This window comes from Setaria viridis, chromosome 8 (assembly GCF_005286985.2).
Source record: "Setaria viridis chromosome 8, Setaria_viridis_v4.0, whole genome shotgun sequence".
Lineage (NCBI taxonomy): Eukaryota > Viridiplantae > Streptophyta > Magnoliopsida > Poales > Poaceae > Setaria > Setaria viridis.
In genome coordinates this window covers 11,795,412-11,867,500 of record NC_048270.2, presented here as the reverse complement: position 1 = coordinate 11,867,500, position 72,089 = coordinate 11,795,412, and the positions used below count along the sequence as shown (strand labels likewise).

General features: G+C 46.7%; 3 protein-coding genes across 3 annotated transcripts; 1 reads left to right on the top strand and 2 right to left on the bottom strand.

Moving 5' to 3' along the window:
* Positions 1-3,192: 3,192 nt before the first annotated feature.
* On the bottom strand, positions 3,193-4,543 carry LOC117833695 (xylanase inhibitor protein 1). Its single transcript, XM_034713289.2, has one exon. The coding sequence runs from the start codon at positions 4,272-4,274 to the stop codon at positions 3,351-3,353; it is 924 nt and encodes a 307-aa protein (XP_034569180.1). The 5' UTR covers positions 4,275-4,543; the 3' UTR covers positions 3,193-3,350.
* Positions 4,544-16,947: 12,404 nt separating this feature from the next.
* On the top strand, positions 16,948-22,703 carry LOC117833416 (calmodulin-interacting protein 111). Its single transcript, XM_034712888.2, has 10 exons — positions 16,948-17,405; positions 17,783-17,944; positions 18,029-18,840; positions 18,926-19,115; positions 19,896-20,103; positions 20,526-20,998; positions 21,121-21,547; positions 21,930-22,004; positions 22,109-22,299; positions 22,400-22,703. Exons 1-10 carry the CDS (start codon positions 17,070-17,072, stop codon positions 22,520-22,522), a joined length of 2,997 nt encoding a protein of 998 aa, XP_034568779.1. The 5' UTR covers positions 16,948-17,069; the 3' UTR covers positions 22,523-22,703.
* Positions 22,704-29,781: 7,078 nt separating this feature from the next.
* Positions 29,782-31,880, bottom strand: LOC140220211 (uncharacterized). The gene is made up of 2 exons (XM_072290237.1): positions 31,518-31,880; positions 29,782-29,880 (listed from the first exon to the last, which is right to left on the bottom strand). Exons 1-2 carry the CDS (start codon positions 31,878-31,880, stop codon positions 29,782-29,784), a joined length of 462 nt encoding a protein of 153 aa, XP_072146338.1.
* Between the last annotated feature and the right edge of the window lie 40,209 nt (positions 31,881-72,089).

Below are 72,089 nucleotides of genomic sequence, written 5' to 3'. Positions count from 1 at the left end.
CTGGCCGCAGGTGGAGTTCTCTGGTGAGGAGGCGGGCGATGTCCCTGGCGCCAGCGTCCGGTGGCAAATGCAATGCCCACGGGACTAGTGCACAGGCTTCCCAGTCCCGCGCATCATGCTCGAGGTGGAAGGTAGTGGAGACGAACACCGTTTCAGCTTCTAGCCGCGTATTTGGGTCGCCTATGGCCATTGTAGTTGTGGTGGTTCTTGATTGAGGTGGATAGGACCCGGCTGTGTGGGGGTGGCGATGGGGGAAGTGGCGATGTGTCGAATGGCGGACGTTGTTGGGCGGCAGGCGGTGGGCAGGAGCAGCTTCGCGCAGCTGTGGAGGTGGCGGCGGTGTGCAAGGATGTGTAGGTGGCGTCGGCGGGCAAGGAGACTTGCGGGTGTCGGGCCTCTGATGAAGGTGTGGTCACGGCGCCCTGCACTCGCGCTCCCTATGCCCGAAGCGCCGGCACCGGAAGCAGCGGACGGGGTCGCGGCACGCCGAGGCAAGGTGATTGGGGGCGAGGCACCGGAAGTAGCGGCCCTCAGTCTCCCGTTTGAAGGCGAGCAGCGCCCTGTTTGGTGGCCTCCTTGAGTTGTCGCTGCGGCTCCGGTCGTGTCCGCCGTCGCGTCGCCGCTCCTCGAGCCGCGCTTGCCGCCGCGTCCGTCGGCTTCGCACTGGTTGCCAGTCATGGCTCGCCAGATTGTGCTGAGATATTCCCATTACTCCGCCGTACGGAGGTCCGGGGCGTGGCGCCGCTGACGTAGAGCCTTGAATGCGCCGCGTAGTCGTCTTGTCGTCGGAATTACTCCTTCCCCCATGGGTAGGAGCGCGGTCTTCGCCGTGGTGGTGCAGAGAGGCTCGGCCGGTTGGAGTATTGAAGCGTCTGGCGCTGACGACGTCCGCGTAAGACCGTGTCCCATCCTTCACCCCGGGAGCTGATTTGGTGCTGTCGGGTAGTAGATCTTGCAGAGGGAGCTCCGGATCCGGCGCGGTAGCCTGCAGATCCGGTGAGCCCGGCACCCAATCGGCCTCAAACGTCGACCGTCGGAGGAGCCTTGGGGTGGCGGTGGGGAGCTGTTGAAGAACTGCTCCCAGGCTCTCTTGGAGGCTGGGGATAAAGGGGATGGGGGCTGTAGGGACTGGGTGAGGTGCGGGTTCGCAGGGGCTTGGCGGCGGTGGGCGGCTGTCGCCGGCGGCGGTTGGCGGCGCAGCGGCGGGGGGAGGAGCGGGGCTGGTGGGGAGTGGGGCATGACGTTTTCCCCTCTGAATGTTTTGCTTTGTAGTGCATATTTTATTGGTAGTGGTTATGATCTGACTGACGAGATGAATATTAGACTATTAGGATATCTAAACAAAGATAGTGCTTTCATGTCCTATATATGTGGAGCCCTGCAGGTCTGATAAGATGTGAATCTTAATTAAGGACTTCCATTTACTTGAAGCCTAGCTAATCCCTCGGTTGTAATATAATACGTTCTGTTTTTGGCAAGACTTGTAGAAAAGATGCATATCATCTAATTGATCTTAGTCACGCCGATGAGGACTGATTCCGACAGGGGAATAATGAGATGAAGATTGAAGAGTGCATCTGGTGGTTAGATCTTCACTGTGGCAGAGTAGGTACTCTCTCCATTTTGAATATATGATGTCAACACAAGATAATTCGATCAAAAGGTCTGTATGCCCGTTTGCATGATTCAACTAACTTGATTTTTTTAAAAAGAAAAATGTGTCCAGCTAATTTTTTACATTATTCTCAACGCAAACAAATGCTGATAGGAAATAAAATAAAATCAGTACATAATCAAAACCATAGTCTATTATTACTTCTCCATCCATTTTTAACAAAGGCATATAAGGAAGACGGTCCTTATATTATCACGTTGCAACAGAGATCAAAATCACAGTTAACATGCTCCCTAAAAATGACGTGCATAAAAAAAAGAATCTTCTTTCCTCAAAATCAAATAGTTATGTTTACACCAAATAATCCACGTGAGAGCTTGAAGTCCAGAAAGATCAACTTTTTCCTTTCTTTTCTATGATCTATTGGTAGGTGGGGTTAACCGGGGGCTCCTATATAAAATTTGTGGAGGCTGGTTAACCAACATAATTTTAAAGCCCATTAGACCTATTTAAGTCAATATTCAAACAAACTAGGTTCTAGTTCAACATCCAGAAATATCATATTCAATATTTTCTTTTCTAAGAAAAATATTGCATTCAACATTTTCTATCGGCTAGTTCCAACATTTTGAAAAACTATATTCAACATTTCCTTAGACAAGAATCACCATTTCAATTTTTTTTTGCCATCTTCACCACGGCGATAGGCGGCGCGTGGGGAGCGCACGCGGCAGCAGTACCTAGCCAGTGAGCCTGCGGGAGGAGGTGTGGGGCTAGCTTGCGGGCCAGCATGCCCGCAGGCTATGCACGCAGCGAGTCAAGCGGCACCAAAGCCAGTCACAAGCGCGGCGCGCAGGTGCATGGGCGCAGGGCGTGGCGGTGAGGCCGACGGTGATGGCCAGCATCGCAAGAGCAGTGCACACGTTGAGGCGATGGTGTCGGCGGCCGGTGGGCAGGGAGCGGCGCTAGGGTTGGAGAAGGTCAGTGATGCATCCAACGTGAGAGATTGGTTGCACGAATCTCCAACAGTGGAAGCTGGTCAAAAGCCTTGCTGGTTTCGCGGGGTTAACCCAGTATCTATTGATCGCGTACTGGCCCAAGGCAAATTCAGCCCACCTCGGTCGTGAACTGTGCTTCAATCCCGCTGGCCCAATGCAAATTGAGCCCACCTACGTTGGGGTCCACTGGCGAACCCAAATTGTCACCTCCGTTCGTGGCGGCGGCGGTGGACGACAGCTGCCAGGTCGGCTGGCTACCGTGTGCGCGTGGCGGGCGACGTGCACAGGTGTTCGCTTGCGGGCCATCAGTTCCTTTTCTCCCCGACGCGTGCGCGCGGCTCACAGATTGTCGTTCTGTCCAAAATCAGGCCCACGTCGCCGCTTAAAATGTACTCAACGTGGCAGCACAAAAAATAATTAACATTGATATGCCATGATACTTTTGAGAATATAATAGCTTAATTAATGTTTGGTCAAAAACTCTGTTGTCTCAGCCCTATCCATGAAAAACATCTTCGAGCTTTTAGTCCCTAAGCCTGTTCAAGGACGACGGAACAAAAATTATTCGGGCAAAAGTCGTAGGAGAAGTGATCATATTCCTTATTTCATTGACTAGAACAACAAACAACTTCAGTTCGCATCCATATCATTATCATAGGGATGCCGTTTTATTCGTACACACGCATACACGGTAGTATATACTCCGATCCGTAGCTGTAGACCAGCGATATATACGATCAGGCCCATCCCTTGACGACGCCGCTCCAGCGTGTCTTCTTGTCGGCGAACCTGTCCCAGACCATGACCCCGCCATAGTTGTTCGCCTTCTGCACCTTGGGCAGCAGGTCGTAGTACAGGTACTTGAGGTAAACGGCGACGGTGCCCTGCGCCCCCTCCGGCACGCCGCTCTCCGCCGGCGCGAGGCCCAGGTACACCTGCGTCCTCGGAAACGCCGCCGTCCACTTCTCCCACTGCCCTACCACGCCGTACGTCCCGCCCTTCCCCAGCGAGCATGTGTCGTTGCCGTAGAACCTGACGTGGATGCGCTCGAACAGCCCCGTCCGGAGCGCCGCCCCCAGGCGGCGGTCGGGGAACCCGCACCGCGGCGTCGCCGTCAGGCGCACACCCTTCCGGCCGCGGTAGAACCGGTTGTACCCGTCAAGGCGCCTGGCCAGCTCGTCGTAGTGGTCGGGGGCGCCCTGGTCGATGTAGAAGTCGATGCCGTCGACGGCGGCGTCGCCGAACGGGCGATACACGCCGTTCCGGCGCCCGCCGAGGTGCGCGTTCCAGAGGTTGTCGGCGACGGCTGCGGCGGAGGCGGAGGACGGGAGGGAGTAGCCGTTCCCGGGCCCGCCGATGGAGAGGAGGACGAGGATGTTCCTGGACTGGCAGTGCTTGATGTCGGCACCGACGCCGGCGAGAGGGTGGCCGGAGAGGTCGCCCCAGTAGCGGCCGTGCCCGAAGACGCTGTAGAAGGAGATGACGACGGTGGAGTAGAGCCCCGTGTCGCAGGCCTCGCGCAGCGTGCCCTCGCCGGCGTTCTGGCCCCAGAACACGGTCAGCTGGCCCGTCTGCTTCGCCGTGGCGGCGCCGGCGAGACAGGAGACAAGCACGAAGGCGATCACGAGCGGGTGGAGAGCGAGGGGGCGTCGGAACGCCATGGCGGAGGTTTGCAGTGAGATGGTTCTGGATGTTGTATGATGGTGTTGGAACTTGAAGGCGTTGGGGAGGTCTATATATAGGGTTTGTTTTGGCACACGAGCTCACAGATAGATGCAGCTAAGGTAGGAGTAGGTGAAGTGTGTTTTCTTGTGCGCCGTGGAATGCATGGGAAAACAGGGAGATCGCGGCTTTTCAGGATGAAGAAACAGGGGAAGTGAACGTGCAGAGCGAATGCATGCATGCATGGGCATGACTGTCCAAGCTTATCGATCCAGAGCTCGTCGCCGACGTCATCCATGGATGGCTGTAGGTGTGTCCAAGGGGTGGCTTTATTGTTTGAAGGTGCAGTGCAAGACAGCTAGCTAAGTAGAAAATGTCACAGCGCGAGCTCCTTTGGTCATAAACCGGATGCAAGACTCGTACATGCATGAACATGTAGGCTATAGCCTCTGCTAAAAGGTGGAGCTAGCAAAACTTTCCGGTTAGTTAGCTACATAGATCCTGGTTGAAGGTGCTCTTGTATGCTGAGGTACGAGGCCAGTCAAAGATTGAAAGACACATCCTAATTAAAGCTAGATACAATGGATTTTTTTTCAAAAAAGCTAGATCAAAATTAGAATATGATGCGCCAAGGAACATTCCGGCAACGCATGCAGAACCGGGCTTCCTATTTTACCATTTCTTCCTCCAGCGACGCACGCAGGATAGAGTCGCTCCCTGAGCAACGTTATCGTATCGCGCTAGCCTCATATATTTCGGCACCACCGGCGACACGTGTCGTGCCCGTGACGGAGTCCTGTAGGATGGACGGCTGGATCGGACAAGTTACTTCTTCGTCAAATCGATCGATGACGCGTCCTTCGGAATCAGCAACGTTGCGTTAAAACATTTTTTTGACTCTGCAAGGGCACGGAAATGGTCAGACGTACGTAAGATCGATGGCTATCACTATGTTAGCAACCAGATCGAGATAGAAGGGAACGGGAAGATGAACTAGAGGAAGGACAAGCCACGATTAGCTGGGGAAATTGTTATGTTCGTACAAAAGTAAATACTTGTTCCTCACCGGCCTAAACTATATCTCCAACGCTCACACGCACAACTCACGCACGCAACCTTACATGAGCCTACTCCACTCTGAGCTCGAGATACGCATGCTGGGAACAATGGGCCGAGTGGAACGGCGATGCCTAGACTCCTTCTCTACTTCGTGAACCGAAGAAGTCGTTCTGACATTTTCCCCCTAATGAACCTGCTTGTCCCCAAGCAGGTGCCGGCGGGAAGCGTTGATGTAGAGCTTCCATATCTTCTCAAGTGGAGAGCGATCCAGGCCAGTCGGACCACTTAGAACTTGTTGCACCGATGTAGAGCCTTTGGATACAATCTTCTTCGCAAGGATCTGCTCAGGGAATTGTAAAGAGTCATCTAGGTTGGGAATGGAAGTTGATACCTAATGTGTTGGAGGTAGTGTCGCCACTATTGCATCCATTGACCTGATTACCCGAGCAATGCCGAAAACAAGTACACCAAAACACTTGCTCAGCTGGCGAAGCGCGCGTACGAGCAACTCGATCAACAAAGTCTAATACACTCGGTTTGACACACCTCATCCCAACATGGTAGTAGCCATAGGCGACCAAGTCGAAACGAAGGTGCCAGACCGAGTCGAATTGAGGGTGCCAGACCAAACCAAGCCAGAGCAGAGGGTAGTCGGGCGGAACCCTCAGGAGGCCATGACCACTGTAGGCCTCACCTAGAGCCTGAAACCTCAATACGTGATTTTTGTTAGAAGATTAACAACAACCACAATGCCCGGTGAAGGTTGATGTCGTACTGCTTCTCCTCCGGGGCTAGCGCGATGTGGCGGTGGAAGTTTCCAGCGCTGTCTGCGATGCAAGCCCAGGAGCTGAAGATGAATGTCGCGCCCGCTTCGAATACGACAGTGGGCTTGATGATGACCTGAGCCATCGAGTTCGCTAGTGGATTCTCAGCGAGAGCCCCTGCCTGGTGCACCAGCTGTCAGTGTTTAGACCCGGCAACCTATTGAGGGGGTGCCCAAGGTAGTATTTTATGCGTGTGGCTCGCCGAGATCAGTAACTTGAAGTTAAACTCGAACACACGATTTAGACAGGTTTGGGCCGTTTATGTCGCGTAATACCCTACGTCCTATGTGTTGGTTGTGTTGTATTGGATTGAACTTATTTGGAGGGCGTCCCTGTCTTGCCTTATATTGCCGGGGATATGGTTACAGGTCGGTTGTTTACAAGAATACTAGTCGGATTCGACCAGAGAGTCCTACTCTAATTGCTACGAGTAGTTTCCTAATCCTCGACTAGTTCTTGTCCTCCACGTAAACCACGCCGTCATGCATCGTAATCTCCATGTTTGACATGTCTCGGTGTATAGCCCCGTATCTAGGACTGTCCAAACCTTCTGGTGGGCCTATAGATGTATGGATGACACTACCCTTCTTCAAACTACTCAAGCGGCAAGACAAATTCCAGTGGACCAAGGAGGCAGAACAAGCCCTTCAACAATTAAAGGACTTCTTACCAAAGCCACCGGTCCTCACAACGCCAAATCCCAATGAAGACTTGCTGCTCTACATAGCCACGACTACTAATGTCGTCAGCACGGTGATCGTGGTTGAAAGACCAGAACTAGGCCATGTATACAAAGTACAGAGGCCCGTCTACTTCGTCAGTGAGGTGTTGTTTGATTCCAAAACCATGTATCTGCTAGTTCAAAATCTGCTATACACAATACTACTCACCTCATGAAAGCTATGACACTACTTCCAGGAACACACTATCTCCGTCATCACAGACTTCCCCTTGGGAGAAATCGTCCACAATCAGGATGCAACAGGAAGGATATCCAAGTGGGCGGTAGAACTCGGAGCATTGTCCTTTCAAGTCGAGGAGTGCCATCAAGTCCCAGGCACTAGTCGATTTCATGGTGGAATGGCGGGAAAATCAACTACCAACTCCAGCAGAGCGACCAGAGCATTGGGTTCTGTACTTAGATGGATCACTCAAACTCGAGGGCACCGGCGCAAGAGTACTCTTAATATCTCCCAAAGGCGAATGACTCAAAAAATTCTTGCAAATCTTCTGGGAGGTATCCAACAATGAAGCTGAATACGAGGCGCTTCTGCACGGGCTCCGCCTAGAAGTTTCGCTGGGAATCAAGCGATTGTTGATCTACGACGACTCACTGGTGGTAATCAATCAAGTCAATGATGAGTATGATCGCCACAAGGACAACATGGATGCATACTGCTTGGAAGTACGCAAGTTAGAGAACAAGTTCTCTAGTCTAGAGTTCCACCATGTAGCTCACGACAACAATGTCGCTGCAGATGTTCCGTCAAAGCTCGAATCTACTCGAGCTCAAGTTCCAGTAGGGGTCTTTGTCCATGAGCTACACAAGCCATCCATAACGGAGCCGTCGCCATCAAAAACCACCGATCGAGGTCACGACGCACCAGACCGAGAGGTTATGATGATCGATGTAGACTGGAGAACCCCCTTCATCGACTACATCAAAGAGCAAAAGTTACCTCCGGACAAAATAGAACCAGAACAAGTCTCACGATGTGGCAACAACTATGTTCTAATCAGAGACAAGCTCTATAGAAGAGGCACATCATCAGGAGTACTCATGAAGTGTGTCTCATGACAAGACAACAAGGACATACTCGAGGAAATTCACAAAGACATCTGCAGCAATCACACATCCTCACGAATAATCATGGGCAAAGCTTTCAGAGCAGGGTTCTATTGGCCTATAGCTCTCATTGACGCCGAGGAACTAGCCCACCGATTCCAAGGGTGTCAATTTTTTGCCAAGCAAACAGTAAACTTGACAGGCACCTCCTTGAGTATCTTTGACAGAGGGCGGGCCTCCACACCTTCGGTGGGGGGCTCCACCATGTCCGCAATGGGTTGAGCTACTTCAGTTAGCTCCTTTAGAGCAAGCTTTGTGGCCTCCAGCTCAGCCTCGCGCTCCTGGATGGTCTTCATGGCGTTTATCAAGTCGACCTCCCCGTCCACACGCATCTTTCTCTCCTTCTCCAGGCAATGCTCCAAGTTCTCGTACAGTACCAACAACTTGTCATGCTGGTTTGTCACCAGGTAGTAGGAGTTCTGCCAGTCAACAACTCGCCCTTGGAGATCTTCCTTTGTCTTCTCGAGCACTACACAAACAAAATGAAAGGGATTCAACATTACTAAGTGGAATTAGTACTCGAAGACCAACGGGAGAAGACCAATTACCTTTCAGTTGATGCTTCAAAGATTTGTTGTGCTTCCGGAGGCAATCTTTCTCCTTCTCGAACTGCTGGACCGTGTTGCGGTACTCGATGGCCTGCATGTCGTACTTCATCCACAGCCAGGAGGAGTATTCCCGCTTCTTGGCAAGTTCTTGGGCAAGTGCCTGACCTCACATTATTGTGTCTCCATAGCCCTGGATCATCTCAGACTTTCGACGGGAGTGCTTGATTATATCCTGCAAAACAGAGCAAGTACTCATGTCAAGATATGAGTACTAATTTCAAGTTGAGGACGAGGCAGGAGGAACCTTACCGCTGCATATTTGCTTACATGGTGGTACATCTCCATCATCGTGACCTCCCTCTCTATAGTGAGCAGCGGGTTAGTGATCAGTTGAATGTCTTCAAGGTTCACCCCTTCAGCTATCCATGGTTCCTTGTGCTCTTCAAAGTTCGTTGCACCAAGCGGAACCAGGGCTCAGCTGGTCGACGGCCTCGGAAGGCGGGATGGAGCCAACACTTTCAGCTTGGGCTCGGGCCTCCAAGCTCCACACTAGAGGATTTCCTACAATAGACAAACTGTCAGAAGACATACTACAAGTCAATACCAAGCTACAATCAATACTCGAATAAAGTTCCAGTACTTACTTTGAGGATCTCCTCATTTTCAGAGAGGGCTCCCTTGACAAGTGCATCGGCTTAATGGTCGGCGATGGCTTCTTTGGCGTGGCTTGTAGGGTCGCAGTGTGATCCTCGCTAGCTTTGGTTGCCGCCTCCATCTCTTGAGTAGTATGGGTGCTGGTAGGGTTCGCCCTGGCAATGGGAGGTTCTTCATCATCTTCTATCTCGATGACCTCCTCAATTGTTGGCAGCTGCTGCTGCACGACTTCGATAGTCGTCCTCTCTACCTTAGTCACCTCCCCAACTACCTGTAATCCACTAATGCCGTACTGAGTAGACTTGGTGGTAAGGGATTCACTTACAAGTACTCGATCCTCAGGATCTTATCCTTCTTCGAAGGTTATTATTGGTGGAGGCACATCCTCGGCTTCTTCACCACGCGCTTCACAGCGATGGTCCTCTTCTTCTTTAGCGGTGGTGACAGACCAGCGTCCAGATCATCTTCCGCCACATGCTTGGATGACCCGGGGGAAGACCCAGCCTTGTCTAACAGCTAGGACTTGAGCATAATTTCTTTTGTAGCTTCTGAGTCGAAGCTTCTGAAGGACTCAATTTCGTCTGACTTCTCCTCCTCGACTTCCGCCTGTACGCTCGCAGCTGTATGTACGAGCGGATCGGCTTCAGAGTTATCCGATCCGGGGGGAGGAGGCGCGGAGCAGTATAAGTGTACATCTTCCGACATAGGTAGACAAGTTAGTACATCAAAAATTACCAAAATTAGTACTCGGGGGCTGCGGCCACGGGTACTTACACTTGTTGATGGGTTGGTGGCGCAGAACTCCTGCACAATTACTGGGATCTCGCTTGCATTCTTAAACAAGCGCCTCAACCGTGCCATGACTTCATCAACATTGAGCTCCTCTGGTGACATCCTAGATGGATCATTGGGGCCCGAGTAGTCGTAGCCCCATATGCACCGAAGCTACAGGGTTGAATCCGTCTCTTCATGAAACTGAAGGCCACCCCAACTTCTGTTAGCCCTTATTGTTTGAGCTTGACGATTCTATCTAGGAGTCCGGGTAGCTGCAAGCAGTCCCTGTGTGAAGGCTCATCCAACTACTTGTTGTTCTAAGTCGAGCGGTGGCCTGTCAACTTTGGGAGCTTGGGCTCATGGTTGCCAATGTAGCACTACTTCTCCTTCCACCCAGAATGTGAGTCAATCAACTTGTAATCCAAGTATAAGCCCTTCACTTTCTCCCTCATTTGGATTCCAACTACTTTAGTATGCTCTCACTTGGGCTAGTGTTTGACTCAGAAAAACTTACGGAACAACTGGAGATGTGGCTGGATCCCCAGGAAGGCTTCGCACAAATAAACAAAGATTGCAGCGTGCAAGATGCTATTGGGGTTGAGGTGCACCAGCTCTATTTTGTAGTAGTCGAGGAGACCGCGGAAGAAATTGGAGGCAGGCAAAGCTAATCCACGCTCAATGAAGTGGGAGAAGATTACTGTCTCATCGGCATACATCTCTAGCGGCCATGGGTTGCTAAATGCACTCCTCCAGTTGATCAGATCTTTCTCCTGGAGGAGGTTGGCCGCTACCAATGCCTTGATGTCCTCCTCTTTCACCACGGACTTCTTCTAGGCACATGCAGGCAATGGCGGGGTAGTCTAGCCAGTCTTGCCATATTTGAGAGCCAGTAGTTGGATCTCCTTCTTCTTGTCTCTCTTCTTCTTCCCGCCTTCCACCACCTTGCTCAAAGTTGCCTTCTTCCCCATCCTTGTTGCTACAAGGGTCTTCTTTCGCATGCACTCAGGGGCTAAGTGGTGGGGGACGGTGGCGCTAGAGCTCAAAAATCGGGCAACGGCGGCACTAATGCTATAGTGCGGAAGTTGAAAGGGTAGATGGCACAGGTGAAACGGAAAGGATGTTTTCCTCTGTTATTTATAACTGCAGTGCAATAACAAGCAACAAGATTAACAGGAATATTTTGTTTTAATGGCTCGAATATTTCGCACCTGGTTGATAGTTTCCATTATTTTCGAAAGAGATAAAGTTACTGTTGGCGAACGGTCACATTGACTAGTGGTTGACCCTTATACCCACCAAACTAGTCGTGTAATGGCTTGGGATTGTGTGCCACGTGCCCCTTGGCTAAAAAGTTGTTTGATTGGGTTTTAAGGAAAAAGAGATGCAATTTATAGATTGACCCTCAGTCTGATTCTTTGATTCAACCTAAGGCTCGGGGGCTACTCCCACTACTAGATTTTTACCCTACTGCCACGGAAAACATTACAACAACACAAAATTGGTCGCAAGAGAGAGGTGTTATTGCCACCATTTATAAAAATGGTGGCAATATATCAATAATATTACCAGGAATATCTTACGTTGTGATAATCTTGAATTTTGTTGCAATAGGTAGCTATTATTGCCGCCATTTATAAAATGGTTGCGATTAGTTAATAATATTGCTACAAATTTTTTTGTGTTGTAATAATCTTGACTTTCATTGCAAAATGTTGGTCTAGATTTCAACGACAAACTAAATGGTTGCCATGAGTGAAGTACTATTGCAATATATGTACACTATTGCAACGTTTTCCATCTATTACCACATTTTTTGTGCATAAATATTGTTAACAGAGGGCATAAAACATAATTATTAGATAAATATACAAAAAAGTTGTTCTAGTGTAGTGGTAAATGGATGCGCAAGGTGTTCATGAGGTCTTGGGTTGAATTCCGTCACACAAGAATTTTTGCAGTTTTGATTCTTAATTTATTTTTGCCACAAAAATATATGATTGTGAAAACTATCTATTGCAACAGTTCATTACATGGCAATTACCACATAATTGCAACACAGCACAAAAAGCGGTGCTATGAACCTATTACCACAAAAGTAATTGCAACGGCTCGCAACCAAACCCCCGTTGTGGCAATTTGTACCTATTGCAACTCTATTAGCCCTATTGCCACATTTTTCAACCATTGCCATAGGACAAAAATCTAGTAGGGTTCATATGGAGTACGACTTTCATCGCACTTCCATATAAAAATTCAAAATTTAAGATTCAAGACCAGGTTAAATGAGGCTTGAGCACATTCTAGACGTATGGCAGTACTTAAGTACATTTGAAGACTCAACCCGATGGAGTACTCAGAGAGCACCAAAACTAGTCGGAGAAGACTACAAAAGTACTCGGAACTACTGCATTTGACTAAAAGTACTAAGGGGTTTGTCGTACATATATCTATGAGCCCACTAGAAGGTTTGGACAGTCCTAGATACAGGGTTGGATACCGAGACATGTCAGGCATGGAGACTACGGTGCACAATGGCGTGGTCTATATGGCAAGACAGGAACTAATCGAGCATTAGGAAACTACTCGTAGCAACTAGGGTAGGACTCTTCTAGTCGAATCCGACTAGTATTCTTGTAAAACAACCGACCTGTAACCTCACCCCCGGTAATATAAGGCGAGGCAGTGATCCCCTCCAAACAACTTCAATCAAGTGATCTCAGCGATCTAGCGGCCCAAACCTGTCTAAATCATGTGTTCGAGTTTACCTTCAAGTTCTTGATCTCGGCGAGCCCCACTCACTAAACGCTACCTCGGGTACCCCCTTGGTAGGTTGCCGGGTCCAAACACCGATAGGTAGAGCTTTCTTCAGCTGGGACATGTGAAAGACAGGATGAACAGAGGAGGAAGCAGGCAGCTCCAGCTTATATGCAGCGGGTCCAATCTTGTTTATAATTTTGTAAGGTCCAAAGAACCTGAAAGATAACTTCTGGATGGCTCTTGGTGCCAAGGAAGATTGGACATAAGGCTGCAGCTTGAGAAGTACTGAATCTTCTACTTGGAAAACCTTCTCCTATCTGTTCTTGTCAGATTGATGTTTCATCCTTTGTTGAGCTTGGTGTAGGTGTTATTGCAGCAAACTATTCATCAGTTCCTTATCTTGGATCCACACATTAAGATCAACAACTTGACCATTAGCTGATGGAGAGACACCTAGGCTCTTAGGGAGTGTAACCATATAAAGCTTCAAAGGGTGAACAACCAATGGAAGAATGAGCTGAAGTATTGTAGCAGTCCAAGAGGGTGCACAATCTGATATAGCCAACAGATGTGGAGAATCATGTGGTCTTCTTGACAAGGCATCTGCCACTTGTTGGAGGAACCCTATTTGTAAATGATCTTGTACTGTAGGCCTAATAATTTGGTGAAGACCTTTTGTTGCCAAGGTGTATTCAATCTTTGGTCAAAAAAGATGAAACATGCTCCTTTGATCTGTGTATATCAAGAATTCCCCATGTTGAAGATAGGTTCTCCATTGTTCGAGTGCCATCAATATAGGCAAGTATTCCTTTTCATAGGTAGATAGGCCAGTAGTTTTTGGTCCAAGCGGTTTGCTGATATAAGCAAGTGGATGGCCATTTTGCATCAGGACCGCTCCAATACCCTTAGCACATGCATCAGCTTCTATGAAGAAAGGCTTGGAAAAATTAGGTGCAGCAAGAACAGGTGCAGAGCTGAGAGCAGCTTGAGGGCATTAAAGGTAGGCTTGATGGTTAGATGTCCACACAAAGATTGTATGCTTCTTAAGCAAAGATGTCAGAGGCTTAGCAATAATAGGAAAATGTTTAACAAACTTCCTATAGTATCTAGCCAAACCCAAAAACTTCTCAATTCTTTAGCATTAACTGGGGGAGGCCAATTAGTGATGGATAAAATCTTACTGTTATCTGTTGAAATTCCTTCAGAGCTAACAATATGACCCAGGTAAGAAATTTAACTTTGAGTAAAAGAGCATTTTGAAAGTTTGACCTGCCATTTGTCAGCAGATAAGAGTTGAAGGATGGCTCTCAAGTGAACAATGTGCTCCTCAAAAGTTTTGCTATAGACCAGGATGTCATCGAAGAATACGAGGACACACTTTCTGAGTAAGGGCTTAAGAGTGGAGTTCATTGTGCCTTGAAAAGTTGCTGGAGCCCCACATGAGCCAAAGGACATCACCTTGAATTCAAAGTGCCCAAAGTGGGTTTGAAAAGTTGTCTTGAATTCTTCCCCAACCTTCATCCGGATTTGGTGAAACCCCGAATTGAGATCCAATGAAGAGAACCAAGTGGCACCAGCTAGCTAATCCAAATTCATCAAAGACCGGAATAGGGAAGTGGCCTTGGATGGTGAGGGCGTTGAGGTATCTGTAGTCAACACAAGGACGCCAAGACCCATCTTTCTTTTTAACCAATAGCATTGGAGAAGAGAAAGGGCTGCTACTAGGTTGAATAAGGCCTTTGTTGAGCATATCTTGGATTTGCTTCTGAATTTCATCCTTGAGAGATGGGGAACTAACTGATCAGACAGGGGAACCACTCCCTCTAATTGATCAGCGAGCCTTTTACTGATGAAGGTATGGGAACTTCTAGAATTTACCAGAATAGTCATCTGATAGTTTTGTATGGATCCCTGCAACCTAATAGTTCTTGGCCCTCAGTACCAGCCATAGCATCCTTGGACAAGGCCATGAAAAGTTGTTCTTGCGACTAAGGAGCAAGTTCAGTGCCACTCTGATCATCAGTGCTTGAAGTAGTCTCAACAGTGAATAACTCAACAAGCTCTTGGACGACATGAAGTTGGACAGTGGGGGAGCACTTGTGGCTATGATGCCATTTCTCAGCACATCTGTCACATAAACCATGAGCTCTTTTGTAGGCACGAAGAGAAGCGATTTTATCCACTGGAGACCTGTTTGTGTCTTACGGCAAAAGAGTATGCACGGACACAGAATGAGACACCACTGATTATCAATGCGTGGAGATGTAGGTAGTGGCAACGGTCCCCGAGGAGGAGGCTTCGGAGGATGACCCGCATCTGGCCGCCGAGAATCTCTGCGATGGAATGGATCGGCCACTTTTTCCTGCAACAACGCAAGAGATCAGGCAGTATCGAGGGTGGAAGAATGCTGTACCAGCACAATAGAACGAATATCATCACGCAAGCCATCCACAAAACACATTATGTAGTAGCGAGGATCAGTGGTATGGTCGCAATCAATTGATCAACCAATTTAGTAAACCTATCGACGTAATTGGACAATGACCTCGTCTGTCTGATATGGAACAGCTGACGGATCAGGAGGTCTTGCTGATCACGCCCAAAGCAATCTAAGAGCATCTTACTAAGTTCAGGCTAGAAAACCTATCTCTACTATTTATCAACTGATTGGGACCAACAAGCGGCTGCGCCACGGAAATTCATGACAGTGAATTTAACCCACATTGATGGATCGACTCCATACATCTCAAAATAATCAGCACATCTCGACAACCAGACTTTGGGATTGTCACAAAAAACTGCTGGAACTCTATTTTAGGGATCTTGCCAATAAGGGGGTTATCATAAAAACTACTTTGAGAACGATTATGGCGGAAATCACTCGGAGGTGAACTAGAGCGAGGGTGGCGAGGGGAAGGGGGAGTGGAATGAGTATACACACTCTTGACCAGGAGATGGGTTTGGATGAACACCAATCCAAATCCATCGTCCCGGTGGTGTCGATCAACGCAGTGCCCATCGGGGCTGTTGGCGCTGAGATCCGGAGCAGGTGGGCGCCCCGACGCCGACTTGGGGTTGGGAAGGATACCGGAGGTCCCCATGACAAACTCGTGCACCGACCGATCCCAATAGCGCGCCAGCTTGCCGACCTCAAGGCGGACGTCCTCGATTTGAGGCTACTAGTCGTCGAACGCCACGGTTGCCTTTTCCAAGCAATTGAAGCAGCCGCCCTGTTGCTTCTCGAAGTCCTCAAATCGCTGCTCCCACTTGAGGTCGGACTCCGTGAGATTGTCGAGGATGAGCTTGGTGTTGGGATCCATGGCACCGGCGCGATTTTGGAATCTGGTGAAGTGATGATGAGGTGGAGCGGAATCCAGGGTCGTGTCTGTGATACCACCAGGATGTTAGGAACCATATCGAAATAGAAGGGATCGAGAAGATGAACTAGAGGAAGGAAGGGAACCAGAGGAAGGACGAGGAAGATTAGCTGAGGAAATTTTTTTGTTCGTACAAAATGCTTGGCTTCTTTCCTCACCGGCCTAGACTATTTGACTTCTTTCCTCACCGGCCTAGACTATATCTCCAGCGCTCACACATACAACTCACACACGCAACCTTACATGGGCCTACTCCATTCTAAACCTGAGATTTGTATGCTGGGAACAATGGGCCGGGTGGAACGGCGAGGCCCAGACTCCTCCTCTGCTTCCTGAACTGAAGAAGTCGTGCTGACGCACTATTGGAGCTATCTATACATCGTTCAGTCTGACCCTTTACGCTGCATTTGTACGTGCTGCCCCACGTTGTACATTTCGAGCGTCGACGTGGCCTTGACTTTGGACAGGACGAAGGATCCATCGCCGAACAAGCCGAGCCACGTCAGCTGCATTGCTAGCACGCAAACAAATACTTGTACACGTAGGCAGGCCAGCTGTTGTCCACCACCACCGCTGCTAGCTCTCTCTATGTAGTCACCGGCCGGCCTCCTTTGGTGCCACAATTGGGTTTGCCGGTGGGCCCTAGCGTACGTGGGCTTCATTTGGCTTGGGCCAGATATAACCCCCCTCTCTCTCCCTCCCTCTCTCTGTCTGTGCAGGAAAGTTGGGCCGATCAGAGGTCATTCACAGGGGCGGTTCATTTGGGCCCAAGGGCCGAACCCGACGCGTCTTCCAGGATTTTAGGGGCTCGCCGCCGCGCCGCCTTCCTCCACCAGCGGCATTGCCGGCGTGCGCATCCTCTTTTTTTTCCCCAGCCAATATTAGCAAGCACAACGATCTCCAAATCTGCAAAATCGTCTTAAACCCTACCAAAGTCCATCCTCCCGCCGCCGCCATGCCTCCTTCCAAGGGCAAGAAGAGGCCGCAGCAGCAGCCGGCGGCGGCGTCGCCGCAGCCGTCCCCGCGCACCCCCTCCTCCCGCTCCTCCCGTGGCCCCGGCGTTCGCGATGGCAGCGGTGGCGGAGAGCGAAGCGTCGATCTCCCTTCCATCGCCGCGGCCGCCGCAGCGCGCTTCCCGGCGCTCGTGCCGCGCGGCGGCGAGGGTTGCTTCGCCGGCACCGTCTCTGAAGTGGCCCCCAGGGGCGGGAGCGGCGGCGCCGGCTTGGGGAGGCTCTGGCTCTCCGAGGCCGCTATGGTCGGCGCCGGGATGCGGCCCGGGTGCCTCGTCTCCGTAAGCTCCTGCCTGCTCCCCCTTTGTGCTTCCAGTCTTGTTCCTTTTGGTCTTTTTGTTTCCGCAAATTTTTTATCTGAACCACCTTAGACACAGTCACACAGCTAGAATCAGTTCAAGGAATTTAGAGCTTGTTGCTCAAATTTGTATTTATGTTATGACTGGGAGCTGTAATCTGATGGCAATTACCAATTGGTGGCAATTCCATATATTGTGAGCCTACTAATGTGTGTTTGTTAATGAGCCAAATTGAGACGCACACGCAATTGTGCTATACTGAACTTCAGAGTCTCTGCGAAGCACTAACATACTGGATACTTGTTTGTATTTCCTTCTCTTTCAATGATGACTAACCTTGTTTGTTTCCTTGCTCGCAGGTGTCACTAATATCTTCGAGAAGTGACCAATTAGATAGATTCCCACTAGACGATTTGTTTGAGGAGTGCAACAGATTCTTTGATCTTGCTGTTGACAATGATCTTCTCTATGGTGAAGCAGGGAGAAACTTTGTGGTTGCCACAGTTTTCCCATCGCGTGAGGTATGTCTATTCTAATTTGCTTCTCCTGTTGTCTAATTGCTGAGAGTAACGAACTTTTAATGTTTTGGTTGGGTGTCTTACTAGGTTCAAAAGAACGGCATCAAGCTCTCTTGGGATCTTGCTTGTGTTTTGGGATACCCTTCAGTAGGTCAATCGTTGTTTATTAGCCCCTTATGTACATCTCAGGACCCAAAGCATAGTGATGATGTAGATATTTTACGGGTAGTAAAATGTAAGAATCTTTATCTTGGCCTAGTTCCACCTGAGGTTGAATCTTCCAGTGGCATTCAGTCAGAATCTGACTACCGCCCTGAAAGAAATGAAATGCTTATGGAGACACCTAAGAAGATTCCTTTTACTCCATTGCATAGGAAGGAATCCCATGACTTTGCATCCAACATTGGCTCTTCAATGTGCTTGGATCCAACCACTGCAAGATCAGCATTAGCTGATGAGAAAGTTAATGCGTTGTTGCAGACTTCAGCTACACGGTGGCTTAATGGTAGACACTTACTAAAAGGGAACTTTATTCCTCTCTCAATGTGCGGAAAATTGTCCTTGTTTGTGGTGATGAGAGCAGAATTTGATAGCTCTGCTCGAGATGATTTTGGTGAGAAAAGGAATACACTGCCTAATGCAGAAGATTCATCTAACTTGGGGGGAACCCTAGTTTCAATCCTTGTGGATAGAACCACAAAAGTGCATCTTTGTGATTCAGTCTGCACGGAGAAGCCTGGCTTGGATAAGACAGATTTACCATCGGAAGTTTACGACTATTATAATAAAGGAAATGATGATTCCAATCATGCTCCAATGCTTGGTGGTTTATCTGAAGAGTCAAAAACCATAAAAGAAATAATTTCGTTTTCACTTTCTGATCAAATTGGTTTGCCAAGGTATTGCATTAACAGATATACACATCCCCCTATTTTCATCCATACAATCCATTCTTTCAATTTGTGATATGTGAATTGTTTTCAGATACAAAGGTATTCTTCTTTATGGTCCACCTGGAACAGGGAAAACTTCTCTTGTTTCTTCCTGTACGTATGATGCAGGATTCAACCTTTTCACAATCAATGGACCAGAGATCATCAGCCATTACTATGGAGAAAGTGAGCAATCTCTGTATGATGTTTTCAGTTCAGCTAAGAAAGCTGCACCTGCTGTGGTTAGATTTTCTTCAAATGCTCAGCTGCTTCTTACTGTCAAGCCAACTGTAAAAAATGAAAATCCAAATAGAGCTTCACAGATAGTACTGTAATTTATAACACTGAATCCCCTGATGCATTAGAAAAAGAACAATGTTTTTTTACTGACTTTTGTGACTGGTGTTTTTGAATGATACTAGCACCTTAATTTGTTTGGGAGTAGTATTGTTGAGTCCAAGCTGTTTTTGAATGATACTGGCAACTTATTTTTTTTGGGAGTAGTATTGTTGAGCCCAAGCTGTCATAGTATCTTGATGTGCTCTGCAACTCTGAAGTCTTAAAACTGCATCTTCTATTAAAATTCATGAAACTGAACTTGTAGCTATTTCCACTATTTTTATCACACCCAAGGTCGCAAATCACTATGCTCGGCTATATATATTCTTCTTAATGCAAAATGCACTCTGTTCATACAAGGAGGAGATTTGCTTGAAGCCTGTTTCTAGTGCCTCCTTTATCAATGCTTCAGTAATTTTACCAGAGCAGTTAGCTTCCCCATATTAAAATTGCACTGCTCATACTTGGGAACATCTCCTCTTTTTTGTCTTGTTCACTCATTGTTTTTCTTTGTGAAATTCGCATATTTGACTTATATTAAAATTATTATGCACTCATCATCCATGGTTTGAAGTATTAGTTAGCAAGGAGCAATGCTATGTATTTGAAGTATTGGTATTATCCCATCATGTTGCCATTCATAACAGTATCATATCTATCTCATGTATCTTTGCTGCTTTCAGATTTTTGTTGATGAATTGGATGCAATTGCTCCATCAAGGACGGAAGGGGGTGAGGAGTTATCTATTAGAATGGTGGCTACTCTGTTAAAACTGATGGATGAGATAGGACCTAATGATCGTGTTATCTTAATCGCTGCAACTAATCGGCCTGATAGTATTGATCCTGCACTGCGACGTTCTGGAAGATTGGATAAGGAAATTGAAATAGGTATAATGATGTTATCCATATATTTTTAAATAAAAGGCCGTGGCTGTAGTCTACTCCACGTTCAATTCTTGCTTCTAATGCTAAACTGCCTGCAACTAAAACATAGCTTATGCATGTGCAGAATGCATTAAGAATCCTGGGCTTTTGATTTTGTGGACTAGCATCATGCCTTTAGGATTGGCCCAAAATTTTTACTTACAGGAAATGGACTACCTTGTACTGTATGTTCTGTCATCCCTAGTGGGTGATTTTGTTACGTGTTTAATAGCAAGTTAGGGTTTTCTTTTTTTTTGAAACTAAGGTTGGCCTGCACTTAATGGCATCAAATTTAAATGTCCTAATGTTGAATTAGCATGGTTGTCTAATGATATAAGTCGAAAACCAAATTGACCATTATTTGTTGTCTTTTCACTGGGTTGCAGGAGTGCCATCTCCAGGACAGAGGATGGACATACTTCACCACCTTTTAATTGGAGTTCGCCACTCCCTCAACGATGACGAACTTAAGTCTATTGCTCTAGAGACCCATGGATTTGTAGGTGCTGATCTAGCTGCACTATGCAATGAGGCCGCAATGTGTGCTCTTCGCCGTTATATCAGCCTAAAAGAAAATTTGAGTGTACAACTTGGTCATCCTGACTCTAGTGTACATAAGTATATTCGGGGTACTGATGATCCTTCAGGCTATCAAGAAAGCTCATTACCGGCATCTTTCTCAGCCATGTCATTGGATGATGCTCCGTGCACAAATAGTAACACAAAAAGTAGTGAGTCTTATTATGTGAACACAAAATGTAGTGCGTCTTATGATGCGATAGATGAAAAAGCACTGTCAGTGAACACTGAGGACTTTAAGAAGGCTAAAACGAAAGTTCGACCAAGTGCAATGCGTGAGGTATCAATTCTATCCACCCAAGGCTGTAACTGATTGATTCTATCATGATAGTTCCTATATAGACAGTTATACATGTGACTTGCGGGAAAACAATGCCAATTGCTCAACCATATTCTGTGCAGGTGATGCTTGAGCTTCCAAAGGTGTGTTGGGAAGATGTTGGTGGTCAAGCCAATGTCAAGCAGCAGCTAATTGAAGCCATCCATTGGCCGCAGGAATGCCCAGAAGCATTTAAACGTATAGGGACCCAACCCCCCAAAGGATTGCTAATGATGGGACCACCAGGTTGCAGCAAGACCTTGATGGCTCGCGCTGCAGCTTCTGAAGCACAATTGAACTTTCTTGCAGTTAAGGGTCCTGAACTTTTCAGCAAATGGGTCGGTGACTCTGAAAAAGCAGTGAGATCGCTATTTGCAAAAGCAAGAGCTAATGCACCGGCGATAATATTTTTCGATGAGATAGATGGACTTGCAGTAACTCGTGGGCATGAAAATGATGGCACCTCTGTTGCTGATAGGGTCCTCACTCAGTTGCTTGTGGAAATGGATGGTGAGTTTTATCGCTTCATAAGCAAATTCCTTTTTTGATGCTTCATGTCTGTTCCTTTAAGTTTTCTTAGGGTATAGGGTATATTATTATCAGCTTATCAACTCACTAACACTAGCCACTAAGGTGTGTTAGGCTGTGATTAGAGGTTTGCCAAATAGCAGTACTGTATTTTGTTGACTGTACATAAACCAAGCATGAAACATCTGATTTTGATGTCTCCACTCTCCAGTCAATGATTAATTAACTGGAGCCTTAGCCATTTGCTTCTGCTCATCCACAGTTGGAATGTGTTGATGACCTGTTATCCAACTTATTTTGTGGTTTACAAGATCCTGTTGGTCTCTATATTTTGATGATACATAATATTATATTGTGGCAACAGGTTTGGACGGGAAAGTAATTGTTATTGCAGCTACAAATCGTCCTGACAAAATTGATCCTGCACTAACGAGGCCAGGTTGTTTACTGGGTCTATTTTTTTGTAAATGCATTGCTTGGTTTACGCATAGTGTGATTCCTTCGCTCATTTGGTCCAACGTTTTTGAATGATGTATACCCTAGGTCGTTTCGACAGGCTGCTCGATGTGCAACCGCCAAATGAAGCTGACCGTGCAGATATTTTCCGGATTCATACACGCAGCATACCATGTGGTCCTGACGTGAATTTAGAGGAACTTGCTAGACTCACAGAAGGCTACACAGGCGCGGACATAAAGCTGGTCTGCAGGGAAGCTGCTGTTGTGGCACTTGATGTATGCTACTCAATTCTTTCCCGCTCTGGTAACAAGCCTTTGTGCATCTTCACTACCGGTAGCAGAAGTTTGCTGATAAACTACTGTAATTTTTCAACAGGAGAACTTTGACATCAAAGAGGTAGCAATGAGGCACTTCCAGTTCGCAATCAGCAAAATAAAGCCATCTGATGTCAAGTTTTACAGAAAACTTGCAGAGGGTTACCGAAGATTCGTGGATTAACTCATCGTAGTAATGGACATATTAAACCTGCCCTTTTACTTTTTTTTTTCTTTTATTCTTTGGTATGCTAGAAGGTTCTTGCGTCTAAAAATGTAACCACAGAAATTTTGTTGTACCCTGAAAGTGATACCCTTATCTTCCACATCACCTCTGTTCTACATAATGTTGAGTCTTGCAGCAATGGTTGTGTTGATGGGATTGTACTACACAAACTACCTGGAGCATTGGAGCTATTTGGCGTGCTGGAATAATTTGGATTTACACGTCTTCGACAATATGAGAGAGCAGATGAGTCTTTTGTTGGTCCTCTGCGCTTCTTATCTCTCAATAAGAAAGCAAGCCAAATGCAAACGCCGTAGCTGAAAAATCCTCAATACCTGAAAAATCTTATCTGTCTCCCTGAAACATTGAAAAACCTGAACACCTATATAGTTCTACGCACCGTTCTCCCATCAACAGTGCATCGAGAGGGTGTTGTGTAGTCACCTATATAATGTGCAAAACAGTGTTTTGTTACCTAATGAACCTACAAAGGGATTGAAGCATTATGCCCTCCTGATCAAACATTTGCCTGTGGTATGCATCGTTTGTATAGAACCATTCAGTACTTTCATAGGCTCCATGTACATCAGGGGGATCTAGCTTTCTTTTGATGACATGCTACACAACGTTTCCTATTTCTCTCGTGTGTTGGTCCGACATTTGAGCATACCTACTATATCTCCCTCTCTGCCTCTTACGCTCTTTATTAGGATATAAAATTTGTGGCTGTCGACTTGATGTCATATGCCCATCCAGCATCCACATTGTTAATTTTGGCTGTAATATTGGTGTCAATGTTCATTAGCTAGTGTGTCGAGTCCTTTGATTGCTTAGTCAAGTTCAGTTAGTCAGTCACAGAGTCTCTGAGGTCGTGTCCTAGGAGATAGGAGTAGTGGAGTCATTTGCTCATGGCTAGATTCCAGGAGGCCATCACGGCCATTTCATCTCTGTATTCCTCTGTTTAAATAAGAGCAACATAAACAGAAAACACTGCTATCTTGAAGCACAAAAATTCCCTCCGTGTTCTTGAGTTTTCACATCCTGGTGAGTTGAGCGTACTTCCAATTGGTATTACAGCCGGTTGGGGTCTTGGATTGGAGTGCGCGTGCTGTAGCTCGCTCTATGCAAATGACGCGGTCACAGGCGGGATCGAAGTCACCTCGGTGAACTCCCTCGCAATCGCCTGTGAAGTCGAGGACGCCTGGAAGGAGAGGCCACAGTCCCCAGGGCACAAGGGTGCGTCTGACGCCAGTGAGAGCGGCGACGGCAGGGATGATGACATCGAAGTCGTCAAGTGCATCATCCAAATCAGAGGGCCGGTGAAAGTGGCCGCTCCTCACCAAGTCAAACTACACCGAGTGGTCCTTTGTCATGAAGATCAAGATGGAGGCAAGAAATCTGTGGGAAGCCATCGAGCATCCAGCCATTGCATGTTACCTTACAGGAAGATCGCCTCGTGCTGGATGCTATCACCAGCACCAAGCCGCTGGAGATGGTGGCGTCGCTAGCAGCCAAAGACACCACTGCTGTCGCCTGGGAGGCCGTCCAGTCGATGCCGATCGGCAGCGAGGCAGTGCGGAAGATGAAGGTGTAGCGACTGCGGCGGGAGTGATGGATACTATATGTCACATATGTGTGGATCCCGCTTATCAGCGTCACATCTTCCTCTTCCTCTATCTCCTCCCACCGCCGGTTCTCCTCTCCCTCCTTCCTCTCCCTTCACCGCCGCTGTGCGCTACCACTGGCTAGGGTTAGGAGCTTCCGGCTTTAGGATTTGGAGCTGTCGGGGAGGTCTCATGGCTGCCAGCCTCAGCCTTAGAAAAGGGGTGGTGCGGGGACCGCCCCTCGGGCGTCTACATTTAAGCAATACAGTACCATGCTTTATATCATTATCTGGCACCACGTTAATCGGAAAGATTATCAAAGTAAGAAGAAGAGAAAATAGAAAGGGTTATGGCGGTGTCATCTTCACCTCTAAGGAATAATCAAGCAGCGAACAGGATGTAGGGTAAACGGCAAAAGCTGGTTCCCTAGAAGACCTGGCAAAACAAGCAAGATTGAGTACTTTTGCCAGAAGTACTCAGCAAGTATCTTAACGTTGAAAAGTTAATGACATGTAAGGTAAATCAAGGAAAGATTAGGGTTTTTATGAGAAAGTTCTCTATATGCAAAGTGTAGCACCATCGGGGCTTTTAAAAAGAAAGTTGTTATAATAATAATGTTGTTTTGGCCCTGGAGGGGGAAATAAAGCCTCCCCTGCTAGTTCTCATATTTTAATGGCAGCGATAGTCAGGATCCTGCTTATTTAAGAAGCATGGGCATCCGCCCCTTATTTTCTACTTTTATTAAGAAAGGTGTGACTAATCAAACAGAGCTTTGACAATGTGAGTTCATGACCAAGAACCTCGTCTATTTGAATAGATTAATTAACTCTGCAAAGCCCGTAAACTTTAACCATACGATTGGGTAGCCCATACCAAGTCCTTTGGCGGTACTACCCTACAAGACCAACAACACTAGGGCCTAAGCAGGGGCCATTCAACGTCCAATCAGGGATAAACCCGGGAAAAGATGCATCATATCATGATATAAAAATAGGTCCTCTAGACCTCAACCAATGACCCATACCGGCCAGACTTGGGACTATGCGAAAGTCCTACTCCGGTTCATCTGTTACCCACCATGGCCCCTTGGGATGGTTTACTAGACTCTTTAGTGGGGTGTGAATCAAGTCTTTACATAAATAGGTATTCCCGAAGGCTATACCTTTTTGGCTCGTATGGTTGCACATATACACTGGAAAGACTTGCTCAATAAACTGGTTCTTATATGACCGAGATAACGTTGGATATGAGCTCCCTACGAGGTTACCCATCTTACCTCCCATTCCTCCTTAGCTTGTTGCTAATCAAGTTTTATATTGTTTCCTTTACCTAAACTCACACCATTTGTGTATCCTTGGAAGGATAAAGTTGGAAACAAAAAATGTGAAGTCTAATAAGCCTTGGTTACAAGGCTTTCCCTTAGGGTTTATGTTAGATTTAGTGATCGGTAGTCCACCAGGGGGTTACCCAAGTGGTAGATTTGTAGGCGGGGGAGATTGCAAGACCAAGAACTCAAATGGTAACACAGAGATGCAATGTTTAGACAGGTTCGGACCTCCGGAGAGTAATACCCTATGTCCTGTGTTCTGGTGGATTGCTGGTATGAGATGCGAAGAGTTGAGGTGCCCTCGGGGGGCACCCATGACCGCCTTATATAGGTCGACGACCTTGGGTTACAAGTCGGATAGGATCTAATCCTAATCGGTTGTTACAAGGAAATCAATCTGAGTTGAACTACAGCATGAATCCCATGATATCCGGGCGGAATCTGCTCGCCTAGCCTCCAAGCTAGTGCTCCACACGTCTTCATGCCTTGCCCCGCACACCATAGTCGGGTGGGGCCCACTTGTTAGGTTGGCCAGTATCCTGGTCGGTGGGGACCCGTCGGTACCCTTATCCCTCAAGCCCCCGAGCAATGTGGAGTCGAACAGAAGCCTGACAGATGCACAATGAAGCTTGTAATTTAATTGTCTGAAGTTGCGATTTCATCATAGGGATAGAGAGATTGCACGGTCCTCAAAAAAGAAAGAGAAATTGAAGCTTTCACAGGCGTATGACCAAATGTGCATGTGTATGCGACTGCCGAGCTCCGGGATGTCTGGCCATCCTGTAGATCGAAGGGAAGCACATGGAGGGCATTGCAAGACGCACTCCATATGGAGTAGCCCCCAAGCATTGAAGAGATTAAAGTAATCGGTCCAATGGTCAAGAATTCATGTAGTATTTGTATTGTTAGGTTTTAGAAATAGCGCCCAGCCCCCGAACGCGAGGACTAGTGGAGCCACAGAGGCACGCCGACCTGAAACAAGTGCCCAACCCCTGAGCGCGAGGACTGGCTGAGCCAAGGAGGCACATCGACCTAAAATAGGCGCCAGCCCCCGAGCGCAAGGACTGGCAGAGCCAAGGAGCACGTTGACCTGAAATGGGCGCCCAACCCCCGAGCGCGAGGACTGGTGGAGCCAAGGAGGCACGCCATGAGACTTAATAGAAAATCCGCGGATTCCGTCTATCGCTTGCGCTGTAACAGCGGACCCGAGGATTCCGTTGCTAGGTTTACACCGTCAACGCCTTCAAAAGCTGAAGAGGCATGGTTTCCTTTTCATTTCCATTCGCTCACCCGCAAACGCCACTGCCACCAACACCATAGCCTCTGCGCTTGAGCGCCCTAGGTCATGCCACCGCATCCGCAAGACACATCCGCCGCCCCTTTGCCCGAAAGCTGCAGTCATCGCTGCCGCACCGCCATTCTTTGCCGTATACAAACCAAGAGACCACCTACATCCGATCTGCGCCGCGAGGATTAGAAACCAAAGAAATGGTGGCAGAGCAGGAATCATACCTGCTCACCTACTGGGTGAAGTCCATGATGACTGAGGAACAGATCCATGCCCTCGTCGACAATAGCCTGCTCGGAGCCAAGTCCCTCCTGGATTGGAAGGCGACCGCAAGCTAGGAGTTCCCCACTGAGGACAAGACCGAAGCCATCATCTTTGCGGCATTCTTTGAGCAGGGATTTAGGATCCTAACTAGGGATTTCTTTCACGGGCTGCTAGAGTACTACAAAATTGAGTTAGTGCATCTGAACCTTAACTCCATACTCAATGTGGCTGTGTTTATCCACTTTTGCGAAGCTTTTCTTGGCATTCCTTCCCATTTCAATCTGTGGAGATATCTCTAACAACTAAAGATTGTGTCGACTAAGGGGAAACCAAGATTAATCGATGGTTGTGCATTTTCACTACGACCAAAGAGGGTTGCCGAGTACTTTGCTCTGAAGCTCAAGGATTTGAACAAGGGGTGGTACAAGGAATGGTTTCTTGGTTCCAACCAGAAGCCTGAGCTGCCACCTCGCATCAAGTATGCGCCTGTGACAAGGCCGGAATGCTCGAACCAGCCGACCTCTGAGGAGATTGTGTAGGTCAACCAGCTGCTAAAGGAGATCACCGACCTGAAGGGATGTGGGCTCATAGCAGGAGCTGTGAGCATCAATTTTTGCTGAAGGTTGATGCAGCCAATCAAGGATAGGGTCCATCCGACATACGATTACTCGAGTCCGTTGGATTTGACCTAGGAGGTACAACAAAAGGTTACTCAGGAAGAGGTTGCCGGCTAGGTTTGCGAGTTCTTCGGTGGTGTCATCAAGAACAAATGCTGCCCTAAGGCATTCTCTGTCAAGAGGCCAGCTGAACTAGTAAGATCTTGATTGCATTGTTTGGCTTTCCTGCTTTGCTTTTGCGTCTTCTCTAACTGATCCTGTTGATTGACTAGAGCCGTGAGTTTGAGTTCTTCTACCCAGCACCGCTTCCTGGAGGGGCCGACCGACAATGACCCAAGATCTGCCCCACCATCAATGTCGAGCAGCCACCTGCTGCCCTAGATTGGGAGTCGGACTTGTCCTTTGATGTCTCCGACAATGATGTGTTGGTCCAAGGCAGCGGGATGGAGGCTGGGAGTGCTACTCCTACTAGGTGGCAGATGCGCCAGGCCGTTCACAAGGTGGTTGAATCCAAGGCGCCATAGGCGAAGAAGCCGGAGGCAGAGGAAGGGAAGAGAAGGAAAACAGGGTACACCAAGACCAAGGCGCCAGCTGTGGCAACCACCTTTCCCGCTGAAGCCTCATCCAGAGTATTAAGTGATGACTCCGTGTCGCCCAGCCCGGCCGTGAAGAAGAAGAAAGCCAAGCTCATTGAGACAATTGCTGCCGATGTGGAGAATCTGAAGGAGCAGCTGAAGGCAGACATCTGTGGGGGAAAGTAGAAGGAGCCGACCCTACTGCCACTAGCACCTCTTCACCTAAAGTTTCGAGCGAAGAAGAGCACACTATGAGTATGGTCATGGCGTCATTTATTGTTGAAAGTTTGTTTGTATATTGCTTCATTCTTTATCTGTGCCACACTGACCAAGCAGGGAGGCGGTGACGAAGGATGAGCGAAGCCTGTAGGAAGTCAGCGTTGGGACCTAGGGAGAAGGTTGGGTTCTTGATGCGGCCTTGGGAGCTGCATCTTCTTCTTCTACCCAGGCTGGACACAATGGCGACCTGGTGGTAAAGCCTAAGAGGCTCGAACAAAAGTCTCCATCACGCCAAGATGCTGCCGGGGACATTGCCGTCTCCACACCTGGGGCCACCGATGCTACCGCCGCAGTGCAGATGGAGGAGACTCTCAGGGAGGTGCCGTTACAATGCCGACGTCGATGCCCACGTGGAAGATGATCACACCACGCTGGACTTCTCTGGGACAGCCTTGGTGCAAGATGTGGTGGATGACAAGAAGGATCTTGTCGTCCTGAAGGAAGCTTCGGCCAAGGTCGGGGAGGTTTTATACGTATGTTGGTTGACCTAACTTGATGTTGACTTTCATCCCTATCTTCCTTCTTTGAAATGTTGGAGTAACTTTTGTACAGAATCCGGCTGAGCGTGCGCACAAGAGGGCGGACACCATCCATTGTGCCAAGGAGTATCGCCTCAAGGCTGAGCGTCTGGAGGCCGAGCTCAGGAAGGCCAAGGAGGATGCCGTAGAGCAGCTCCAATGAAAAGATTGGGTGCTTGAGGAGTAGAAGAAGATCACCAAGGAGGTCCAGGGTGACCTTGATGCCATACTGAAGGGTACATAGGTATCTTGTTCGTGATAGCCCCGATCCGGGAGGGTAATGCTAATTCTTCTATTCTTGTTGTGTGCCTTGCAGATGCCGAGAAGAAAGAGGCTAGCCTTAAGAGAGACCTCGAGGAGTGTGAAGCTGCTAATGCTTGATTGCAGCAAGACCATGACATTGTCGTGCATCGTGTGTATGCTGTGTCACAAAAACTTGCCTATGAGGCTAGCTTGTGCAAGGATATGGACCGCTGCTTGGTTGCAGCAATGCACAGTCTTCAACATGATCAGGTGATCATTGTAGGGTTGGAGGTGAAGCTAGAAGACCTTCGGTCAGCCACGGGCTACATGATGGACATGGTCTAGCCCGAGGCCAATCGTGCCGAGCCAACGTTGCTGTTGGACCGTCTGAGGAGTGCTCCTGGTTGGCTGAAGGCATAGATGAAGGAGACCGCTGTGGAGTGCATGAAGAATGTCATTGTGTTTCTCAAGATGCATTTCCCTCGACTGGCCGTGGAGTGCGTCAGAGCGGGGGGTTGCCAAGGGCTTCGATCTTGATAACCTTCCAGAGTTGGCCGACCGGTATCAATAGGTTGCAGAGGAAGTAGTCAAGGAGTTGGACCTGTAATGGAAAAATTATGATGTGTATCAATCTGTGCCATGAGACAAGTAAGCTAGTCAATTAACTCGTGAATATGGAAAACATCAATCCCTCCTTTGGTGTATACGATAGGATATCGTGTAGATTAGGCCTGTAGCCGCTAAGCGTCCAACCTTGCCTGGCCAGCACTCTGCTGGGAGTGGATCTCGAGCTTGTGGAGGGGGTGGACGTAAGATTGTCTGGGTTTAGCGAGCTAGGATGCCATCCACACGAGTTAGTCGTACTTGCCATGAGAGGGGTAGGAGAAGGGGTGAGACCCGGAGGTCGGCGCGTAACGGGGCAAGTCCCTGAGCGTAACGATGAAGGTGTGGTCTATGATCAGGTTGCACAACCCCTGAGTGTGAGTAAGAGATCGAGTAAGAAAGTAAGAAGGTAGTAGGTATGAAAAGAACCTCTGAGGTTTTATTTACTCAATGTAAAATGTAAAAAGAGTACATAGCTTTTAAGTCCTAAGGGTAGAAGCACCGCAAGTGTTGGATGTTCCAAGGGTTGGGGACGCTTGAGCCGTCCGCCCACTACAGCTGGTAAGTGCCAAGCTGGATGACCTCTTTGATGATGAATGGATCCTCCCAGTGGGCTGATAGTTTGTGCATGTTCTTGGTGGACTAGATCTGGCGGAGCACTAGGTTACCGATGTTGAATGAGCATTCGTGGACGTTCCTTGACATTCTTGTCATGGTAGTGTCGAATCTGCTGCTCATGCCACACGTGCTGGATGAGAGCCGCTCCGTGATGTTCTTACAGGCTGTCAATATTGACCTGTCGACTCTTTTCTACTTCACCCTTCTCATAGTATGGGATTCGTGGAGCGCCGAAGGCCACGTCTGTTGGCAGCATAGCTTCAAAGCCATAGACCAGGAAGAAGGGATTATAGCTGGTAGCCTGACTCTTTTGGGTTTAGAGGCCCCAAATGGCATGGCGTAACTCACGGAGCCATCCTGTGGCATACTTGGATGCGTCGTCAAAGATGTGAGACTTGAGGGATTGGAGGACCATCCCATTCGCATGTTCGACTTGGCCGTTGCAATGTGGGTGAGCTACTAAGGAGTAGTACACATTGATCAGGTTATCCTAGTAGAAATCCTAGAACTCAGATCCTGTGAATTGCTTGCCTAGGTCAGTGATCATCCTATTGGATACCTTGAAGTGATGGCTGAGTTCTTTGATAAACTGAGCGGTTTTGGCCGACTCTGTGCTAGTGACAGCCTTGACCTCGATCCACTTGGTGAATTTGTTGACTGCCATGAAGATGTGGGTGTATCTGTTCGGAGCAGTCTTGAAGGGGCCGACTATGTCTAGCCCCCTGCATGCGAAGGGCGAAGATGGTGGGATTGTGCAGAGAGCTTGAGCTGGAGGTGCTGCTGCTTGAAGAAGAACTGGCACCCTTTGCACCTCTAGATGAGCTCTTTTGCATTAGCGATAGCGGTTGGCAAGAAGCTTGAGCGGAACGCCTTCCTGACCTAGCTGCCCAAGGTGGCATGGTTCCCGCATGAACCCGAGTGGATTTCATGGAGGAGTTTGATGCCTTCGTTGCGGAGGATGCACTTCATTAGGATGCCGGTAGATGTGGCCTTCCTATACAATTCCTTACTAATTACAATGTAGTTGGTGCTACGTCTTGCTAGTTTTTTGTGCTCGGCTTTATCCTCAGGGGACATGTTGTCAGTGATGAATGCAATAAAGGGTGCTTGCCAGTCTTCCTCCACCTGGATTATGAGGACATCAGCAGACGCTAAGTCGGCCTGAGGTTGGGCATTGCTGTCAGCTTGGTCTGGGTCCAGGATCTTGATGGAGGGTTTCCTTAAGTCCTGGATGAACATGCCGGCTGGGACCTGGGCGCGCTTCGAGTTGAGCTTGGACAGGACATCGGCGGCGACGTTGTGTTCACTGTGGATGTGATGGAATTCAAGACTGTTGAAGTGTGCCTCGAGTTTGCAGACCTCAGCGCAGTAGGTGTCCATGGTTCCCTCGGTGCACTCCCAGGACTTGTTGACCTACTTGATGACAACCTTGGAGTCACCATACATGAGGATGCGCTTGATGCCGAGCGAGGCGGTGATGCAGAGCCCCTAAATGAGGGCCTCGTACTTGGCGCCGTTGTTGGTAGCCTTGTAGTGGATCTGGAGTACATACTTGAGCTGCCCTCCGTTTGGGGATATGAAGAGGACCCCAGTGTTGGCTCCCTCAAGATTGAGGGTGCCATCAAATTACATTGTCCAGTGTTCCAACCTTTCCAGGTAGGGTGGGTCTTGAATCTCAGTCCATTCAGCGACAAAGTTGGCCAGTATCTGGGACTTGATCGCATGACAATGGTAGAAGTCGATGTCAAATTCCCCCAGTTCCATGGACCATTTGATGACTCGGCTGTGGACATCCCTGTTGTGTAGGATTTCACTGATTGGGTAGAAGGAAACCACCCGGATCTTGTGTGCTTGGAAGTAGTGACGTAGTTTACGGGAGGTGATCAGGATTGCGTAGAGCAATTTCTGAACCTACGTGCAGCGGACCTTAGAGTCACTTAGGACCTCACTGACATAATATACCAGCCTTTGTATCATGTGGGCATGGCCAAGTTCCTCACATTTTACGACTAGTACCATGCTCACGACATGTGTTGTCGCGTAGATGTACAACTGCCGCGTTTCTTGGTTGGCCGGGGCTGTCAAAATGGGAAGGGTTGAGAGGAATGTTTTGAGTTCCTGGAGGGCCTTGCGGGCCTCTTCATCCTACTCAAACTTGTCCGCCTTTGTGAGCAGCTTGAAGAAGGGGAGTCCATTTTTGCCGAGCGTGCTGATGAAACAGCTAAGGGCCTCCATTATGCCTGTGAGCTTCATGACGTCCTTTTTGCCGGCTGGCTGCACGATGTTCCTGATGGCATCAACTTTGATAGGGTTAGCTTTGATTCCATGTTGGCTAACCATGAAGCCCAGGAGCTTTCCAAATGGGACGCTGAAGCTGCATTTGCCCGAGTTGAGTTTTTATCGATAGGACCAGAGGCTGTGGAAGATTTGGGCGAGGTCAGCGATGAAATTTTCTTCATCTTTGGTCTTGACAACTATATCATTGACGGATGCCTCTATGTTTTTGCTGAGTTGTTTCTTGAGGAAACCCTGGATTGCCTTCTGGTAGGTGGCGCTGGTGTTTTTTAACCCAAAGGTCATGGTGTTGTAGCAATAGATGCCATAGGGCGTTATGAACGTGGTCTTATCTTGGTCGGCGGGGTTGAGGGCGATCTAGTGATAGCCCGAGTAGTAATCGAGGAAGCACAACAGGGTGCAACCGGCGTGGAGTCCACGACTTGGTCAATGCGGGGAAGAGGGAAGGGGTCTTTAGGGCAGTGTTTGTTAAGATCGATGTAGTTGATACACATTCTACATTCACCAGTTTTCTGCTTTGCAAGGACTAGATTTGCTAACCAGTCAGGGTGCTTATATTCACAGATGAATCCGACAGCTAAGAGCTTATTTAGTTCTACCCTAATGGCCTCCTTGCGATCTTGAGCGAAATGGCAAAACTTCTGCTTGACCGCCCTTGCTGTCTTGCTCAGCTCCAAGGGGTGCTCAGCCAGCTCCCACGGACACTGGGCATATTGGATGGTTTCCACGTGAATATGTCCGAGTTGTCCCAGAGGAAACTGGTGAGCGCATCTTCCTCTATCCCGATGAGGGCCATCTTGGCAGGGTCTTCCAGGCCGAGGCTGATCTTCTTTACTTGCGGGTTGGGCTGCAGCTCCATGGGCATCAGGTCCACCTCTGGAATCATCAGCTGGTTCTGGTCCACCTTCTTGGACTAGGAGAAGATCATGGTGGTGTTGGCTAAGTACTCTAGGGTCTCTACAAGCTGCACGGCTTTCGTGTCGCACTTGTAGGACGTTTCAACGTCATTGTAAATGGAGAAGATGCCGTTTGGAGCTGGCATCTTGAGGATGAGGTAGGTATGGTTGGGAATCACCATGAACCTCATCAGCATTGGCTTGCCAAAGATGGCATGGCAGGAGGTCCTGAAGTTGGCAACCTCAAAGGTGAGGTGCTCGGTGCGGTAGTTGTCAAGGGTGCCAAACGTGACCAGCAGGATGACACTCCTGATAGGATAGGATCCTTTTGCTGGGTACTATGCCATAGAATGGGTCTTCGCAGGGAAGGAGCCACTCAAAGTTGAAGTCCATGAGCTTTAGGGTCTCCGTGAAGATGATGTTGAGGCTGCTGCCACCATCGATCAACACCTTGGAGAGGAGGACTCTGTCTATGGTGGGGTACACCACCAGCGGGTAAGACCCAGGGTCCGAGATGTGCACCCGGTGATATTCCTTGGAGAAGGTTATGGGTATCTCCGACCAGCGCAGATACTGGACTGGTGTGATGGAGATGAAGTGCACTTCCCGCTTTTGCATCTTGTGCTTGCGATTTCTGCAGAAAGTCTTAGGCTTGTCGATGATGATGTTCACCTCCTGCTCGACATGCTGGAACTCGTTGTTGTCATTGCCGGCCCCCTTGTTGGCATCAGGGTAGCGCTGGTCAGGTGCTCTTCTCTGCGTTGGTTGTCACGGTCGTCGCGGCGGCGATTGTCGTGGCGATCATCGCGACGATCGATGTCACGGCGGTTATCACAATGATTGTCGTGGCGGTCGTCCTAGCGTGGCTGCTTGTATTCTACTCGAGTGCTGAGTTCTTTATTCAGGACTGAGCAGTCACGGAGATTGTGGCGTGTATCCTCGTGGAAGGGGCATGGGGCGTTCAGCGTATCATTGAATTCTTACTAGAGAAAGGTTGTTTTCCTTGCGGGGTCAGCTTCGATAGCGAGGACTTCGGGGGCCCTCTTACGAGGTCAGGAAGGCTCTAGCCTGGGTGGGCACTGGTTGTCTTGATGGGTCGGCGGTTCCTTGTCATCGTTGTAGCGGTGCTTGCCATCCTGAAATTGGACGTGCACGGTCTCATCTATGTCGGCGTGAAGGTTGACGATCTGCATCATGTGTCCAACCGTCTTGGGATTGACCTGGAACATAGTGTGGAACATCGAGCGGTTCTTGACGCTGGCCAGTGTGTTGCGGCTGTCGAAGAAACAATTGATGTACTCGCGAAGAGTTTCGTTCTTCCACTGGCGGACTTGGTTGAGGTCTTGCATGCTTCTGGATCGGGCGTATGTAGCGTGATAGTTCTGGGTGAAGGCTCTGGCAAGCTGGTCCCATGAGTCGATGCAGCCTCGCAGGAGGTTTTCGAGCCATTGGAGAGCTGCGCTTCCCATCACCAGCGGGAAGTAGGCGGCCATTTGGTCATAGGTGCCGTGCGCAGCCTTGATCGCGGTGAAGTATGTCTTCAGCCAGATCTTCGGGTCGGAGCGCCCGTCGTACTTCTTGTTGATGGCTGGCTTGAAGGTGGGTGGTCACTAGACAGCCCTGAGGCGGGTGGTGAACGCGGCAAACTCATCGATGTCCATGTCATCGTCTTTCATGAGGTGGTAGCGTATCGGCAGGGCCCTGGGGCGTGCACTGTTGTCATGCTGGGGTGCGTTGTAGGCATTGCCAAGGGTACTGTAGCAAAGGTCGTACTCATCGCAGCAGCGTAGCTCCTCCTCTCGGCGGTTGCGGGCCTCCTGCTCCATGTAGCGGTTTGGCTTATTGCCGACCCCTGGAGCACCAAAGTCGCGGTCGTACTGGGCGTGCCAGCGGAGCTTCACCGCATCCCACTCCTGGCGATGGTTGTTGAGCTCACCATGGAGGTCGCGGCGATTGTGGAGATTGTCACGGAGATCACGGTCAGGTTGCCGACCAGGCCAACCGCGACATTCACAGTCTCCTCATCCATCGCGATGACGGTTGTCACGGTGGTGGTTATCTGGTCAGCAGTCGTCGTCATCGGGGTGGTGGTCATTGCTTTGGGACTGGTCCACCTCCTCCTCTTGAATGGGTTCCAGCCGACCTCCCCTGTGGCAGCCATGATTAGGTCGGCTGCAATCGGATCTACTCTGAATAGATCGGCTTCAGGGAGACAAAGACCTCCCTGGCAGGGTGTTGCTGTTCTTATCGCTTTCATTGTAGGAGTTTGGAGTTAGGGCGAAGTGAGGGACCTGAAACTCACCTTAGCCCGGAAACTGGGTGGGTTCGGGTGGGTCATCAGATTGGATTTAGAACGATTGCATGAGTTTTTTGGAAAACCCGGCAGCCAAGTTCTTGAGGCCAAAAGGGGTGCTGGGAGGGACCTACGCCAACCTTCCAGGGTGCAGTGCCACCTCGGAGAGGTTGATACACTCAGCAATGGTGTTGCTGATGCGATCTAGCCCCACGATTAGATCGGAGGGCGTGGGTGGGTGGGTGGGTTGCTGCGAGGATGTACAGGAACCTCTCAGAGAGAGAGAGAGAGAGAGAGAGAGAGAGAGAGAGAGAGAGAGATCGCCGATCTGCTAGGCAAGCGGCGTGATGATTCTCACGTGAATTCCTTGCTCTATCAATGCAAATTTGTTGGATGCCAAGCTAGCGGTGGACACTGAGTTGGCAATGGAGGTGGTGGAGTTGGAGTCCACTAGCATGCTCCCAAAGCGGAGCTGGATCAGATTGATGAGGAAGTTGTTCATGCTCTTAGGGAAGATGATGCCGGGGCAGGATGCCATCGAGTTCGCTGGGGAGGATCTCACAATTACCCCTACCTGGCATGCCAATTGTCGGGTTTAGTGACCGGCAGTCCACCAGAGGGTTACCCATGTGGTAGATTTGTAGGTGGGGGAGATCGCAAGACCGAGAACTCAAATGGTAACATAGAGACGCAAGGTTTAGACAGGTTCAGGCCTCCGGAGAGTAATACCCTACGTCCTATATTCTGGTGAATTGTATTGCTGGTATTGGATGCGAAGAGTTGAGGTGCCCTTGGGCGGCGCCCCTGCCTTATATAGGCCGACGACCTAGGGTTATAAGTCTTATGCAGCAAATCGTCTGATATGGACCTTGGAGGGCCTAGCTTGAGGCCCGTGACTGATGGTGGTAGCCTCTTAGTCCAGGATGTTGCCCCGGCCCAAGCAAATCCACAGCTGGAGAACCAGCCCGCGATGATGAGTAATCTAAGTGCTATGTCTTTTGTAGCAGCGTTGATGCAAGATGTCATATCATCTTTGACTGACGTTGTAGTGCTAGCCCCTGAGTGACAAGCACCCGAAGAAGTGGCGGTGGCTACCTCTAGCACCGTGGCTAATCTCGTAGCCCCCGAGCCAGAGGTGGAAATTGAGCTTGGCGCTGGAGCTTCATTGTTTGCTATTTCTTCTCCGGCACCAACGCAATGTGGCGGTGGAAATTTCCGGTGCCGTATGCGATGCAAACCCAAGAGCCGAAGACGAACATCGCGCCTGCTTCAAATGTGACGATTGGCTTGATGAAAATTAATAACAAATGGCCAAAGTAAATAGAATTTAGACAAGTACAAGTTTGGATCATATTGCCAGGCTTCCTAATTCTTTCACAAATACAAGCATCGCACTCAACAAAATATATTATTACAGAAAGACAACAAAGACATATTAGACCAATTCTGCAGAATACTTGTCACCTTCAGTTCAAAGGAAATTACATCATGGGAAAAATTAATGATGAATGCATGACACAAACCCTGTTGCCTAATAATGATGAAACAAATAATGAAACCTAGCTATATATGACTGGACATCTAAACTGAGAACTGATGATAGACTTGATGCTTTACATTCAGGCTAACAGTTTCATCTTTTTCGTGTCTAGAAGAAAAGTGGACACAAATTTTCAGAATATCATCACGAACCCTTTTCAGTGCTTTCTCATGCATAACTGACTTCTCTTCAATTACTTCCTGCATTGCTGCTTCATATCAATCAAATAATAGAGAGTTTATGTCGACTTCTGAGTCCCCTTCATCTGTTTTATTCCCTTCCCCTTCTATGGAGTCTGCAACCCACTCCTTAAGTGATTCTTCCCCAGATAACTCTACATCTTCGACCACCTGGACCATGGTGTTCATAACAACCTCGCCTACAGAGTACTTGACTGCAAGGATGTTGTTGTCTCTAGGCAACTGATCAAAAGAGTCTTCAACAATCATGTCCATTGTGTCCGGAACCAATTCGTCTGCCAGTCAGTGTTGTCCCCAGGCAACTCATCGAAGGAGTCTTCAACGATCAGGTCCATTGTGTCCGGGACCACTTCATCTTCCTGGTCAGTGTTGTCCCCACACAACTCTTCGAAGGAGTCCTCAACGATCAGGTCCATGGTCTTCAGAACCATCTCGTCTTCCTGGTCAGTGTTGTCCCCAGGCAACTCTTCGAAGGAGTCCTCTACGATCAGGTCCATAGTCTTCAGAACCACCTCGCCTGCCTGGTCACCGTTGTCCCCAGAAATGGAGTCTTCAGCGATCATGTCCATGGTGTCTGGAGCCCCCTTGTCCATGGAGTGCCCGACCACGTGGTCAATAATGAACTCATCTATGCAATCTGCATGCGGATTTCCTTTTTAGTTGTACATAAAACTTAATGCTACTGAGTTATGGGCAACTAGCAATTACAAAGTTTAGTTTACAGACTGAAAACAGAAATACGGCCTACGGTACAACACAAGAGAGAGAATTAACATCTAAGCCCTAACAGATTTGTTGCAATCAGTGGTTAGGTACTGAATTGCCCACGGCAACCCTGATTTCTCACTACAAAACAATTAATTTCATAACTGCTAAAACCTGAACCTATTTGCAATTTCATAAGTACTGAAAAACACAGATCAATCAAAAATCTACACTAAACATGGGTAAATTAGTTTAATATTTGCAGTGGATAGAATGGGCAGCAAGTCATGGGTAAACCTTGGGAGTGTATCCTGCTGGTGCACGGGTGACCGGTGCAGACATGGGATCGACCTTGAACCCATGCGCCCTAATCATCATTCACCCAATCGCAGATGAAACTGGGCACACAGAACCGATCCATGGAGGGGAGAAGGGGGAGGAGGTTGCTGTACCTTGAAGCGGGTGAGGAATCGACGAAGCTCGCGAGAAGGATTGGATTTCGGTTGTGTGCTTCGAACATGAGACGAGATGAGATGGGAAGGTCGCAGAGATAGCGGATCGGAAGTGAAATTGGCTGGAACGGGTGTCAGGAGCCGATTTTTACAGGAACCACCTAAATCTGCGTAGCAAAATATGACAATTGCTGCCAACCCTTTGGAACTCCTGCCACAAGAACTGAGCAACCAGCCGATGTTTTTCGGTTCTTTTCGCGGGTAAAATAGATGGATTTCCTTCCCATGATCTCATTTTAATCATCTATTTTTCCACGGTATGCAATGTGGTTGCTGGAAAACATAGATTAGCGACCACAGGGGTGGCTAGATAATGACAGGACTTAATCTCGTCATCGCCTACCCTCCGTACCCCTTTGCCGAAGGTGGAACCACCCCACGACGACCACATGTTGCACGTGGTCACTAGTTTCAGGTTGTTAATATTCCTTCCTGTTGTAGTGGAACCATGATTGATGAGAGATTGACTAGAGAACCAAAGAAGAAGGTAGAGGGAGAACGATGGAGGACTCGTAATAGACAGAGAAGGGGGAAGTTATGAACGAGGCAGAGGTTGCAGTGGAACCATGATTGATGAGGGATTGACTAGACAGCTAAAGAAGAAGGTAGAGGGAGAACGATGGAGAACTCGTAATAGACAGAGAAGGGGGAAGTTATGAACGAGGCAGAGGTTGCAGTGGAACCATGATTGATGAGAGATTGACTAGACAACCAAAGAAGAAGGTAGAGGGAGAACGATGGAGGACTCGTAATAGACAGAGAAGGGGGAAGTTATGAACGAGGCAGAGGTTGCAGTGGAACCATGATTGATGAGAGATTGACTAGACAGCCAAAGAAGAAGGTAGAGGGAGAACGATGGAGGACTCGTAATAGATAGAGAAGGGGGAAGTTATGAATGAGGCAGAGGTTGCAGTTCCAAGAAAGATAAATGTTTTGCAGAAAAGACCTTCCTGAGTAACAACTGCATCTATCTGTTCATGTACACCGGATTGTCTTCTTGAACTACAGTTTATCGGACCGGAATTTCCTATATAACAATGATATTTAGCTATTCATGGGCACATTTATCGCTTGTTTAAATCCTATGGCTTGTATGCCTTGGAAATAAAAACCAATTAAACTTTGTATTGTGTGGAGCAGTTAGTTTCTATAAAATAAATGTTACCATAAAATGAAATTAATGTATTGGAAAATACAAAAGCGCCATTGATGTGTGTTGGAAACCGTGAAATGAAATTGATTTATTGGAAATAGCACGATGATGTGGCACTCATGGAGAGATTGGAGGAGAGCTTTATGATTTTACATTTCTTTGCGGGGCAACGGAGGGATGTCCTCATCCATGTTTATATTATTACGGTATTACCCCGTTCTCTTCGCTTGTCGAGTAAGCTATTTCTTCATTTCTGCAACCACCAGAAAATCCTAGTCTGGTAGCACACCTCTTTCTCTCCCCATGGAGCCATTGTCTCCTAGAGCAATGGCATATGGCACATCCTCTAATGAAGAGGAGAAAGCTCCAGGGCTGATGGATCCGGAGCTGAGTGATTCATTGTCTTCTAGAGCGATGGCAGACACATCTCTGACATCGCACCATCCGCAAGTAAGCAGAGGAGGCTGTGGTCCGGGGTGTGGAAGCACCGCCACTTGCCAGGGCATCACTGTCCCCAAGCGCGGGGCTCGAGGAGGCAAGAAGGGACCACCACCATCCTTATCGGTCGGTGGCAGTCCATCTCTACCATCCTCATCGAGCGGTGGCCATGGAGCGGCGCCAACGTCCGCGAGCGGTGGCAATGGAGGGATGGCCTCATCCGCTGGCGGCAGCTAAGAAGGTCCGCCATCTTCCACAGGCAGCGGCTACAGAGGGACGGCCTCAGCGGTGGCTAGCTGCATCAAGGCCCTAGATGCACCATCGACCAAGAAGCAGCGCCTCGATTAGTGGTACATGGTACTAGTAGAAGAAGTAGTAGAAGCAGTAGCATCAGTAGAAGAAGAAGAAGAAGTAGTGGTAGTAGTAGTAACAATCTGTTATCATCTTGGATCCAGATCCCAAGTAGATCCCGCGGTTTTATCTTCGACATTAATCCCATTGTGATGCAATTTTCTTTTTCTAGTAAGATAGCTTTAAATAAGTAGCACTATTATTGATAATCTTACATCTGGTCAATTCAAAAAATAGAGCTACGGACTTTCCCCCTTCCTCAACTGTTGTTAGATCCACTGCTTACCAACACCACATTTACAGGCCACATCATACATAGTCATAGATCCAACACTCAGAGAATATTGTATTTGCAATGGATTATATATAACCAGTCTCACAAGTTCCTACATCAATACTTAAGGTCTTAGAGAGAACAAGTTTAAATCCGTAGGAAAAGGGTAGGGGGTACATCCATGCTACATATTTCATATTCCTTTAAGCTTCCTTAGATATGCAACATAGTTTAAGTTTCCAATCCTAAAACCTAGAACTTCATCAATATAAACTAGAGCATGAATTAGTGCACTCTCTATCGCTTCACATTGACGGTCGCATGCACTTCCATAAATCTTGAACAACGAAGAGGTAAACTCATATGCCCCATAGAAAGTGAGATGAGCCTGGAGCTTGAAATTTTTGGTGCGTATCGGATTTCCATCGGTGTAACTATAATTCAACACATCCAAGGCTTGATCCAGAATCACATGAAAGCTCTTTGCCGCAATGGTTTGACCAAAGATATCATAAAAGAAACGTGATGAAAGTTAAAAAAATGTAACATAACTCATAAAAGAATGATTAGATATGTTCCATACCATGTCATGAGAATTGAGCTGACAAAGCCTCTCAGTAGTCATAGTCACATTGCTTTCTCCCTCCTCGAGCGCCTTTATTCGAAAATATGAGAAGTCTGGCACAAAGTACCCTTGATCCTTAAGCTGTTGTAGACAGACCTCCATGGCGGACTTTTCAAAAATGCTCCTAATTGGTGCTTCTTTACCCCATGCGGTAATTGATACCATTGGGATGGCCTATCCTGGTTGCATCAAGTTAACCTGTCCTCCTCAAATATGTACTTGAAAAGAGATCTTTACTCTCATAAAATTCTTTGCACCAACAACTTCGGATTGCACTAAAGGAGAAGTACCACCTAAAGCTTCGAAAACATCTTTGAGCCATCTAATAGGTTCGATATGCTACATTGTATCTAAGTATATTTAGGAATTATTCATGTGTCGCACCAAAAAAAATAATTACAAGAGGGAAAGAATATTACTATGTTGGGCATCGATCCTTGGCTTCGATCGCCGGTAGGCAAGTCAATGATGCAATTAGGGAACTAAATTCCTGGGGGGTGAGCCAACGGTGTCTCCTCGAGAATATAGTGTCTGCTGCCACCACCATCATGGCCAAAAGAACGACCACTAGCCATAGTTAGCGACGTAAAGGCACGGCGGCGGAGGCGCGGCCGACGGTGCAGTAGAGCCCGGAGAGGAGGGGCCCGGCACCGAAGCCCGCGAGGGAAGAGGGCACGGTCAGCACCGCGGAGGCCTAGCGGCAGGAGCCTGCATGGGAGGGGAGGGGGCGCAATGCTAGATCCGATCTGTTGAAATGCCTAACAATGGACTTTCCCCCTTGTCCAACTTTACACAACTGTTGTGAGACCAAGAAGGCCTATTTCTACGACTTTCATCCGATCAGTTCGAAAACATAGCAACAGACTTCCCTCCTTCCTTAGTAAAGATATCTTGGGCCATGTAAACATAACAACCACAAATGTAACAATGTGTGTTACAACATAGATAAACATGACCGTTTTTATTATCAGCACCACATTCATAGGCCACAACATACATAGGCATATATCCACTAATGGTACAAGCACAATGAATCCAATTGTAAAGGAATGAAGGATACATAGGCCTACATCCATTGTCAGTACAATGGCACACTCTAACGAATGAGAAGCACGACAAACATAGGCATACAAGTGGTGCATCGACATCCTACTACCATCATGGCAACCTCACGGTAGCACGGAATTTAGCAAAACAGCCATCCTGGCAGAGATACTCTTCTAAAGCACGATGCCTTGCCCTAGTATCCCACAGCCACACAGGTGAAATGGTGATGGCATGCGCATGGAACACTAGGTCACGAGTGGTCCATTTCCTGTGACCAATCTGGCAACAAGGGCAGACCCACATACCATGGAGACAAACATAGTTGAGCCTGGACTGCTGAAGCCAAGCCAACACAGACCATTTCAGCACATGCGATTCATCTGGTTCGATGAGGACTGGTCGCGGAGGTGGCATTTCAACGGGCAGCAACAGAGGTGGAGGCCTAGCTGTGAGTGAAAAGGTGGTGCCATGAGGTTCAACTGATCCTGAGGTGCCATTGCCAGTGGCTAAATCGGAGGTGCCATGCAGACACGGTGTTGCTGAGGTGCAGTTGCCGGTGGCTGAAGTGTAGGTGCCATCAGAGCTGGCTGCTACTGAGGTGCCATGGGGGTAGGCTACTCCCGCTTCTCCAACTCCTCCAAGTTCCATGCTCCATCTCTTCCATGTCTAGCCATTCTCCACTACATACACAAATGAAGAACAAAGGCACCAAACGCTTACAATGTTGACCATATCAATACCATGCATATATAGTAAACAAGATAGAAAAGAAAATGAGCTCGCGTACCTCCAATCGAATAGTGCAAGATGGTGAACCGATGAGTGTATGCGTTTCCCTACAAGAATGTTGTGCACCCGCCTATTTATTGGGCACTATGGCGGGCACACGAGCTTGGTGTGGCAGGCCAAAGTTGCAATGAAAAATGTGAGATGCTCGTAATATATTCAGGCCTAAGCCTGCCATGAATCTAGGTCAGAATCTTTAGTGTTGCACATCAATTACATGTGTGCACGACGGGTGTCACGGGATGAGCCTGTCGTGTGCATTTGTACATTTCGCTGGACTGTCCAGCATACAACATAAGACATTCATGTGAGACAAGTCATGCAAGATTATGAGTGATAGGTTCCGTTTTGATAGTGAGTTTAATGTAAGAAAGATGTTGCCACTGTTCATTTGTTATAGTTATAGGCATCAACTACATCTGTTGTCATCTTGGATCTAGATCCCTTTGCGATGCGGTTTTCTTTTGCTAGTAAGATGGGTTTAATTAAGTAGTATTATTATTGGTAACAATTTCATCCGGTCTGTTCAAAAATTAAATAATGGACTTTCCCTTTGTTGAACATAGCAGAACTGTTTTTAGACCAAGAAGGCCTATTTCTTGCACTTTCATCCGGCCAGCTTAAAAATAGAGCAACAAACTTTCCCCCTTCCTCACAAAAGTTTTTTCCGTTGTGGATGCTTTACACAACTGTATGGCAATGACAACATAACAATCACAAATGCAACAATTTGTGTTAGAACATAGATAAACATAACCATTCTTATTACTAGCACCACATTCATAGGCCGCATCATAAATAGGCATAGATCCACTATTGGTACAAGTTCAACGACACACTCAAACAAAGGAATCCAAATAGAACAATGCAAGATGGTGAAATAATGAGTAAAGGCACCGCCTATTTATTGAGCACTACGGTGGGCACGTGAGCTCTGTGTGGCAGGACAAAGTTGATATGAAAAACATGAGATGCTCAGAATATATTCAGGCCTAAGCCTACCACGAATGTAGGTAAGAATCTTTAGTTTTGTATATCGGTTACATGTGTGCACGACACGTGTCACGTGATAAGCCTGATGTGTGCATGTGTACATTTTGCTGGACTATCTGGCATACAACATAAGACATTCATGCGAAACAATTCATGCGAGATTATGAGTCATAGGTTCCCTTTTGAGTGTGAGTTAAATGGAAGAAAGATGTTGCCACCGTTCATCTGGAGAAAGAGAATAATTGTTTTCATGTTGCACAAATCGATAATGTCGGATAGTCCTTATGTTGTCAGACGCACAATGCATTATGTCATGACTAGTCCAACTCATTGGTGGTGCGTGGCTGAAAAGGTTTGCCAAGGGCATGGATTCGCACTAGATGATTCTCGCATGCCAGCGAAGCCTGAAAAACATGAACTGGTCGATGCTACTAGGCCTAGGTGGAATATGGCGGACCATGGTCCCGCCAAAGGGTGGGAATCAAGACTGGTAATGGGTGTTCATGACCGCCACTGTAGGGACGTGTTGATTCAAGTTTGGCAACAGGCATTCATGACCACCACTATAGGGACGTGTTGATTCGAGATAGGTAACGGACATTCACGAATGGTCGTTTTGGATTGACACACCCACCTATAATAGGCAGTGTATCCACAAGTCGATCATTGTCATTTGCAGTTATGCTATTACACACCACCATGTTCCCTGCGTCGTAGGTCGACTTCTCAGTCTCAAGCGCGGAAGCAAAAGGAGAAGGAACAATTGGGCAGTGCAAGGAATCTAGTACATTCATGATCAGAGGCTGTGAATGGAGGATACGTTGCTACCCTACGGGTATTCATGATCTGTGGTACCCTCCAGCAGGACTAGAAGGAATTTCTATCATCCTCGTTCTGATCAACAACGCACAAAAGGGTCTTGTTGCTATGAATACACATACTCACATATACGCTCCAATGGTCAACCATGTGAATGCTTGCATATAGGTACGAGTCTTGTTCCATGTGGGGGTTGGAGATGCAACGGATTTTGATGATATGTTTTGAGTTCAAGATTTAAAGGAACTTGAATTCAGGAATGGAACCTAGAACATGGCTTTAACTTCCTCGTGGGGCATCATAAGATTGAGCATGTGTGGGACCATTCCAGTTGCATAAACATATACTGCACTGTTACGGTATTGGAGGACGGCTACATTGAAGTTTTGCCTCCATCAGTAGGCAGACGCATGTGCACAACAATTGTAGCCCAAGCCCTTGTGGACATCGTCTTTGACATAGTTGGCCAGGTGATTCAACCAAGATGGGCTGATGTGGCGACACTGTCTTGTGTGATGGAGGCATTGCTCTATGGCAGTGGAGTGGAGTCAAAGTCAGAAACTATTTTAATTAAAGACACTAACCCTGCTGGTTTCTTGTTGCTGATCAAATACGGCTATGAAGGATCACTCCCAGATGAGGCTGATTTGTGGGACACCCCTGTCAACGCCAGGCCCATGTTACTCTCACTCGCTGACATATACTATGTCGAATGGTTGAAGCTGCACTATGCATCAAAGATGTGGGACTGTTGGGATACGAGGTAGGCTACACTAACGCAAATCAAAATTTCTACCTCGTAAAACCAGGAAGAACTGCCATATAAGGATCACGGGATTACCACTCGACGCACTACTGGTGCGGAAGATGTAGATTTGCGTCGATGCAGTGAAGACGATCAACGTAGTCGTACGTAGTTGATCAACGTAGTCATACGTAGTCGATCACGTCAACGTCCAGCAGCTCCTCAGCAGCTCGTCCACGTGCAGCAAGATCGCCCTCGGGCCGCGCCTCGTCGTCGCCTCGTCGTGGCTCGTCGGCGGCTCGTCCAAGTGCTGCAGGCGCAACACCTCCAAGGTATCCGCACGTGCAGGGAGGAAGCGTCGCAAGCCGGATTGCTACATCCGTGAGTTGCAACAAGCGAGGGCGTGGGAGGCGCAGCAGATGTGTTTCACCAAAAGGTGTAAACCCTAGGGCGCCCCCACCCCTCTATTTATAGAGGTTCCTGACAGGCCTCTGGGTCCGAGGCCCATTAGCTCTTCTAAACCTAATCCAACTCGGATCAGATCCGAATTGGGCTTCCAGCCCCTTAAGTGTGTGACCCTATGGGTTCGGATATGTATAGACACGGCCCGAGTACTCCTACTCGGCCCAATAGTCGGTAGCGGCCTCTAGCAAGACGTGCCAACTCCTATACGCACATGAAGATCATATCAGACGAACCATCACAACATAATATACATGCTATTCCCTTTGCCTCACGATATTTGGTCTAGCTTCAAGCCGATCGCTCTTTCTCGATCCTGTGATTCGGAATCCCTTTGTAGGTTAACTCTTAACCGTACGTAGAATGGCCATGCATTTTTGGATCCGATCACTCGAGGGGCCCAGAGATATCACTCTCAATCAGAGAGGGGCAAATCCCATCTTGATTGACCATGTCTCATAGCATGCTTCTTGACAAACCCGAAAGCTACCTTTATAACTACCCTGTTACGGCGTAGCGTTTGATAGCCCCTAAGTAGGTTGATCCACATCTTGAATACATGCGACAATCTCAGGTCTAAGGACAAAGCGTATATGTTGTTTAAAGAGAGAACTACTTCTCGTGTTGGGTCAGTCCTAGCACATGTCTCCACATGTGTCCACATTATTAGTTCAACATCTCCATATCCATGACTTGTGAAACATAGTCATCAACTAATACATGTGCTAGTCTAATATTCATGTGTGTCCTCACATGAACTCCGACTAGGGATAACTTTAGAATAATCATACAAGTAAAGAGTTTCACATACAATTCACATAATTGCAAATCAATTCAAGTAGCCTTTAATGGATATTCAATGAACACAATATATAAATCATGGATACAAATGGAATATCATCATCGCTATGATTGCCCCTAGGGCATACCTCCAACAGTCTCCCACTTGCACTCGAGTCAATCTAGAAGGTACCTAATACCCATAGCTCTTACATGCGCATCATGCTTAGCCTGCGGGAGTGGTTTTGTCAACGGATCAGAAATGTTCAGATCCATGTGTATTTTGCATATCTTAATCTCACCTCGGTTAACGAAGTCTCGAATGAGATGAAATCGCCGCATTACGTGTTTGTTCTTCTGGTGGTTCCTTGGCTCCTTTGCTTGCGCAATTGCCCCATTATTATCACAGTAGAGATTCAACGGGCTGGACGCATTCGGGAACACACCAAGCTCAATGAGGAAATTCCTTATCCAAACACCTTCCTTCACGGCTTCCGAAGCCGCGATGTACTCAGCTTCTGTCGTAGAATCGGCCACCGTCTCCTGTTTGGAACTCTTCCAACTAACAGCACCACCATTTAGCGTGAACACAAATCCTGATTGTGACTTTGAATCATCTCTGTCGGTTTGGAAACTAGCATCGGTGTAACCTGTTACAATGAGCTCCTCCTCACCTCCATAGACGAGAAACATATCTTTAGTCCTTCTCAAGTACTTAAGAATGTTTTTCACCGCTGTCCAGTGACTCTCACCTGGATCAGATTGGTGTCTGCTTGTCATACTTAGCGCATATGAAACATCTGGGCGAGTACTTATCATTGCATACATGATAGATCCAATAGCCAAGGCATATGACACTCTACTCATGCGATCCCGCTCATCAGCAGTCGAAGGACACTAAGTCTTGCTGAGATGTATGCCATGTGACATAGGCAAGAACCCTTTCTTTGCCTCTTCCATGCTGAACCGCTTCAACACTTTGTCAATGTAAGTATCTTGGCTTAAACCTATAAGCCTTCTCGATCTATCTCTATAGATCTTAATGCCCAGAATATATGCCACTTCCCCTAAGTCCTTCATCGAAAACTATTTTTCAGTGAAGTCTTTACGGACTCAAGCATAGGAATGTTATTTCCAATCAGTAATATGTCATCCACATATAAGATTAGAAATACTACAGAGCTCCCACTAACCTTCTTGTAAACACAAGACTCTTCTTCATTCTTGGTGAAGTCAAAGCCTTTGACCACTTCATCAAAACGAATGTTCCAACTCCTAGATGCTCGCTTCAATCCATAAATGGATCTCTGAAGCTTGCATACCTTTCCAGCATTTTTCGGATCGGCAAAACCCTCGGGCTGTATCATATACACGTCCTCAGCTAGGTTTCCATTCAGGAAAGCTGTCTTGACATCCATCTGCCATATCTCATAATCGCAATATGCAGCTATAGCTAGAATAATCCGAATGGACTTAAGCATCACTACGGGCGAGAAGGTCTCGTCATAGTCAACTCCTTGAACTTGTCGAAAACCTTTTGTGACAAGTCGTGCTTTATAGATGTGAACATTTCCATCCATGTCCTTTTTCTTTTTATAGATCCACTTGCCCTCTATGGCTTTAACGCCATCAGGCGGGTCAACCAAGTTCCAAACTTGATTGTCTCCCATGGACTCTATTTCGGATTGCATGGCACTCTGCCATTTTTCGGAGTCTGGGTCCATCATTGCTTCTGCATATGTCGCAGGCTCACCATTGTCGAACAATAATATTTCCCGCATTTCGCGGAGCCTTGCCGACCTTCGTGGTTGTGGCGGTGGTTCTCTTGCCATGGGTATCTCAACTTGTTCTGCTACGTTAGCATCACTCATTGATTCTTGCCCGATCGGCTCATCTTGAACTTATTTTCTCCTTTGAGAAACTCTTTCTCTAGGAAAACCCCGTTCCGAGCGACAAACACTTTGCCTTCTGATCGGTTGTGGAAATAATATCCCAAAGTTTCCTTTGGATATCCCACGAAAATGCACTTATCCGACTTGGGTGTGATCTTGTCCGACTAAAGTCGCTTGACAAACACTTCACATCCCCAAATCTTTAGAAAAGACAAACTAGGAACCTTTCCAGTCCATATCTCATATGGTGTCTTAACTACGGATTTAGATGGTATCCTATTAAGTGTGAAAGCTGCTGTTTCTAGAGCGTATCTCCAAAATGACAACGGTAGGTCCGATTGGCTCATCATTGATCGAACCATGTCTAACAAAGTTTGATTACGTCGCTCGGATACACCGTTTCTCTGAGGTGTTCCAGGCGGCGTAAGTTGTGGAACAATTCCGCAACTCTTTAGATGATTGCTAAACTCGTGGCTCAAATACTCGCCTCCACGATCAGATCGTAAGGCCTTAATTTTCTTGCCACATTGATTTTCAACTTCATTCTGAAATTCCTTGAACTTTTCAAAGGTTTCAGACTTGTGCCTCATCAAGTAGACATAGCCATATCTACTAAAATCATCAGTGAAAGTTATGAAGTATTGGAATCCTCCTCTAGCCGTCGTGCTCATTGGTCGGCATACATCACTAAGTACGAGTTCAACAAGTCTACTGCTCTCTCAGGAAATCCTATGAAAGGCGTCTTGGTCATCTTGCCTAGCAAGCAAGCCTCACATGTCTCGTATGATTCAAAATCAAACGAAGTTAGAAGTCCATCAGAATGGAGCTTCTTCATGCGCTTTTCACTTATATGACCCAAACGACAATGCCACAAGTAGGTAGGACTCAAATCATTAGGCCGAGGCCTTTTAGCACTTACGTTACAGACAGGTGAACCATCAAGATTTAAAACAAATAATCCATTCACAATGGGTGCAAAAGCCATAAACATATCATTCTTAGAGATCACACAACCATTTTTTTCACTAGCAAATGAATAACCATCCTTCATCAAGCATGAAGGAGACAAAATGTTTCGACTTAAACTAGGAACAAAATAACAATTATTCAACTCCATAATAAATCCTGACAGGAGGTGGAGTTGCATCGTCCCGACGGTCAACGCAGCAACTCTTGCATTATTGCCCACGCGGAAATCAACTTCTCCTCTTTCCACGCTTCTACTTCTTATCATTCCCTGCATCGAATTGCAAATATGAGCAACCGATCCGGTATCAAATACCCAAGAATTAATAATTGTATCAGCGAGAAAAATGTTGTCTATAACATTAACAACAAGCGTACCTGAGGTAGAAGTACTCTTACTTCCGCCATTCTTCAATGAAGCTAGGTACTGCTTGCAGTTTCTCTTCCAGTGACCAAGTTCGTGACAGTAAAAGCACTCTTTGTCTGGAGCAGGTCCAGGTCCAGCTTTAACCTTGGGCGCTGGGTTTGGCTTGGACGTTCCAGCCTTGCCCTTCTTCTTCCAAGAATTGCCCTTCTTCTTAAAGCTAGGCTTGTTCTGTATAGCCATCACATGGCTGGTACTAGCGCTTTTCTTGATGTCAGCCTCTGCTGTTTTAAGCATGCCACACAGCTCATTCAGACCCTTCTCCATCCCATGCATATGGTAGTTCGAGATGAAGTTCCCATAGCTAGGCGGAAGAGACGAAAGAATGAAATCAGTGGCCAACTCTTGGCCCAGTGGGAAGCCTAGCTTCTCCAACCGTTGAGTGTAACCAACCATCTTGATTACGTGTGGTTCTACTGCTGCGCCTTCTGCTAGCTTGCTCTCCACAAAGGCCTTAGACACATTGAACCTTTCAGTCCTGGCCTATGTTTGGAACATGTCTCTAAGCGCCACGATCATATCGTGCGCCTCATGGTTTGTTTCGAATTGCATCTATAGCTAGGGTTCCATGCAAGCAAGCATAAGGCAGCTTACTTCGAGGTTAGCATCACATGCTTTCTTGTAAGCATTCTTAGTAGCAGCGGGTGCATCATCAGCAGGTTCTTCTGGTAGTGGGTTGTCTAGAACATCTTCCTTTTTCTCAGCCCTGAGAACAATTCTCAGGTTACGGATCCAATCCGAGTAATTTGTTCCATTCAACTTGTCCTTCTCAAGGACCGAACGCAAAGCAAATGGTGTAGTGCTGCTAGGTGCCATTTAATCTACAACAAAAGTAATGCAAAATACACTAAGACAAACGTATCCATGATAGAGCAAATCACATTAAACTATTTTAACAGAATCTACTCCCACTAAAATCAATATCCCTCTATTGAAACTTAGTGATTCAGGATCCACAACTAACAAGTCTACTAGTGAGCTTTAGCATCACCGCTAGCAAACAAGGTAGATCGGTAAGCAACTTCTTGCTAATCATATCACATATGACTCCTGTTGTTGGGTGACATCTCTATGTCTCGGCGCCCAACCTTTATGCCCCAAGGTCCTTAACCGTTAAGATAACCTTGTTAAGCAAACCAACCCTTATGCGTGTAAGTGTCCGACACAAACCCATCTAGTCAAGGAAAACTAGTGGTACCCTAATTTCATAGACCCACCACTAATTGTAAGAGACATGGGACGGTGCAAGTTTTAGTTGGGAGGGCATACTAACTTAAACTTTGTGAGGGATCGTTCTACTTCTAACATCACATCATGCAGAAAGTAAAACATAAACAGAATAGCATTCACACAGTTGTGACACAGTATGGCCCGTTTTCATATGGTGATCTCCATCTCCATAGAACCTGTTCACCATGGTGATCTCCATCTCCATGTTCCATGTGCGCCATCCTCCTGGTGATGAGTCCTCCAAGAACTAGAACATGCCATTACACCTAATAGCTAGTAAAGAAGCTAGTAATGAAGATTACATAATTGCTTGGATCATCACAGATTGGTACGCAGACCATTAAATACAATAAAGTGACAACACATATGGCTCCTGCCGTGTTGCCGTACGCGCGACACGCAGGTCACGAATGAGTTACACACATGCATCACATACACAAAGGGCCATACTGATCACAAGATACATACATCCTGCAAAACAGAGTTAAGCGTCCTAACGTTCCAAACTTCGGATGCCCGAAACTCCATCTTCCAAGCCGAATTTGGGAAATCTAATTTCGCCGAAAACGGCAGAGATGTTGAATTTAATGTGTAACTTTTTCTGTAGATCAATTTTCATATAAAATTCGTCTCGATCCGAGATCGTACCGAAAAGTTACGGCTGATTTACCGAAGCATACGCATACGGCAAAAATCCCGACCCCGGCAGTAGATCCCATCTACTATTGCACATCTAATGCGCCTGGCATATGACCTCGGATTTCGATTCGACCAATCATATTGATCTTCGCTCACTTCAACTGGAATTATGTGTATCACTTAACTCGGATGGTGGAAACCGACTGGTAGGAGTATGTCATTACACTACCATTGCAGCAAGAGCACGAAACCAGGACATAGATCAAACTAAAAACTCGCATATCTCCATATGCACACATCCCGAATCCAAAACTAAACAGCTACGGCTCTGATACTACTGTTGGGATACGAGGTAGGCTACACTAGCGCAAATCAAAATTTCTACCGCGTAAAACCAAGAAGAACTGCCGTATAAGGATAACGGGATTACCACTTGACGCACTACTGGTGCGGAAGATGTAGATTTGCGTTGATGCAGTGAAGATGATCAACGTAGTCGTATGTAGTCGATAAACGTAGTCGTACGTAGTCGATCACGTCAACGTCCAGCAGCTCCTCAGCAGCTCATCCACGTGCAGCAAGATCTCCCTCGTGCCGCGGCTCGTCGTCGGCTCGTCGTGGCTCGTCGGCGGCTCGTCCAAGTGCTGCAGGTGCAACACCTCCAAGATATCCACACGTGCAGGGAGGAAGCGTCGCAAGCCGGATTGCTAGATTCGTGAGTTGCAACAGGCGAGGGCGTGGGAGGCGTGGCAGATGTGTTTCGCCAAAAGGTGTAAACCCTAGGGCGCCCCCACCCCTCTATTTATAGAGGTTCCTGACGGGCCTCTGGGTCCGAGGCCCATTAGCACTTCTAAACCTAATCCAACTTGGATCAGATCCGAATTGGGCTTCCAGCCCCTTAAGTGTGTGACCCTATGGGTTCGGATACGTATAGACACGGCCCGAGTACTCCTACTCGGCCCAATAGTCGGTAGCGGCCTCTAGCAAGACGTGCCAACTCCTATACGCACACGAAGATCATATCAGACGAACCATCACAACATAATATACATGTTATTCCCTTTGCCTCACGATATTTGGTCTAGCTTCAAGCCGATCGCTCTTTCTCGATCCTGTGATTCGGAATCCCTTTGTAGGTTAACTCTTAACCGTACGTAGCATGGCCATGCATTTTTGGATCCGATCACTCGAGGGGCCCAGAGATATCACTCTCAATCAGAGAGGGGCAAATCCCATCTTGATTGACCATGTCTCATAGCATGCTTCTTGACAAACCCGAAAGCTACCTTTATAACTACCCTGTTACGGCGTAGCGTTTGATAGCCCCTAAGTAGGTTGATCCACATCTTGAATACATGCGACAATCTCAGGTCTAAGGACAAAGCGTATATGTTGTTTAAAGAGAGAACTACTTCTCGTGTTGGGTCAGTCCTAGCACATGTCTCCACATGTGTCCACATTATTAGTTCAACATCTCCATGTCCATGACTTGTGAAACATAGTCATCAACTAATACATGTGCTAGTCTAATATTCATGTGTGTCCTCACATGAACTCCGACTAGGGACAACTTTAGAATAACCATACAAGTAAAGAGTTTCACATACAATTTACATAATTGCAAATCAATTCAAGTAGCCTTTAATGGATATCCGATGAACACAATATACAAATCATGGATACAAATGGAATATCATCATCTCTATGATTGCCTCTAGGGCATACCTCCAACAGGGACATGGTGTGTGAGAAAACTATGTCCACATTTCTACGATGGGCATTTGAGACTAACTGCACCGAATTGCAGGAGAAATGCATGTCTCTCATAGCGCTAATTTCGTCGGAGGGAATTCTCATAGAGGATTTTGTGTTCATGTGTTACCACCATCCCGAAGTGATCAAGAGGATCCGCGTGCTTGCTTTAAAGAACGTCGAGTAGAGATTAGGAGGCCGCCAGCAGGGTCCACTATAGTTTTAATGCATTATTTAAGTGTATTTTATCATCTAAATAGTCAATACGGTACATTAATTTGTTGCACTGAAGTATATTTGTAATGCAATAGTCAGAACATCCTGCAGACATGAATCTACTAAGGAGGATAATCCGTGGAGTGCTCATCAATGCCATAATGTCATGGACTGTACCAGACTCCCTTTTGGAACTGCTCATCTACATAAGCTCACTAACACTTGGGTCTGAGTCCCAAGTGGTCCAACGTGCCAGTAACCTAGGTCTCGCGGCGGTTTCCAAAGAGTTTCGTCTCCCGCTATCAAGCATAGAGGCGGGATCTGAAATTTTGAATTCCCCGCTCCTCCTCCGAGTCCTCCCCCGTTATATATAAATAAAAGAGGGAAGCCAAGCCTCCCACATTATGCTAGGTAATTCCAAAATCAATCCCATCTCATCTTCCCGCCAAATAGCCCAATTAGATCTGCAGCAGCGGTAGCAAGCGCGACCTCGGCAATGCCAAGAAGCTAGACTGGTGGCAGGCTACCTCAGCTACGAGTGGCGGGCTTCCTCGGCGACAGGCTTGAAGCTGTGAGGTGGTTCGAGGCCGTCGCTCCATCAGCTTCCCCGAGGCTACCATTGGCGAGTACCGTGCTCGACTATGTACGAAGATGACCGAGGAAGCGACACATTCCCGAGCTGCTCCATCGAGGTGGCATTCGGCACCTCCTTCTCTTCATCTTTGTCAGGGCAGCGGTCACCTCCTCGTATTGCTAAATTCAATTATTAGATTGCTTTCCCATACTCTTTGGCTTTCAATATTATAGTTGCATGCTTTTGTCAATGTGGATCTATTGTACCCTATTGCGAGAGTTGGTGAAAAATTACTGCTCCACCAGATCCCCTTTATCTTTCACCTTTTCCAATAATTATTTTTATGCCAAGTCAAATTATTTATGTGGTTTGTAGAACTTAATAGATGAAATTATTATATTGCTTCCCCATGCTCTTTGGCTTTCACTATTGTAGTTAGATTGGGGAATGTGGATCTGCTGTACCTTATAATTACTGCTCCCCTTTATCTTTCACCTTTTTTGATAATTATTTTTTTGCTAAGTCAAATTATTTATGTGGTTTGTAGAACTTAATAGATGAAATTGCTTCAGTTTGCGTATGATCTCAACCTTTGCCACATGTTCTTGTTTATTTGTTTGCTCTTAATTTATACTTAAACAAATGCATCAAGTGGAGCTTTTTTTAGAACTTAATAGATGAAATTGTTTTAGCTTGCAGATGATCTCAACCATTGCCATATGTTCTTATGCTTGTTTATTTGTCCGTTCTTAATTTATACTTAAACAAATGCGTCAACTGAAGTTTGACTATATCCTGTTTCAGCCGGCCAAAGTGTCAACATCTGTAGTCGCTCCTGTTCAGTCCAGCTCCAGGGTAACAAACTAAACACATGATGATTATTGACATTCCTTCTTTCCTTAGTTGACATCAATTACAAGATCACAATCTGATTTTGAATCCCCTATTGCTAGATGGAAGTTCTCAAATTAATGCTGCTTCTTACTAAAAAAAGCCTGATGAGGCAGCAGAGTACTCAAGAGGCTCTACCAAATCTTTATGCAGCAGTGTTGATGGGGAGCAAGTTGACGCTGACAAACAAGATGGGGTACAACTTCAATAATGGTTTATTGCTCACCAGCAAGAGTTAGCTACCTTGAAGAAGAAGACACGAAGAATCAGAATCAACTCTCAAATTGCAATCAGCCAAGATTGAGAACTTGAAAAAGGTAACACAAGATAGTGAAGCACTCCTTTATCGACTGCTAACCTATACAAGAGGAAGAGGTTAAGGTCAATGCTCTACTTTGTCTCTTGACATTATGACCTGGATGCAACTTTGTTAATCTCTGTTCTTTGTGAGACAGTTATCTTGTAATAGTTTTGTGATATGTGATGAACAATATGGTAGTGGTTGTCTCGATGGGGAACAATAATTTATTTTCTTGTATACATAAATATGTGTGTTCTGTTTATTATTTTGCCAACCAAATTAGAATTGAAATGAAATCAATTACTTGTCAGGTCCGATTGGTTAAATTTATATTTCCCTTAAGTGGGCTTAGCCCATATATAATTGGGACAAAAGTCAGCTTCATTCATAAATCGGGACTGAAAGGACCCCAAACAATTTGCACAACTTTTGGGCTCAACCCAACAACAAATGGGCCTATCGGAATCAATTTTGGGCTATTTGAACTACATTATCCTATGGGAACAAATTTGGGTTTGACCCAATAAGAAATGGGCCTACCGGAATCAATTGTGGGCTATCTAAACAACATTGGCATGTGGGAACAATTTTGGGCTCAACCCAACAACAAATGGGCCAAATTCATTTTATGACGAAACAATTTTTCACAATTGTCATACCACATCGGTTGCCACATCAGATTCTATCCATCGTGGCAAAATAGTAGGAACCAATTTATGATGTTTCTATTTGATGATTCATAGGCATCATAATCTTAGTGATGCAGCAAAATAAGGAATGTCACTAGTCACGGTTCACAACGCTTGACTAATGACGAAGGATTTTCATCACTCCCGCGTCATAAATCATGGTTTCTGATGAAAAAATACTTTGATGACACTTTTTGGTTCGTCATAGGTCAGAAGATTTCTTGTAGTGTGCGGAGAGTTTTGATCTATCGATAGCCGAGGCTTGCGGTTATGAGCCACTTTGTTAAAGCCCCTATGATTAGTCTTTGGATGGAAGTTAGTGTGATGAAAATGCTGGATGAAGGTCATGGACCGGATTCCATAATTAAAACCTAGGGACTGGTAGGGGAGGCAGTTCCCCCTCCAGGAACACAACTTTTATTATATAATATAATAATAACCTCTTAGAGAGTCTTTATAAACTCACCTTTTTAAATCCACTTTGCATATGTGAGATGCTTTAGGCATAGATTTTGCCCCTCAACCATATTCCTAGACCACCTCCCATATTGCACTTAATATACTAGTTAAGGTTGGAATTTGTTGAGTACCAACCATAAGTGTACCTAGTCTTCCATTCATCATACTGGTCTCCTGGTGTTTTACACCATCTTGTTAGTGGATGGGTGCCTGCATTTTCCTTCACTGCGCTAAGGTGAAAACCTTTCTTTTATTCAATTATACGCCTTTTATTGCTTAAAATACTGAACTGTGATGGTAGTTGTGTTAGCCTACTAATCCAAGGACTAATATAGGTGATCAGCGGGACTTTCGAAGGAAGGTTCCCAACAGAGCAATAAAAAATTTATAAATCCATATAAGCTGGCCCATACGCCTTAGGAAACTCAAAACCTTCTATTTTGCTCATATTTTTTGAATTTTTTTGAAAATATCCCCCTCATCCCCTCATATTCCCCTTATCTCATGCTTAACTGCTATTATATTACTCTGGCGGGTGTGGATCGTAAGAATGAAGTTTGAAGAATGATCCACAACATGAAAAATTGTGAAGAGAAAGTTTGACTAAAAAGCTAAAACTACTAGAGTAATTAGAATAAAATTGTAACAATATTAGATGTTTTGTAAAGTATAAGCCTAAAACCTCGTAATGATGTCTTTTTGATTGAACAATGTCTGATTATACCTAGCTAATAGATCCCTCCCATATTATAGGATCGCCTAGAAGTTGATTGCAAAATTGTGTGGATAAGGCTCCCTTTTTTGGGAAACTTAAGGATTCCCTCTAGTCCTTACCAATCTAAACCCACCTATAAAGATAAAAATCCAAAGATAAAGAAGATTTCTAGAAAATAACCACAAAATTTCTATATGGAATACGGGTTTAAATCCCCGTAAGGGGGGTAGATCCTAAAATAAATAGAACTTTGAACTCAAAAAACCCAGAAGTTGATTAAAGTGGGCCCATAACCCACAGATCCTAGAAATAATACAGAAAATTACAGGAATGGTATGGGACAAGTCTATACCCCTAGTGTGATAAGATTTGAAATCCTGGATGAATCTCAATGGAAAATATGAATGGAATCTCTTAAAGCTAAGGAAACAAAGTAGGATAAAAGAGATTCCATAAAACTAGAAAACCCTAGGCACTAGAATCCCTAGATTAGTAGAAAACCCGGAAGCCATTATATGAAGAGAAGATTAAAAAAAGAGAGAGTACCTATCGGATTTAGCGACCGATAGTCTACCAGAGGGTTATCCAGGTGATAGATTTGTAGGAGGGGACAATCGCAAGATCAAGAACTTGAATGGTAACATAGGGACGCAAGGTTTAGACAGGTTCAGACCTCCAGAGAGTAATACCCTACGTCCTATGTTTTGGTGGATTGTATTACTGGTATGGGATGCAAGGAGGTTATGTTGGGTTCTGTTTGCCTCAGGGGTTGTCCCTGGCTGCCTTATATAGGCTGACCACCTAGGGTTACAATAGGATAGGATCTAATCCTAGTCGGTTGTTACATGAAAAGTAATATGAGTCGGACTACAACAACTATCCCGCAATATTTGGGCAGAATCCGTTTGGCCAGCCTCTGAGCTTGTGCTCCACGTATCTTCATGCCTTTGCTGACGCAGCATTGTCAAGCGGGCCCACTTTTTAGGGCTGACAAGTATCCTAGTCGGTTGGAACCCATGGGTATTATCCCTCAAGCCCCCGAGCAATGTGGAGTCGAACAGGAGCGTAACGGACGCGCAACAAAGCTTGTATAGTACTTGGCTAAAGTTGTGGTGTCGTCATAGTGATGGAGAAGCTGCGCAGTTCTCAAAAAAGAAAGAAAAATTGAAGCTTCCATAGATGTATGACCAAATGCACATAGGTATGTGACTGCCAAGCTCCCAGATGTCTGGCATCCTGTAGAACGAAGGGAAGCACATGAAGGGCATCGCAAGACACACTCCATGGAGTAGGCCCTAAGTATTGAAGTGATTAAAGCAATCAGTCCAATGGTCAAGAATCTGTTGTATTTTTTCCATCATAAAAGTGACCCAAATGTAGCACCCAGCCCCCGAATGCGAGCACTAGTGGAGCCGCAGAGGCACCCTGACTTGAAATAGTCGCCCAACCCCCGAGCGCGAGGACTGGTGGAGCCAAGGAGGCATGCTGACCTGAAATAGGTGGCCAGCCCCCGAGCACGAGGACTGGCGGAGACAAGGAGCCACGCTAACTTGAATAGGCACCCAGCCCCCGAGTGCGAGGACTAGCGGAGCCACGGAGGCATGCCAACCTAAAATAGGTGCCTAGCCCCCAAGCAGAAGGACCAGCGGAGCCACGGATGCACGCCAATTCTAATACAGTGCCCAAGCCCTGAGCACGAGGACTAGTGGATACAAGGAGGCATGCCGACCAAAGTAAGGCACCCAACCCCCAAGCGCAAGGACAGGCGGAGCCACAGAGGCATGCTGATCTGACTAGTGGAGCCAAGGAGGCACGTCAACCAAAATAAGGCATCCAACCCCCGAGCCTAGGAGCCAGCCGAGTCAGAGAGGTATATATCATTTTCATTGTTTTACCCCATATATAATGTCTTATTTATTATTACTCTGTACTAATTAACGAATCTTGAACTATTAGCCCTCTAGATCGACGAACCGTTCGAAGCCCCGTGGTCATACAAGGGTGATGGATGGGAGGCTTGTCATCATATAAGTCATAGAAGAGGGCAGTCCGGTTGCTCCTGAAAAAGTGTCAAAGAAGTACGTGAGTCAGATCGGGGCAATCGTAAGGGACAATGTGCCCATATGCATCAAGGAATGAAAGGACAAAAGTACTAATCCATACGTGCTCCCGGATACAGAAAAGAATATGCTGTGGGAAGATGTCAAGAAACATTTCTCCTTTCCTGAAGGATATATTGAAAAGGATGTGAAAGCTTGGATGCTGAAGAAGATGGCCACACAATTCAAGACATTCAAGAAGATGCTGGATACCAACTACCTTAAGAAGGGCCAAACTCCAGATTTCGATGTGTGGCCAAAGTTGAGGGACCACTAGGAGGCATTTGTCGAATACAAGAGGAGCGAACACGGTGTGAATAAGGTCAAGACCAACACTAGAAATGCTGGTCAGAAGGAGTACCATCATCGTCTAGGTTGAGGTGGTTATGGCACAGCAATTCCCAGATGGAAGAAGATGGAGCAAGACCTGATCAATCGGGGTATCGTACCAGCAACTATTGAATGGCCCGATCGATCGAAAAATTGGTATTACGCTCATGGAGGCTTCCTGTGCCAAGAGGATGGGACGCTGATCTTCAATGAGACAATATGTTAGAAGGCCGAAAGGCTTATTAGGAACATTGAAGATGTTAAGGCTGGGAGGTTGAAGGTGGACTGAGAGAATGATGAGCTCACATTGGCCCTCGGGAACCCCGAGCACCCAGGATGTTACCGAGGGTTCGGGGTCGTTCCGTGGAAGTTTGCTTTCCGAGGCGACAAAGCCTCATATAGAAGCCGCAAGTGAAGAAAGGAACAGATCAAGAAGATTTGGCGGCGCATGCTAGATCCAAAGTGCATTCACTAGAAGTAAGAATGTAGGAGGAAATCAATCGTCGAGTGGCCCACGCAATTGTGTAGTTGGCCCAATCTGGAGCACTACCGGATCCAAACTTTGCAGCCCTTCTCAATGCCTCGGGAGGAGCTGTGCTTCTACAGGGCTCCCTGATCCGTAGACGCCAAGAATACCCGTGGACAAGCAACGGTTCGCTGTGGATGCCATCACGCAATGCACCTCATGTGAGCTGCATACACCGGTCGACAACCTCACCATTAAGGTATACTTATACATAATATTTATGCAATCTTCTCAATCGATCCACGCCTCAGGATCGGAGTTTAATAAATTCTTTATTTCTACTATATGTACAGGTGGCATACGGGAGTGCCTTACCAATCCTGGCAAGGCTAACAAGCCATGGCATGGAGGTTCCACCTAGCTACGCCAGCGTTGGCCTAGAGAAGCTTGCTGATAGCCAATATGAAGGCCTAGAGCTCGACCTCCTAGGAGGTGATGGGGAAAGGACACTAGGAGATGCGCTTCACGGGATCATTCTATGGCGCAAATGCTACATCATCATTCCCGGCATGGAGGCATCTCCTCAGAGCTCAAGACCGCTCCCCACAGATCCCCAGCGGTGACCATCTCCTCAAAGCTCAAAACTATCATCTCCAGCACAACCAGCTCCAAGACCGTTGCTTCCTGCTCGATCAAGATCTCCATCTCCACGACATCCTGGTGGTGGGAGCGATGACGATGACAACAACACCCCTCCCCGATCACCATCGCTGGGACTAAGAGCAGCCCCGATCAAGGAACCTGCAGCACCACTTAAGAAGTCACGACTACCACCTCCCAAGCCAAGACAAAGAAAGAAGAAAACAAAGGAGCCTGAAGTGACTCATGAGGAACGATCGGAGGCAATGACTCATGTGGAATGCTGGGCTGAAATGCAAACAGAGGCCAAGGAGTGGTTCAAGAAACAGGTTGAAGAAAAAAAGCAAGGGAGATGGAGCCACCACTAGTAGATCGAAGAGAATTAAATTTTTTTATTAAGATGCAAGAAGGAGCCAAGAAGAGGATACCACTACGGACGGGCATTAGTCAAGACTGATGAGAGGAAAAAAAGGAAAGGAAAGTTGTCTTCTAGTGGTGCTGTCCCCGACCTCGGGCATCTACCAAAAAAAGAAGCTAAAAAGATAGCAGCAATGCCCTTGGATCAACAAGCACAAGTATTGCAATTCATGGAAGAAATAGGTATGGGACTTGATGAATGTCTAGGGCAAGTTGAGCTGCTAGCTACACTGCCAGTTGGACCGAGATGGACCTTTGAGCTAGGCAAGTATCTGGTAAGGCCTGAGTTGGTACGGAAGCTATCAGCAAAGATGTACAAATTCCATCAATGGTACATAAAGGTGTCCGCTGACTCGAGGGAGATGTTCGGCCTTAAGGTAAAACTGGTAGATTTTTACGGTGAAGGCGAGAAAGTCCTGTGGCTAGAATTCAAGGATATATATGAAGTGTACCATCATGATGCTCTAGACGTCTCTCTGATCAGCACTTGAGTTTTGTAAGTATCCGTTTATCTACACGTAAATTTTGGCTCATATCATTATTTTTTGTGCGTGCGTCGCCGTACTAACTTCGTCTTCCATTTTATGTAGGATGCTAATTCAGACGTGCCCACAAGAAGTGTACCTCCAAAAATAGATACAGGATGCCGCGGACAAAATCTTGGTGGAAGTATACAATTTCCTATACAAGTAAGTGTGTGTATACCGTCTACTTTTGTTTTCTTTTTCCTTACGTTATTAATGTTAGTTAGCTCTAATATATATGAACATTTACATACGCAGCTACCACTAGATCCTCATTATAATTGAGCCTGAAATAAGCCACGTCACTATCTTTGATTCATTGAGGAAAGATCCGGTAGAGTACCAAAACATGCAAGACATGCTAGGCTTGTAATAATTCTGGACCTTTATCTCTATGCAAAAGTTTGTTCCTAAATTTTCACCTAACACTATATCATTCATTATTTTAATCCGCAGTGCACGGAGACAATTCATCAGGACACTCAAAAGTCCATTCAAAGAAAAACTTACATGGAACACAGACTTCCCGGTATGTATGAAGTCTGCACATTTTGTACATTCTATAACACGGATATTTTTTCCCCACTGAAGTGCTTAAAACTGTGAGCACATGCACAGTTTTGCAGGACCCAAGGGAAAGACACCGCCGCACAACTATAAAGTATGTAAAATAAAACTATAAATAGTTAATTATTTTCTACCTCCTTATATTTAATTGTTCGTGTAAAATTCACATGTTTTCAAATTATAGATGTTAAATATTCAACATGGACTCTTGAAGAACGAAAGAGTAGTGGCAATATGTGAAGGTCTCATTGGATTCCTGGTGGACGAGGTGGTAAATTCACAAGGAGAATTTTATTACGATGGACGAAATTTAGACGCTCTAAGCAACACCTCGACAGGAAGATCGTAGATACTTTTATTTTTATAATACGCTAAGATTTGTATAGTATGCTAAGAATTGTATATATATACTAAGAATTGTATATATAGTAATTGTACAAATACTAGTTTGATTGGTTTAAATACTAGTTTGATTTCCTTATAAAAAAAGTCTCAACTATTAAAGGTTAACTAAAGGGGTACGTACGTGATGCATGAAATTACAAGTGCCATGCAGGCGCCTGCATGGCACGCGCTTGAAATTTCAAGCGCTTAAAATTTCAAGCAGGACTTTAGTCCCAATTGGAAAATCCAACCGAGACTAAAGGGGGCCCCCTTTAGTCCCGGTTGGTAAAACCAATCGGGAGTCAAGGGCCTTGTCCCCGCCTGGCATGGCAGGCCAACCAACCGGGACTAAAGGGGGGCCTTTACTCCCAGTTGAAAGACCCGGGACTAAAGATCCCCCTTTTGTCTCGATTGGTTTATCCTGGATGGATTTTTAGGAGATTTGCTCCCTATCAACCGGAACTAAAGGCTAGTTTTCCACCCGTGGAATCACCATACCAAATTTAGAAAATATAGAAACATGGTCAGAGGTTATAAGGATAAAAAATCAATTATTCAGCATGGATGTGTGGACATAACCCTGACTACATCCAAGAAAACAAAACCCCTTCAAGCTACCTCACTTTAAGTGGGGTAGAACCACCATGAGAAGGAATCACAGACTGGCAACCCATGGTTGGTACCCCACCCATGGATGCCAATCCACAAGATAACTCAAGAATAGTACCAGGACCTATCAAATCCAGAATAGCGAATCATAGGGATGGTACATTTCGTACACACCACGAAGAGATATGGAGTCATCCAAGTAAAAGAAAAATCTTGGATGAATAATAAATTTCGGACCAAAGAATATGAAATTATCTAGAGTAAGGAAAATCTTGGACAATTGTGTAAGATTTTTAGATAGAAATTTCGGATCTTACTCTTACACCGAGATGGGGAATAATGGAATTTAAGATCCTAAGTCAAGTCTCCTTAAGTGGGGTAGTAACCTAGATGCAAAAGGATTTTAGAGACTCAAGAACTTAAGGATTAAAACAAAAGAAAGAAATAAGAAGTTCACTGAAGCTACCCGGGATACCCCCAAGATCGCCAAAAATATTTGGATAAAAATCTGGATAGATTCCAGGAATAATGGAAAATAAGTACGAAGGATGAAATTCCTGCTCAATGGGAACAAGAACAGAACATACTTGGCCATGAAAAGGACAATCAGAGAAAATTTCTTCTCCGAAATACCAATGAATACTCGGGCCAATGTCAACTGTTCCTAAAAGATACATAAGAAAGGACACCCTCCAAGAATAGGCATAGGGATGGTATAAGAAACTTTAGAAGAACACCGCAGAGCAAACAATATGGCCCAACCGTCAAGAGGAAGTCAAGACAATCCTAACCTTTCTTTTTAGCCCTTGAATCCCGAGGATGAGATTCCCTTTAGTGGGTAGATCTGTAACATCCCATTTTTTAGAGCATTTAAAAATATGGACTTTTTAAAATTTTTCTCTCATTACAACATAATATCTTTTCCCAAGTATTCAAAACTAATTTTACAAGTAAAATCTTGCATTAAACCGACATGTGTGATACATATGATTGCTGTCTTTAGAAAATCTATTCTAAATCCAACTCTCTGAATCCTAGAGATAGAACCTCCAAAAATTTATTTCCAAATCCTATAATTAATATTCAAGTTTCATTTGAATATCAATTACATCTAAAAGCCTACATGATCTCTATTCAATCCTAGCCTCCTTTCAAAAAGAAAAGTTCCATTTCTATGCTCTACTCACACTCCCCATCCAAACTTGATTTGAGTTTGAAATCCAAATCAAATCCACACCTAAAGCCCCTATCAAACAAATGCCAAAGCAATTTCTATGACTAATGGGCCACCCTCTCATTTTCCTCTCCCCTAGCCCGGCAGCCAGCTCGCCCTTCCCTCTTTTCCTTCTTCCAGCCCAGCCTACACCTCGCAGCCCAATAGGCCAAAGCCGGCCCATCCCGACCGTTGTCCTGTTCCTCTCCTCTCTCTTTGCCCCTTCTCTTGCTTCGCTGCTCCGACCACCAAACACCGCCGTCAAACCATCTACCCCAACGCAGCCAGCCCGCACCACCACGTGCCGCAGCATCCCCCCTCCTCTCCTCTCCCTTCCCTCTTCTACCCACACCAACACCACGCGCACCCGCCACGGTGTCGTGCCATGACGCTCGCGCGCGCAACCGCGCCAGAGCGTGGTCAGAGCCAACTGTTGTGCCGCGCATGCCGTCGCCCTGGTGCGTCCCCCTTGCCTGCCACTGCTGCCACCTTCCCACCACCATTGCACCCGTAGTAACTTCGACCTCATCCTCCCCACCCCTTCACTTCCTTGGCCGTGAAGAACCTCGATCGGGTGCACCGCCCTCGGCAGGCCTTGTGCGCCTGCCACCACCACAGCGCTGCCACGCCGCTGCCCAACGCGGACGTACCCAATTCCCACCTTGCCTCTGGCCACAAACCACTTCGGCCCCGCTGTCACACCACCACCATCCACTTCCCCTGTCCTCCCCTATCCCCTCCCGTTAGTGCTCCCCCCTTGCCAAGCACCCCACTGCGCCAAACCGCCCCTCGCCACCGCGCATCAACCCTCTTCCCTCCTCTCTGCTCTAACTGGTGCACGCGCACCTCCTACTATCCAAAACCACCTCCCGCTCCGCTGTAGATACCCCCTGCCACCTTTCTTTCTCCCCTCTTCCCCCCCTCGCAGTACAAAACCGGCTAAATAAAACCAGCTGCCCCAATCCTCACCGCCGTGCACTCCCCTTGCTACCTCCTTCACCGCCAAGGAACCCCATCCTAATCAACCCAGGCCAGCCACCTCACGCGACTATAAATGGGGGTGCCCTCCTCTCACTTTCCACACCCCAACTCGAGCTAAAGATCCCAAGAGCTCTGCTCTCCATGGTCACCCCTCTTCTCCCCTTCCTCCCTCCCCTACAACACCACAAATGGACTCCCCACGAGCTTCTCTTCATCTTGGTGCAAGCTGCACCACCGGTGGTAAGTCGGAGTGCCAGATTCGCATGCTCCAGCGAGTCTGGTAGACATGTTGGCACCGCCTGGCCTGGCGAACCAGTACGCTGCCCCCCTAACTTACGTCTCCCTTCCATTTCACCCCCATCTCCCTTCTCTCTCACTTAACCTGCTAGGTGGGCCTGCACCTAACGGCGCCCATGCCGTCCACCCTCCTACTCCCCCATCACTCCATGAACCCGGCCCACATGAACCCCACACATAGCCACTCCCTAGTCCACGACCCATGGACCACGGGTCCATGCCACAGTAGCCAGCGGGTCATGCTGCCTGCGTTAGCCTCCCCAAAATTGCTACGTGCACCCAGCCTTGTGTAACCCAAACATCACTTCAAGCCCTTCCTAAAAATTGACCAAAAATCTAACAAAATATTAGAAACCTACCCATGCCTTCATCTACCCTTTTTCATCTCAAATATGTCCTATTCATATTATTCTACTATCTCTTAATAGAAAATCCCTTTTTCATGTACACAGGGATTCACATATGGCCGAGTCCTCTTTCAAAAATCCCCAAAAATTTTGCAAAAATACTACATAGCCATTCAAGCCTATTCAAGCTTTTCTTTTCTATAGTTCTCCTCATATGAGTCTTTCTTCTGTCTTTTACTATGATCTTAGAGTGCAACTTTATTAGGAAAAGATGCCGCACCACCTCCAACCACCGTAAGGCTGAAGGCCTCGGGTCAAAGCTGAGTGCGTCGTGCGGCCTTTAGCCACTATTACCCGCGACTGCAACAGCACCCAGCAGACTGTTCCTCTACCCTATAATCACCGCTAACAGCTATCACGACCGCATATCTACTTGATCTTGCCTAGGCCCCACCTGTCACTAGGTGACTATTACTAGCACACGTGAAGCGGTGTCCGTAAAGCAAGATCTCAAGGTCTACTCCTCAAACTTGTTGAGGTCCACCCACTGTAGGGCTGAGCCCCGAGACAAAGCTGAGCTCATCGTGCAAGTTTCCTAGCCCTAAAATCCACTTCCGCCATCCAGCACCCAAATCATATCTAAGATCCATTCGAGCTGCTGCCCGATTAAGACCCTAATCCTTAACCCAGCCCAGCCGTCATGCCGCCCAATTAAAATTTCAGATATCATCCTGGCATAGCCGTTATGCCACCCAATCTAAGACTCCAGATACCAACCCACCTAAGCCATTATGCCATCCGATGAAAATCTCAATTATTGTCCAAACCTAGCCGTTGAGCTGCCCGACCAAAACCCTAAACAACCCTAGGGAATTAATCATTAATTTGACTACAATTTCTTGAAAACCCAGCCACTAAATTCATTAATTAATTAGAAACTCATTTCTAAATAATTAATAAATTATCCTTCGAATAACCAAGAATTCACCTTTAATTATTAGGTAACTCCCAGAATACTCATCCCTTTCCTTTCTTTTGATTTCTTAGGAATTGAATGTTGTATTGTTTTATTGATTGTTAGTTTATATGCTATTATTAGCTGGAGATGACTAGACTCTGCTCGAAGTTGAGGATCCAGAAGACGTGAAGGGAAGAACCCTGGTCACCCTAATAGACATTAAGAATTTTTTATGAATGCAAGTCCCGACTCCTAGCGCATACTTTATCCCTTGAGTGTGAGAGTAATAACATGACCAATGTAAAATGGATTGCATTATTTTCCAAATTATTTCTCTAGGATACGTGCTGGCTAGACTTACCCTTTTTGCTATTGAAATGCCATAGACCAAGCCACCTTAGGAAAATTACTTTTCCCTCCAACCCTTCCTATAATAGATACGCCAGGCAAGTTGAGTCACGCCCCATAAATATGGAATAAAACATGGTTGGATCCTCTACAGGGAAGATCTAACACCCCACCTTAAATATTTATGTTTTTATAAAAGACTTAGGAAGGTTTTTCCTTTGGGATGCGTGAGTTAGTAACAAGATGATAGTAAAACAAACCCTAGGGTGTATTTTGGTCCTGCGGGTAAGAGGGCAGCCTCTATGGAGGACATACTACCGTGACGCTTATTCTGGTCATGTAAGGACTGATTCATTGACAGAGTCTTTCTTGTGACATGTACAGTCATACATGCCAAAAAGGTACAGCCTTCGGGAGTGCATGTTCATGTGAGGCCTTGAATCAAACCCCGCTAGCTGAACCTAGTCATCCATCAACGGGGTCCAGGTGGCCAATGGGTATGCTGGAGTAGGACCTTCGCATAGTCTCAGGTCTGGTCGGCACGGGTTGACTGTTTGGAGGGTCAGAGACCCTATGGGTTGAAGGCCCTATTTTATATATTTGTGCACATTTTACTGGATTGGATCCATGTAGCAGATGGTTAGTGGCCCCTGTTTAGACCCTAGTATATTCGTGGATGGACCTAGCGAATGCCGTCTAGAGATAGACGTGGGTGGGCATAGGTCTCATAGGTCAGTACCCCTAGGAATAAGGTATGGGCTGATTGAACATATGGATGTGTACACCTCTGGGGACAGTTTTGATCTTTCGATAGCCGAGCCTCGCGGTTATGAGTTCACTTTGTTAAATCCCCCATGATTAGTCTTTGGGTGGGAGTTAGTGTGATGAAAATGTCTGATGACAGTCATGAGCCGGATTCCATAATTAAAACCTCGGGATCGGTAGGGGAGGCAGTGTCCCCCTCCAGGACTACAACTTTCATTATATAATATAATAATAACCTCTTAGAGAGTCTTTATAAAACTTGCCTTTTTAAATCCACTTTGCATATGTAAGATGCTTTAGGTATAGTTTTTGCCCCTCAACCATATTCCTTGACCACCTCCCATATTGCATTTAATATACTAGTTAAGGTTAGAATTTGCTGAGTACCAACCATAAGTGTACTTAGCCTTGCTTTCACCATACATGTCTCGAGGTGTTTTACAACATCTTGTTAGTGGATGGGCATCTGCGCTTTCCTTCGCTGCGCTAAGCTGAAAATCTTTCTTTTATTAAATTACACACTTTTTATTGCTTAAAATACTGAATTATGATGGTAACTGTATTAGCCTACTGATCTAGTGACTAATACAGGTGATCAGCAGGACTCCCGAAGGGAGGTCCCCATAATTTCACATATTGACTTGGATATTTTTGGAAGTAAACATAGACATGCAATGTATAGTCCGGATAAGTTGTTGGCCAGAGAACTCAAGCATTTCATAGTTTAATTGAAGCTCAAAGTTTACAAGTTCAAACTGTTTTGAACTTAGCTGACGAAACTGAATCGAGGAGCTTTTGAAAATTGAATGGCAGTGTATTGGTTGAATTTCGGGGCTTCAAATCGGGAGACTGGTTGGTCTATCAGCCAGGGTGCAAATCAATTAGTTTATGTTTGATGTTTCATCTACAAGTTTGGTTAAAGGAGTCACGTTAGTTTGGATTGGAAAATCGGAAAAATATGAGATTGAATCGTGTGGAATTGGAAGGAGAAGGAAGGGAGCAAAGGAGTGCGGCGCTGCCACGCAGCTACTTGAGGACCGGTGAGCCGAGGTGGTTTCAGCCATGCCACCTGCCGGTGAGCCACGAGGACAACTTCATGCATGCAAGGAAGGGTGGTTTGTGCTTGGACGGTAAGTTTTCGAATAAATACCGAGCCCGCCAGCCAGATTTATCCATCCACCGCCACCGCTCCATTCTTACCACCTTCCTCGGTCATTGGCGAAGAACGCCACCATCGGCCACCGCTCGCCGATTCCCTTCACCCAAACCTTCGCCTTGAAGTCCTCTACAAGCTCCACTATAGCTCTTGCCCAGCCTCATCCACTGCCAAGCCTCCACGCCACCGTCTTCCGTGACTCCGTCCGCCGCCTCCATTTTGGTAAGGCCGCTGTCAGTGAGCAACACATTGCGGTAGTTGTGCACGTCGTCTGAGAGTCCAGTTGTGTCACCGTGTGCCGTAGATGCTCTACGAGCTGCTTGTTGGTCTGGATCACGGCCAGGTTGGCCGGAGCTCCAGCGCCGCGTCGCCGCCTGCGGCATGGCTGCCGAGTCTACTGTATACACACCACTGTCAGAATGATATGCTTGGGAATACGTTTCATTAATTAGGTCTATGAGTTAGATTGGTTGAAAACCAATGAATGCAGTGTCTGAAGGAGGTCGACATTTGATGGAGGACCAAAAATGTATTCCCAAAAAGAATACTGAGTCATGTACATGGAAATGGTCATTGTTTCTATACAATCAAACTCTTGCACGGAACACTAGATTATTTTATTTTATGATGTTTCCAATTTATCCAATTGAAATTATTGGTGACGTCATTCTAGTTGGAAGGAAAAATATACATAATAATACATTTGGTACAACCACGATGATGCATGTCAAAATAAAATTTTGTAGACTGCAAAATATTTGTTAATTTGTGTCAGTGACGGTATTATACATTTCTTTATCCAATTTGGAATGTAAAAATTGGTATTAGCTCAACAGATGTTACTGCCTCCCCCAACCAATAAAAGTTGACGTTTCAGACAGGGAAAAAAGCTAATTGTTTGCTGCTGATTCTGCTTGTCTGAAAAATACAGCTTTGCTGACCGTAGGCAGTATTACAAAGGGCACGTACCCTTGCTATCTGCAGCACATCAAAAGTCAACGTGATTTGAAATTTCTGTCATGCCTGAACAGTTTAATCTCCGAGTTCATTTTGTCTGAATTGGGTAGTTGAGTGTACATATATGGAAAGGAAAAAAAAATCAAAAATTCCAGATTGGATTGACAACAGAGAATGTATTACTCTCTATGTACAGATCCAATGACATTAAAATTGTTGAGGACTAAAATTGGTAGTTCTACCGGTCAGAGCGGTTTGGGTAAAGTGCTCAAAATGTAAATTCGAGGTGATCAAATGTAAATTCGAGGTGATCAAGATGCATATATATAATGTTCAATTTGGAGTTCGGATGAGCGAGTTAGGACTTCGGGAACAACTAGTCAAACCGGATTTATAGGGCAGATAGATTGGTTTTGCGTGTGTAAATTGAGTTAGGAGTTGCATTTTGACATGGGATTTGTAAGGGTTTCAACTCGCACTAGTAGAGAACTGACTTTCGATCCGCCCCCTTTTATCCCGGTTTAAAAGTGGCCCGGGACAAAAGGGGGTGCGCCGGGGTGCGGGAATTTGGAGGGGAGCATTAGTCCCGGTTGGTAATTGCAACCGGGACTAAAGGCCCCCCTTTAGTCCCGGTTGCAACGGCTAGCGGGGGGCCGTCGGTGGCGGGACCCTTTTATCCCGGTTGGAGGATCCAACCGGGATAAAAGGGACACCCTTTTATCCCGGTTGGAGGCACCAACCGGGATAAAAGGGTTAGTCCCGGTTGGTGCCTCCAACCGGGATAAAAGGGTGTCCCTTTTATCCCGGTTGGATCCTCCAACCGGGACTAACTTCCAACCGGGACAAAAGGTGTTTCCTTTTGTCTTGGTT

Coding starts and splice junctions, on each gene's coding strand:
- LOC117833416 (XM_034712888.2), top strand. CDS start 17,070: ATGCCTCCTTCCAAGGGCAAGAAGAGGCCGCAGCAGCAGCCGGCGGCG. Junction 18,841..18,925: donor GATCAAATTGGTTTGCCAAG/GTATTGCATTAA, acceptor AATTGTTTTCAG/ATACAAAGGTATTCTTCTTT. Junction 22,300..22,399: donor CTGCTGTTGTGGCACTTGAT/GTATGCTACTCA, acceptor ATTTTTCAACAG/GAGAACTTTGACATCAAAGA.
- LOC117833695 (XM_034713289.2), bottom strand. CDS start 4,274: ATGGCGTTCCGACGCCCCCTCGCTCTCCACCCGCTCGTGATCGCCTTC.
- LOC140220211 (XM_072290237.1), bottom strand. CDS start 31,880: ATGGACACCTACTGCGCTGAGGTCTGCAAACTCGAGGCACACTTCAAC. Junction 29,881..31,517: donor GACGTAGCACCAACTACATT/GTAATTAGTAAG, acceptor TTTCCATTACAG/GTCCAACTCCTTGACTACTT.